The sequence below is a fragment of the Hippoglossus hippoglossus genome, chromosome 18 (assembly GCF_009819705.1).
Source record: "Hippoglossus hippoglossus isolate fHipHip1 chromosome 18, fHipHip1.pri, whole genome shotgun sequence".
Classification (NCBI taxonomy): domain Eukaryota; kingdom Metazoa; phylum Chordata; class Actinopteri; order Pleuronectiformes; family Pleuronectidae; genus Hippoglossus; species Hippoglossus hippoglossus.
In genome coordinates, this window is record NC_047168.1 from 5,605,406 (window position 1) to 5,677,494 (window position 72,089).

A 72,089-nucleotide genomic window follows, 5' to 3' on the forward strand; every position below is an offset into this window, starting at 1 on the left:
CAGCCTTGGTGCAAGGTGTGCGGTAACAAGTGAGCAGCCCGTCTGATCAGAGTGATCTTCATGCAGATTATCTCACAACACAGTGTATATCAATACAATCATAAATATAAAGATCAGATCAATGTGTGAGTGATTAGAAAAGAGCAGAGGAGCAGAATTGCCCCTCAATGCAGTGGCCAGGGGTGAGCAGGTTAAAGTAATACCGTCACTGATATGTGTGTGTGTGTCTTATCGCCCACCTCCAGTGTATAGCCTGTAACTGTCCATAGGAAAGAGTGTGCTGAAAATTGTAATGTTTATGGAAATAGATCGTTTTCCTGTTGACTCTTACCTGCTGGTGTGTAGGCAAACACTCGGCTTTTAATGCTTTTCTCTGCTGTCCCCAGAACGGCTGTCTGTAAGCACAGTCAGACACATCCTACCCATATTGAAGAGGTCATGTGACACGCTGCTGCATCATCTGAATCAACTCCCACCACTACAACTGCAGTGCACAAGTATCACCGATCGCTTCTACAAGGTATCTGCATTTCATCACTGTTTCTTCTCTTGATTTTTATTTTTTGTTCAGTTTGAACACAGATGTTCAAACCTACGACTACACAGCCTCGTTCAACGATCCAGCATTACTGTTTCAAGCATCTACTTCGTAGAGAATTAAATCATGTGCCATTGCAAAGTCATTTACACAAGCAATCATGTATTCAGAAGATAAGTCAGTGGAGCAATGTGAGCGGATACAGTCTGACACCTTTCTCTGTCAGAGCGTCCTTTCATTGGTTGATCGGCTCTCCACATGGATTAGTTTTTTTTGTCTTGCTCTGATAAGGCATTGTCATCCCTGAAGCCCACTCCCACTCATCGAGGGTGTTCAGTCATCACAGCTACAATTCCCCTTAAAACTTGACTGACGAATGAAAGTAGCCATCGCTGTTTTCATTACCGCGAGTCTTTTCATTTCAATTGATGGCTCTACAGACCAAAGGAAAATGTTTAACCTCAAATAATTAATTTCTGAACCCCGATTTTTACAGTGGTTTGCTGCCCTGTTGCTTGACTTCACTTTTACTCTTAGTCTTTTATGTTTGCTTCCATTCCTTCCACATCTTCATGCCCTCTGCCCCGTCTCTTTCTCTCTTTTTTCTTTGATAATACATCAAGGCGTACTGGCTCAAACAAAACATTAGGTATAATTATTTTCAGGCTGCAATGATCTGACAGTCCAAGCACTCTGAGGGTGATGCCATTAAACATTTTCTACTTACTAAATGTGCAACTTTAACAATGACAGAGAAGAGCACCCTGTTTTTAGTTTTGCCACCATGCACGTCAGAACCAGTGGAGTTAGACGGGTTGTAGTTTTAAAAAAAGGGTAAATATGCTGAGTGCTGTTATGGTTTGGAACCTGTGCCAGGACCTCACATCTGGTTACATCTCCATGATCGGACTTGTTCTCACATTTTCCGGTGCTCCTCAGTCTGTTCTATGCCCCCTGAGTCCTTTTACTTACTTATTTATTATTTCTCATACCTGAGGTAGAGGAAAGCCATTTTACAGCCACTGAGTTGCCCTGCTCAGACTGTGCTACCAGATAAAGGCATCCTGTCTGGATGGATCAGTGCATGTATGTGTGCAAACTTGTGTGTGTGTGTGTGTGTGTGGGGGGGGGGGGGGGTCATAAATAAGGTTAGGAATAAGGTTTTGGTTAGGCTCTCCACAATGAATGGAAGTCAATGTAAGGTCCTATTAAGGATAGCTGCGTAAACTTGTGTGTGTGAGAGAGAGAGAGAGAGAGAGAGAGAGACATGTTTAGTTTAACTGTCTATACTTATGTGTGTCTTGGTGTGCATGTGCGTGTGTATTTCACCAACCTGCTCCCTGCAGCAGTGCATGGGAGAGATGTGCATGTTGTCATTGGCCGTGGAGGAAGTCGGACACCTGTGGTTCACGATGTTTTATGCAGCTTCGATGGCCGCAGCCTTTACTGCAGAACTGCTCGCTTAATGGTTTCCATCTCCTCTCATGGTTCGGAGGCTTTCTTCTCCCTCCAGTTGTATGAAATAATATTGACGGAATACGTCTTGTTTATTTTCTGCAGAAAAAAGGGATTCCGTCAGGCCGCGGTGGCCCTCTCCTCCTTTTCTGGAGCAGAACCAGATCACTGATGTGGTTTCCATTTGTGTCTGATGTTCTTTGGCTAATAATTTCTAATCAGAGTCCATTTATGTCATGGTAGCATGTGTGGTTGTCTGCCTCCTTTTACATGTGCGTGATGTGTAATCCATGCACTTTGTGTGTTCCGTGTGCGTTTCACATCTGCGACTGTGCGAGCCTCCGTTGTATTCCAAGTTTGTGTGTGTGACTTGCCACTGCCCCCACTCTTCCCTGCAGGGCCTCAACCATTTTCTTCATTTGTTGCAGCTTTGTGTTTCTTTTCTTTTTTCCCCCCTCCTCTTCTCTTTTTGCACTGGGGAACACAATGTCTGGTTTAATATCATTTTCCAATCACTGAAGGCTGCAGGGCAAGAGCTTTTGACTTGGCTGTTTCGTTCCAGCTAATACCAAAGAGAGGGGAGAGAAAATAATAACGCTAGTGGTTGATAATAGCTGCAGTGATCATTCTGCAGTCATTTGCCTCTGGTGCTCTCTGTGGCTGCAGCTGATGTTGTCTTTGTTTTGTCACTGCCCGCTACAAGGAGCTCCACCACTATTACAAGCTGTCCAATGCTATTCATCCCTTGCTTGCCCATGTAAGATATAATCAACACCATCTGGTTGTTGTTTTTTTTACAAAGGGGAAAACAAAAAAGGGAGAGATTTGCAGTTAGAAAAGAAAGGAGACCAAAAGTCCAGTGGACGTGTACTTTTAATTCAATACTGCCTGTTGTTATGCACGTCTCTTTTTAAAGAGGTCCAGATTCTGAGGAAACTGATTATACAAGAGCTTAGGGAAAGATCTCTGGTGAGTTGACATTCAGGGACATATGTTGTCTTCATCTTTACCCTCCTCCCTCTCCTACCCATCCTTCTTTTCTGAGAGAGAGGGAGGGAGTCAGACTGAAGGGGGAAAAAAAGGGAGGGAGAAAAAAAAAAAAACATTATTAACTCATAAGCTGGTTAATGCTGTAGCACTCTCAACCTTCAGCTCAAATGAGAATTTCCGTCATTTACATATCAATTTAATTTCCTGTGTTTCCCGCTCCTCTCTCCCCCTCCTTCATTAAAAGCAGCATTTGCCTGCCACTGCAATCAGCCTGTACAACACATTTTCCTGGGCGGTGAGCACTTGCTCACGCATTCTGCGCACACACACACACACACACACACACACACACACACACACACACACACACATAAACAAACAAACAAACAAACAAACAGAAGAACACACTGGCACACGTGAGAGACAGTGATGCCTTGACACAGGCAAATGCAGAGATGCGCACACTTACATATATTTTGTGTCATCCTGTCACACACACACACACACACACACATGTACACACATCACACTCACACAGACATTGAGGCAGTGTGTCGGAGCCCAGGCAGACAGAGCAGCTCCGTGGCCTGCTGTAGCTCTGTCAGGATTAAACCAGTGATCAGAGAAATGAAAGGGAAGCTGTCATTCCTCATAGGCCTCTATACACATCATCCTCAATAATTACACCCTCTCCTTCCTTCGCCTCGCTTCCTCCCCTCTTACAACCTCCTACCTGCGTGTGTGTGTGCGTGCGCGCGTCACAGGCAGCATGCGTGACTGACACCCTGTACATCAAATAGGAGCTTTTATGAAATGTGTGCCTGCTTGAATTACACTCACTTTAAGCCTTATTTTTCCCCCTCTGTGGTACACCTGTGTGTGTGTGCCCACATGAGAATGTGTGTGTGAGCGTCCCCTCCTGAATTGATACAGATGTGCCTACCCCTGCTCGGCCCACATCTGGCAGTTAGACTGAACCTGCAGGGGATATACGCAGCTAACTGCTTCAATCTGGGACTCGAAGCTTATGAATGTGATCAAATATTCAGTTCAAGCAAAGTGTTACACAGCAAGGTCTCAAGTGTAAAGTAAGTTTAAGGTCTGTCATTTTAAGTCAGGGCCATATGTGACCTTAGGTGTGAAAGTCAAGAGGTACCAGATCCAAGCTGTCATAGAATGATCCCTTTCATTTTTTATGACTGTTTTTATGGAATTTCCACTTTCAAAGGAATTACAGCAAACACACTGAGGCCAGAGTCTTGATTCAAACTATGACACTTTTCAGATACGGTAGATGAATGGAAGGCTAAAGAAAAAAGTGTAGTGGAGCTTGTTACATGTCTTTTTTATAAAATTGACATTCTCTATTGCAGTTTTTCTCTGTTAGTTTTTGTTGTTTGATTATGTTTTTATTTTGGTTAACTGCAAAGTTGTAGTATCATCTGTAATTAGTTTGTTGAACTTTTTAATATTAGTTGTAGTGAAACCTTTAAGTACAGACGATTTCAGGTTGTTCGTCCGTGGGTCCCTTTCTCACAATGGTGATAACCTGAAGAACCCCTGTGTGAACCCATTCACGTAGACTCAAGCTTGAACTGATTAGATTTTGTCGGTCAAAGGTCAAGATCACTCGGACCTCACAAGCACATGATGCCGTACTCTAAATATGACTAAATCCACTAAAGAGCTTTATATTCAGTTCCTTCTAAGATGTCACTATATGAGTCTGAACAGACATGGATGTAAGCTGTAACCCGACTGGTTTGCAAAGGAACACAAACGCGAGGCGGTGATTCTGCTTTATATTATTGCTAACAGACGGCAACCTCTCTTTGACATTTGTGTTTGTTTTCGGTTGAGAGGAGTTTGTGAAAACTCTCCTTCGTCCTTTTCCATTACACTCGAGTCTCAGCGGAAATTATTCAAACAAATGTTGCAGTGGTGCTACAAGGCGGCCAATTTAAAGGTTGTATGTTTCCCTCCATGTAAATTATTCATTTTCATTTTTGCTTTGCTGTCCTTATGTTCTCTGCGTATTAGTTTTAATTGTTTAGCCAACCTTAAGAACTCGGATCAATTACGAAGTGAACTTTACGAGACCCTGACCCAGATTCTACACTGAACCAGTCCACTCTAACCAGTGTAATATTCCTCTCTTCAGCTGAACATTATTAAAACCAAAACGTGTGCTCTGGAGCAAGTAATGAATAAGCTAATACCTTGGTTTTGCTCACTGTTTGTCCCCTTTTGTGGCTAATGACTTTGTACTGTAAGACTACTTCGTATCCAGGGTTTTGTATAACGGTGACTTGTTATTATAGCTCAGCACTTGAGCGTGTAATAAATGTAAATCTCAGTGTCTGTAACTTGGTCCCCCGAAGCTCATTATTTGTGACAAGTGTGTGAGACAGTGTTTGCTTGCTGCTGTGTTGCAGATGAGTAATGAGATCATTCGCCTGTGCTCCCAAAGCATCTCGGTGGACAAGATCTTTAAGGGCTACGTGATCTCCAGCAGGCAAAAACTCCGCGTCTGACTGTGTGCCAGAATGTACCTGCATGTGCACCGGGCAGATTTACTACAAGTAAGAAAAATGGAACCATGATAATGTCTTAACATTTTCCTTTTTCTGTAAAATGTTAAATTTTATTAATGGAATTTAAAGCCATATTTTGGTATTAAGTGCACTAATTAGAGGTCTTAATTTTTCCACGGCGTTGTGCGGATTTATCTTTAATTTAATTTAATTTTCTCGCAACTGTAAAATTAAACGGATGGTTGAAGCGGAGTTGGGAAGGGAGCCAAACATAAGCCCAGCTGAATCCATGGTAAATCAATGGGACTGGCTGTAGTGTGGATTTATCATCTTATGCTCAAGTATAGTTTATCATGCTGGAAATACACAAGACTTTTACAACCTCAATCAACTGTGAACATCACATTTTATGTCTGCCCTTTGCAATTTACAGTGTTAGACAAAGATAGGTAAGTGTACACGTTAAATTTGTCAATTGTCAGCGAGTTAACATAACTTTTTTGATTTAAGAATTATGGCTTCATCATCAGGAGCATGCACAGTATCCAGCTGGTTTATTCAACTGCCACCTGAGCAGGCTTTATTTAAAAATGACAGGTGGACAAATATCTGAAATAACATTAGAGCAAGTTTAGTTTTTTAAATATTCAGGATTTTTTCCCAGCAGTCTCACAGTGGGCACATGTCCGAATAATGCAGGAGTAAAGTGGTTCTGTAAAAGACAAAACCTTGATGAGCTATTATGAACTATTACATTTGTATAAAGTGTATCTGTTAATTAGACAGACTCCTACACCACTTGAGAAACCCCTTTACAAAACAGTGTGGGAGGTGGGTTATGCCCTGGGCCTCAGTTGGCCGTGTGGATGTGTGCTGGCTGCCCTTGACCCTGTTTGTGCGGGCCAGCAGTGCCTCTATAATCCAGAAAATCAAAATAGCCAAATTGGGGTTACAGTGGGATTTGAAACAGTTTTGTGTGTTCCCAGCTGCCCTGCATTTCCAGTTGATCACGTTAACTTTCACACGCAGATCTCGTCCACAAAGCCCGTCCAGTCTCTTTTTTATTCGGTTGATTAATTGTTTCAATACGTTCGTCAGCTGTGTTTATTCCTAAATAATTCGATTTAGCTGGTTTTCTCCGTGCGTGCTCTAAAAGTTCGAAGGCATTCAGATCGTCCATGAGATCAGTTTACCATCAGTACACGAGGTGCCACAGGGAGTGTACTTTGTGTTGGATTAGCCAGCTTCAACTTATTATCTAGAACAAATTCTAGTGTAATTTACAACATGAGACACAATCATGTTTTTTCTCATTAGAATATAATTCTCTTCTGAGGGCAAATGCAAGATGAAGTGTTTGGTAGAAGCGGGAGTAGAGCACATGTCAGGATACTTTTTATTAATTGTGTCTTTAATGTGCTTTTAAAAATTAAGAGGAACGCTGCAGCCACTATAAATATTACCTGAACTACTTCTTTCATCATCAGACATAAACACAAAAGCAGCTGCGATTTCTCTTGTTTGTTAGTTTTATATAAATCACCTCTATGGAAAATGGGAAAGTGGCGGATATCGCAGCACTTCCTCTGCTATTGATGCCGTCGCCAGTAATGAGGAATTCTTCTCACTAAATGCCAACATAACTGAACAGTTGTGTATAACGATAAAAGATGCGCACTTCAAAGATATACCACATGCATGCGGTGACAGCAGATCACTGCAAACATCTGCTTTTCCTGTCAGTGAGTAACTTTCCCCGCTCCGTCTTTGCATGAATTTACATCGTCTCAGGCTGTTCCAGTACAAACTGTACGCCCGAATGTAACATCTCAGATAATTCCCAGCAAAACATGAGCACACACCAAAAGGAACAGTGTATTTTAATTTGGTCAGTGGGAGGGACGAGCAAGAGACTGTGCTTCAAGTTGTTTGTTTCCTTCAGTTGTCAGTTAATCATCGGGTCAGTGCTTTTCTGAACTGCAGATTTTCACTTCATTACTATGATTGCCCTAAGAGAGAGTCTGAAGGGCTCCCAGTGTTTTCACTGGCCGGCACACACACACACACTCACACATACACACACATTCCAGACTCTCCAATAACCCTTCGGGCCTCTCGCTGTCTGCGCGGGCAATCGACCTCGTCCAACCAATTAAAGACAGCGCTTAGTTCCTGATCGATGGCTGAGGTTGGGGTGGGGCAGGATGAGGACGGCAGGAGAGGAGGGGGAGCTGCTCTGGAAGATCCACTCCATGTCCCAATGAGAGTTTTTTTTTTTTCCTTGGCGCCTCTATCTAAAGCCCCTCATGCTAAGGTTATGTCTAAGTTATGTTATCACATGGTTTCTGTGTCATTGACTTGTGCAGATGGTTTGTTGCAACATACAGCAGTGTGACCAAGAGTCATCCCACGCTTTATTTTGTACTTGTACGCGGAGGAATCCAGAGATTATCATATATCCCTGCTGTTGCTTCACAGTTTGTACATAGGAGAGCCTGTCTGATGCTGCGTACAATTATACGTAGGAGACTTTCTTAAGTTTTAAGGAGGGAGACAGTCGTCATTTTCAAACAGTCAAACATGAATTATTTTCTACTAAATCAGTTTTTAGTTTTTTATGGAATTTCCAAGGGACCTTGAACTCAAAAAAGCTCTTGGAGATAGATAGCCACCTTTTGAAAAATAAATGAATAACATTCCCTGCTATCTCCCGTCAGTCCTTCCTTCATCAGCGGCTGGTGAAGGAGAGAGGGTGTTAAGTAAAGAGACGCTGATCTGTTTTTCTCTCCCTCAGATATCACACCAGTGAGCCTGTCACCCACACAGCCAATATCACAGTCAGTCCACACACTGGGTTCAGTCACAGGGCAGGGAGAGAAAGCAGAAGGGAGGGAGGATGGAGAAGAAGAAGAAGGGAGAAGTCAACAGGGATAGAAATGTGCGACTGTAGCGGGTCCTGGCGGCTCAGAGCAATAGGGCACATGGCGTGTGCTGACAATGCAGCGTGTTGTAGCCCCTTCCCCCAGCTCTCCTGGCCCTCCTCCTCTACATAATGCTGCAAAAACCTGGAAAATAATTAAATAGACGAGTCGTTGTTGCCACATCGCAGAAGGGAGCTGTGAAATGAAAAGAGCTGAATGGGAGAAGAGAGGGGGAGAATCGGGAAAAATGCAATTGTGTGGAATAGATGAGAGGAGTAGTGCAGCAGTGTTGGATTTGCTATAGAAGATGGCATCATAGGGAGTCAGTATGAATAAGCTAAAGATGACTTTTATATGAGAACAAACCTCACTAGCTCTGATGCCGGAGAACCCGCACGTATTTGCTATATGTGAAAAGCACGATCCAGGGAAATTGGTGAAGTGCTGCGAGATGCAATGTCAACACAACAATACCGACAGCTTGGAAACCCATTTATTAGTCCCCCAAGGATTCCACTATCTCTGAATTTGTCACAGAATTAGGTGTCAGCCAGGGAATTCGGCCTCCTCTGTGGCAAATGGAAGTAGCTGCGGAATAAAGTCATAAATTGAAAGTCTGCTGGTAAATTGTCACCCGCGCCGCAGTCGGCAGCCTGTTGCTTTTGTGTCCTTCTCCCCTCCCTGCTCTTAAAGCGCAGCTCCGACTCACACGCACATCATTTCTCACATGTTCCTGTGGTGATAAATTGGTCACTCCCACACAGAATTAAGTGCAACACATTACCGCTGCAGAACGGCCTGTAACTACAGCCGAGTAAATCTTTTTGACGTCTGAATGCTCATTTCATAAGAACTGACATTTGAGCTCACTTTAGTCAGTTTTCATTACACCAGTGTGTGATCACAGATGCAAACTGAATAAGCTTGGTAATGGGCGCTAATGTATTTATTAGGATCATCGAGGGACAATCAGGAGCCGCACTGATGATCCTTCTCCAGCCAGGTTCCTGATGTGCAGGCTGTCGAACAAAAGCTTTCAGCCTCATCACACAACACCTTGCCTTCATAAGGTAATAAACCAGGTGTTGAGCCCTCCATCTGGCCCAAGCTAATTCTCCTCCTCATTTCCTCCTTTCTTTCTTTATTTTCCTTTTGTTTCTTCTGCCTCCACCCCTCCTCGTTTCCTCCACCTTCGTCCTCTCGCTCTCGCTCAGCCAATTTAGCAGCTCAAGGAGACACAGGAGTGTAAAACACATTCGCAGCTCGATCAAAGTTGAGACTTCATGGCATATTCTCCTATGAGTCACAGTTAGCGGCTCTCCTCTCTATAACCTCTTCTTTACTGTTGGAACATATCTTTTTATACAGTATGTGTGTGTGTGTGCAGCAACACTGGGCAGTATATTCTGTTTATATAACCCTCAGGTGTATGTGTGTGGTCGTGTGTGTGTGAGATACGACATCTATCTTGTATGTGAGTGTTGTATGAGCATGGCGTTGTGACACATGATGAATGTGAGGTTGGCTACACGCTGCCCTCCCTCCTCTCTGTCCTCTCTGTGGCCTCTCTGTTTCGCTCTGTCTCTCTTTTCCTCACGCTGTTGTTCTCTTCATCACTGTCCCTCTCATTCTCAACATGCTTCATTTCCCCCCTCACCCCTCTTTTCCCTTTTCTCTTTTCTTTTAGACCATTTCCAAGCACCGGCTATTCACCGTGGTCTCTGCATGAGCGTCCAGGCAAGACCAGCACGCAAATACAGTCATGCACCCACACCTCTCTGTCTTTATTTAATCATTGGCTCTATTACAGGGGATATTTTCCCAGACAATGCCTCTGAAGGCGCTGAGCCAGGCAGGCCGAATGAGAGGGGCAGATCTCTCTATCCCTCATCACATGGAAGCCACAGTGCTGGCACTCCCACTGACTGAGATGAATGAATTTAATATATCTCCCTTTTGAAGCACAGATGACCTCCTGATATGGCGTTCTGTCTCTCTATCACAGGAGGCCTTTATTTTTTCGCTCTCCCCGTGAAATCTGGAAATACACAGGAAGACATCTGAAGGGATTCTGACAGAGACTAATTTGTTTTGTGGCCTGACGTGACTCATGTGTATCTTTGTCCATATAGAGGCAGGCACATTTTTCACACCAACCCTTTTATGATCGGGAGATAGCGTTTATCACGGGACTTTATGTTTGTGTGCGACCTCCACTGTTTACAGCGGAATCGAAAAGCTGTGCTTTTATGCCTTTGAGAAAGATTTTATGAAATTCATTTTAATAGCTGCTGCAGCTTACGGTGTGATAATGTGGAGTGATAAGAAAATAGGAGGGGAGAATTGTATTGGTTTATTAGTGTAAAGTAATATTTGTATTTTGATTTTTGGAGGGGGGGGGGATTCTAATTCTTGAAAAGGAAATAATAATTTCACCCTCTGCTCAGGGTAAAGGGTCAGCCAGCTGCTGTGATGCCTGTGGAGTTGGTCAAGAAGTTCTTGAAAATCCCTCAGTGCAGCTTTAATCCTGCAGCTCTGATTTGCTCAAAGGTCTGTCAACATCTCTCCTTTTCCTTTGCCATATGGCGTCGTGCCTGTCTCTGTGCTAGCGCCTATGCAGGCAGTCTGTACGTGTGTGTGTGCGCGCATGTCAGTTAGTTCAGATGATGTGCCTCCATACTAAAGTAAGCCACAGTGACCTCTCTTATTTCCATCCTTATTGGATCTAGTGCTCCCCTGAGACTGCACAGACGTTGATGCCTCTGGTCATTTGTCTGTCTCTTATAACCAACTGTCCCTGAGTGCAATGTAAGTCCCACTTAATTAGGCCCCAAATTGGATGGATTTACACTCATCCAGACGCCAAAATGTCTTTTTATTGGGCATTTATCCCATGAGGTTAGGGCCACACTGATCAAATTACACTGATTCAGACTTCTGCATAGCTAACTACTCAACTAAGCACTGTATGTTCTGTAAGCAGGGGCGAATTTATAGTCCTCACACATACTACACATAAATACTGAAACCTCAGCTCCATACATTGCTATCATTTGGTAGAAATGGAAATGTGTTACTTAATCAAACTAGAGTAAGAGCCATAAAACCCCACTAGAGACCCCTATAGGCCAGGCTTCTTTTTACACCAAACCTAATCATACTAGCTGTCAGTATCAGTATCTGCTGGAAACGACTACACACTGAGCCTCGCACTGCTGTGAGCAAGGTTTAAAATAGCCAAAATTGTTTGTATATATATATATATACAAACAATTTTATATATACTTCAGATTAACATATATGTATTTATATAGCTGGCAGGAAAATTGGTTGTATAATGGTTCAAATGGAAATATGTTTCCCAGTTTATATTTATATTTTTCCAGTGGTGTGCAGTTTAATAACAGTATTTTACAGTAGCATGACTCTCTCTATACACGCGCGTGCTATTTAGACCCCTATGATGAAAACCCATGCAGGAAGTCATTTTCTTTCACTATAACAACGTTAACATTTCTCATTAGCATCATCTGTCATTTAAATTAAAATCTACCTGGTAAATGAATGATTCATCAAAATGTTTTAATAGCTGAATATAAGATTCTTCTGGTGAGTGAGTCTGATGAGTTCAGAGGCCACCATTTTTAAAAAAAAAAAGAAAAAAGAAAAGCATCATCCTATGTCCCCGAAGTGTAAAAGAGTTGTGGAAGCAATGAAAAACATAGCCTTTATATACCCCAAACACCTGCAGGTCTTTGTGTGTGTGCAGTATTGGGCGTTTCTATGTGTGTGTGTGTGTGTGTGTGTGTGCGTGTGCGTGTGTGAGTGTGTGTGGGAGCAGGTTTTGTGCACACGCGCTGGGCACCAGAGAGCTGTTAATTTCCGCCCGAGCAGGGGAACGGCCACTAAAAGTATCACCGACGTGATGAATGTGCTGCTCGGCATGGGCATCAGTGTTTAATCGGAGTCATTGGAGAAATAGCACCACATCAACTTCAAACGACTTCCTTTCATGTGCAGTTAGAGACGGAGAGCCACAGATGTGGACACACTCGCCACCTCCTTGTTTCCTTTCTCCTGCACATTACCTTAATACTGCATGTAAAAATTAACGCTAGACCCCATCCTTCATACGTCGACCTTAAATGTATGCGCACCACTCCTGTGTGTGCATATAGATAACACATATAGTAGGGAATAGTATTAGCAAATGGCGTGTTTATTATTTGTTGGCTAATAAACCTGCTTCAACAGAAATACTTATCTTAAGTTAATCTAAAATGAATCATACGGCCCTGCTGAGCAAACTAAGCATACTGTTGCAGCTAATTATATTAGACTAACTTTAGTCATTTGTTTCCTGCTAGATCTGCTGACGTCTGGTGTTTAAGAGGAGCATCCACTTCAAGGGAACAACGTGTATGGTTTGGTTTTTATTTTATGTTTATACGCGTTTACTAAATCGAATAAAGATAATTACTTGAATCATCTGTCAGGGGCCCTCTGGCGAACACTAGCTTTGGGGCTGTTGTTCCTATGGACTCCCAAGTCCTCTCACTCTGCACATATGTTCTCCGCCTTGCCTCTTTCTTTCTCTGCGGCCAAAGTGAGAAAACAATTTACTTCTAGCTGCAGACAGCTCCAGCCCACAGCAGTAATTGCTTAGTTTCAATAAACCTGTGGAATCACAGGAATGGAATCAAAAAGAAAGGGAGGAAGGCAGAGGCAGAAAGAGTGTGAAAGACAGCAGAGACCAGCACAACAGCCAGATGACCATGGTGACTCCCCACTATGGTGACAGATAATGGAAAAGATTACAACAGCAAACGATGAGGATGGTGACCATGACAACGATAATGGTCTCAGCAGCGTAAATGGAGAGTGACAAGGAAGGAAAGCCCACAGGGGAAGATGTGTGAAGAGCAGAGGAAGTCACATGACCACAGCCGGCTGGGAGGTAAAACGGTTTGTTTTGACAGCTTAAGGAACCGGTGACCAGCCCAAGGGACCAGTGAAGGCTGACCCTGAGGAGACCTTTTAAATGCAACGAGATTTACTGTAGAAATGTATAAAAGGTTCCACATTTTGTGTACTTGATTTCTAGAACATTTGACACACAGTGGGCCTCAGCGACTCGGCTGTCTGCTCCCACCACAGCACTGATCAGCCAAGCACAGCAACCACCAGAGAGGCAACCTGGCAAAAGGCTTAAGCCGTGTGGTGGGAGGAACCGGGGTGCTCATCTTGGACTTGGAACACCAACTAAATGAGCTGCCCTACAAGCGAGACAAGTCTGCCCTCGCTAATCCTCCTGACTTTGGGTTTTGTGGATATTTTAATCACTGGTGCTGTGCCATTTATGAGGGCTTTCCTTTGGTGTATTTACAAGTTCTGTATCCACATTTTTTTTATGGTAGCACGGTGGCCTCGGAGCAAGGAGGTCCTGGTTTCAATCAGGTCTTGCCGAGGTCTTTTTTTGTGGCGTTTGCACGTTCTGCCCGTGCCTGAGTGGGTTTTCTCCGGCTTCCTCCCACAGTCCAAAGACATGTAGGTCTGGGTTAGGTTAATTGGAACATAAATTGGTTGTAGGTGTGATTGTGAATGGTTGTTTGTCTGTGTTGTATGATGGCCCTTCAATACGCTGGCGACCTCTCCAGAGTGTACCCTACCTCTCGCTCAATTTCAGCTGGGATTGGCTCCAGCCCCCTCCCCTTGAGAACCTCAAAGGATAAGCACCCTAGATAATGGATGGATGGATGATTAATGTTGTATGTATTTAAAACATTTATATAAAAATGTTTGAAAGGATGTTGCCTGTCTGATCTCAATAAGTAAACTTTTCCACAGTTTCAGGGCTCTAACAGCAAAGGCCCATACAGTTAGTTGTGAGCTGTGATCTGGATATTTCCCATCTTATAGTAATGTATATATGTTTAGTCTTAAAACTATACATACATCTATTTTTACTTCTGTGTCATGACAATGCATTTGGCCCAATCCCCTTATGGGATTACAAAAATGTAATCTTCTTCTGTATGTAAGCATGTAGTATACCTGTGAGCACAGTAAAGGGATAGTTCTACTTTTTCAGACGTATCTGGGTAAGCATGACTTAGCTTTTCCACTTTCTGAGGTCACATACCTTTCCCGTTTACCTGTTGTCGCCATGGCTTCACTTGGCACCCACCTCCCTCCTCCTTCAGCTTTCCATTTCCACTGTGAGCAGCAACTATAAACTTTATAGTTTTCTTTATAGCTCCCCTTCCCATCAAGGGAAGAACAAAGTGTGAGAAAGGAATCTGCGAAACGTCAGGCCACCAATACACAACCTCAGAGGATGCAATTATGCCACTGACAGATCGTTTGTGACCTTTATCCTCCAGCCTGTATGGATGGCGGTTTGCCACTGTGACAGACGCTTTTTGTTTTCGTGCACTTTAGAATTTCGTGACAGCTGGAGACGCGGCTCTAAAATGCTGAGGTACTCATCTGTTTGAAAGACAACTTGACTTTTTGCCGCTCCTTCTCCTTCACTCTTTATTTACTTTTGTAGTATCTCTCAGTCAATGTAACATTCTCATTATTTATCGGCCTCTCTGCTCCCTCCTCTTTTCTCTCTCCTCCTCTGGAACTTTTGTTTTGTCTCTCTCTCTTTCTCTACCTCCACAATCTCTATTTGTCTCAGGTATTTTCCAAAAGGCTGGACCCTGGTCTAAACCTTTAGTTTTTGTTCTGGCTGATGCTTTCCCTCAAAGGCTCAGAGACCTGCTTGAGGAGAATTGCCCTCTCACAGAAACACAGGCATGAGCACACATTCGAGGGGGGAAAAAACCTGCAAAAGTCCTTTTTACAACTCTACAGGCTCCTGCTGATGAAATAGGTGTTGGCTTTTTCTCTCAATTCTTTTCTCAACATGAACTTTCTTCCTTTCTCAACTCGTGTTTTCTTGCTGCTTCTGCCACTTGTGTCATACTCTTGAACATCTTAATGTTTGTTTGTTTTTACCTCAAAGCCGATTACAGCCAATGGCCGGAGGCATCATGTTTTCAGGTTGTCAGTCCGCCCGTCCCATTCTTTTGAACATAAACATGATATCTCAAAAACGCCCTGAGGGAATTTATTCTGAATTGGTACAAATGTTTACTTGGAAAGATGAAGTGAGTGGAATTTGAAGCTCAAAGGTCAGAGTTACTATGAGCTTACAAAACCTAATCTATGTCTGGCGAACACAACATCCCAGGAACACCTTGAGCGAATTTCTTCAAAGTTGGTACAAACGTTCACTTGGACTCGGGGTGAACTGATTCGATTTTGGTGGCCCAAGGTCAAAGTGACCTCCTGCTCTATCATGACATATCTGAAACAATCCCAAAGGGAATTTAGTTACAGATAAAATTCACCTGGACTCAAGGATGACTTGATTAGGATTTGGTCAAAGGTCAAAGTCACTGTGACCTCACGAAACCCTTTTTTAATCCTGAAGGTGCTAGTTTAAGAACGCGTTGAAAGAATCTCATCAAATTTGGCCCAAATGTAGATTTAGACTCTCAGATTAGCAGATTTTGGTGGTAATAGGTCAAGGTCATGCACGCAATATGTCTCTGTCCTCTTGAACATGATATCTTAAGTCTGCCTTCAGGGAATCTCTTCAAATTCTGATCATTTGTCATTTGGACTCAAAGATTAACTGAGATGTTTGCTCACTCAGTCTGGCTTTTCATAAATCAGAATCTCCATACAGTTTGAGCTGAGGTGTCCAAACACACTGGTTTGTAGCCTTTGTAAATGATATGAGCAAACAAATAATATTTTGACTTAATTGATTGCTTGGTTATAATGCAGCTCCATTCACCAACCACCCGCACAAATTGCCATGTCTATGACCTTTGACATGTTTTAGCTTAATCTTTGGTTGCCTTTTCCGCATTTTATTTTCCCATTCTATTCATTTATTTTACATCGCCTCTCTCTCCCTGCAACTGTGGACCAAGCCTCTCTGTGGACTTTGGCTGAAGATATACTTGAATGCAGATTTCCTCTTTAGCAAATCCATGGGATGTGACCTTGAATACATTGAGTTTGGAGACCGTACAGTATTTTCTCAGTTCTTTGCTCATACAGATATTCTCCTTGCAGTATGTTTTTTTTTTTTACCTTCACATTTATTCCACCTTGCTTTTTCTCCCTCCTACTTCATCTGTATGACCCTCCCGCTACTACTTTACATAGATTATAGATCAGGCCATGCAGAGCATTGTTGCTACATAACATCTTATTCATACTTGTCCTTATCTTAACCTGTCTCTCCATAACAGCTTTGTCATGCGGGAGACCGTTCTCTCTTGACCTTGTGACTGCCAGTAGCAGCTTGCCTGTTGGGAGGAGGGTCGGCACCGGGTCTTGCCAGGCTTTGGTGGGCGCCACGAGCCAGAGGTCATCCACTGCCTGTTGGAAATACAGTGCGTCACTGCCTACAGATTGTGCACATTAATCCTGGCATCCTGGAACGTCAAAACACCACCTGGCTCGATGATTAAAACAGGTAGTGCTGTTTACCTTTAAAGTACAATGATTCATTTTTCCTGTTATGTGTTTCTTTCTTGTGTCTCAACATATGGCCTCTGTGACCTTGTTGACCTGTCAGATCTATTTCTAGATTGGTAAAAGTTCTCAGAGTTAATATAGATGCTTCTTCCATCAAAGTGATGCTGTTGGTTGGTTTTAGGTATCATACTCAATCAATACCCATCAAAACTATATACAACATCCAATTAGGCTGTCGGTTTTTCCAAAATTTGCGCATAAAATCCGACAAGGTTAAAAACTTGTTGTTCTGCTCGTCTGTGGTTCCTCCTTTGCTGCTGCTAACAGCTGAGCACATAGATTTGATATAAGGCAATTGCATGGTACAAATTCGACAAACTGCCTCACCTGTGATTGGTACTTTGCCTTATATATATATATATATATTTGAAACTACTTCTACTCATTATTTACAAATCATCAAAAGCAAGTTTAAACAAAGTGTTAAAAGACTATATATATATAGTAACTAAAATAACTTGTAGACATAGTAACTTTCAAAAATAAATAAATAAATGTATGCATTAATAACAAAAGCTTCTTATTTTGAAGTGTGTTGAATATGGGAATATGTGCGAAATAATGAGTTAATAATTGTAAGCCTGTGCGTATATATAAAAGTACAAGGCAGCGATGGGCGCATTTTACGACTACCTCAAGCGTACCTTCTTATTAAAGCAGGAAGAATTGAAAAACACTCATTTTAAAGTGTTAAACACGACAACGAGCTCTCGCTGGGCCAAGGGCAATGTGCAATTAGCTGGAAATTAAACATAATGGTTGGCGCTGAGGTGTAGGGCTGCTGCGATGAGGTTCGTGTTGATTATTGTGTACGTGACGTGTGTGTCAGATATAGTTTATGTAAATGTGCCATATTCATGTTTTTGTCCTTTTTAAATCACAGTGTGTGTACTTAATCTTTTTTCTCCTGTTCTGTAGTTGTACTTCCTTAAAAGGTTGCAGGTAAAACATCTGTGGCTTCAGTGGGGTTTAGGAAGGCCTAGTTTGTTGTACACTTGTTTTTGAGGTGTATAAGTGTTTGGTCATTGAGAATGCTGAGCACAACCAAGAAGGACTCAAGTGCACATCACTAAGAATTGTGGGAGTAAATAAGGCTGTCTCGTCTGCAATCTTTTAAGGAACAGGTTTAAAGACCGTCTCCTCCTTTCTGTCCATGCTGTTGAAAAAAATAACTAACTTTGATATGAGAGGATGATGCTGATAACTGGTGTAAAAATCCCCCCGGCTCTCATCGGCATAAATTTAGATGTTTGGTGTTGCTGGAAGTAATAGAGATAAATGCACCGTGTCTGAGAATCTATCTTGTTTCTTCCCTTTGAGTCAGTGGCTTGCCCAGTAAGCCAGGATAAAATATCTCCTTCGTTATGTTAGTTCACACACACCCAGACATGGTGGTTTGTCATTTTTTGGGGTCATTTTTCAAGTAATAACGGGTTGCTGTAAACACTTGTCAGACAGGACAGCAATCGGCCTTATTCCCTGTCATGCATATGTTTGCAAAACATCTCACCTACCAGAAATTAGCCACATCTATATCGTTCATTAACTCTTGCATAAAAGCACAGTTGATAAATTGATAGTTTTATCTGTTTTGACTAATTGTTGTCTTAAATATGCAGTTTGTTATTGTATGCGACAATGTCTTTTTCAAAAGGTCATTTGTTATACAATAGACGTGTTCTGGCCAGGAATTGAACCATGGATGTTGTAGTTTAGTGGTTTGAGCCTTCACCATAAGGGTACCTGGCTCCCTGTGTGAGGAAAGTCACACGTTTACATTGCCTTAATGCTTGATGGTGGGCGTCTCTCACTTGCTCCTGGCATGATCGTCATAATGGCAACAGCCAATCAAAGTTTCCTCCTCGGGCATAGCCAGCTTTCATGCTAACGTGCCCTGCTGGCTGTCTGTACAATGCTAAAGGGAAGCACATGCTAAATAAACTCCACAACCAGATGAACACACACCGGGTTCCCTAGCTGCCTCTGCCTCCTCTCCCCAGGCTCAGTCTGATGTTTGATTTCAGGCTGGACTTGCACTTGCATTCATGTGATTTGATTGGTTAGCGCCTGCATTTGAATGTGTTTTTTTTATCTATTTGATTGGCTGATGCCGAGGCTTTCACCTTAAAAGTTAAGCCTGAAAAAACTAGCTTTCTATCACACATACGGGGCAAAGCAAATCGAAGCAGTGGAACCAAAATGCCGCTTGTGTTGAAGCATCAAACACAAAGAGGCCTTGCAGACATTGACAGAAACATTCTGAAAAGAAAACTAATGTTAAAAGTAAAAGTTTAGTTAGGTTAACAATTGATAAATTGTAAAAATAACATATTCAATAGGCTACAAAATTCACTTAGCTCTGAATGGCACACATATATCTATAGAGCACACAAACACATTGCCCTGAAATGTTTCAGCTCCCCCATATGGACTAATGGCTGCTGTCCATTGCTTGAAACCAAAGTGCATCAAATTAGCGTTGTGTCTAGACAGCCTGTCTACACGAATGTGTGTGTCCATAAAGTTGACATTTAATGCATTATTAGTAAATTGCTGAAAGATAAATGATCCAAGAGTGCCACTCATCTCTGTGTGTGTGTGTGTGTGTGTGTGTGTGTGTGTGTGTGTGTGTGTGTGTGTGTGTGTGTGTGTGTGTGTGTGTGTGTGTGTGTGTGTAATTTATCTGTGTTTGGGTCTATGGTCTCCCATTCCCACTGATGTGAAGAAATGTCCCTTCATTGTCACGTAGAGCCGCCATGACAGCAGGACATTTGACTTCTTATCTGAGCAACATGATAAAAGATGGATTAGTCACTTGTGTGACATCCATATTGGGTTTGAGTGTATTAATATACAGACGTATTAACCTGTGTGTCTGTGACTCTGTCTCCATTCTCCTTATGTTCCACTAAGTGTGGATGTATGCAAGCAAACTGTATGTATGTGAATTCATATTTTTAGAGTTAGGTCATGAAGGTGCAGACCTGACCCTCCAGAGTTCAGACCCTGTCCTTCCCCCAGTCATCTGACACATCACTAACAGTCTTGGGAAGATCGTCCGTCGGCAGCCTGTGTGTGTGTGTGTGTGTGTGTGTGTGTGTGTGTGTGTGTGTGTGTGTGTGTGTGTGTGTGTGTGTGTGTGTGTGTGTGTGTGTGTGTGTGTGTGCGCGCACAGTGTGGATGATGGATTGGGGTCAGGGGGGGTTGCAGGGTGGCAATGTTGTTGCCAAGACAAACAGCTGCGCTTGTGTCTGGGGCAGGTGTTTCATAGCGACTCAGCACATTGAAATTAGTCAAATCAATACTCCCCTTCCCCTTCTTTGCATATTTGTGTGTCGATTGTGTGTGTGTGTGTGTGTGTGTGTGTGTGTGTGTGTGTGTGTGTGTGTGTGTGTGTGTGTGTGTGTGTGTGTGTGTGTGTGTGTGTGTGTGTGTGTGTGTGTGCGGGCGGGCAGTCCTGCTTTGGATGTGTGCTTTTGATCTATTTAATCACCTCCTCGATTGAACTTATCATTGTCCTTTTTTTCTCTGCTGTGTGCTTATGTGAATGCAAATGGTTGTTAAAGAGGCTGGATCTTCTCCCACACTTGCATCACTTACACTCCCCCTCTCTCTCCCCCTCTCTCTCTCTTGATCTGTGGTATTTCAAGTTACCTGGCTATAAATAATAAAATGCCTATTGTCTCTGTACTTTGCTGTGGCCCATCTGCACCCAAAGTTCAACCCCCCCCTCCCAAATGGACCATAGAGAACTGCCCAGTCTATCACTTTAATGCACAGAGAGCAAAAGCACTTTTCCCACAATAGTCTTGGTGTGTAGATTATCCACCCTCCGTTGATTTCTGAGCTTTCTGAGAGCCCCGAGGTGTGTCTCAGCTTCCCAGTGTGTGCTGCATTCACTGCAAGCCTCTTTCTCACGCTCAACCAACTTTATGTATTCACTCATAGATATAAACACCACTCTCCTGAGTAAAAAACGCTTTTTCCATTGTCTCGCACTTTTCTCCCTCTGTGTTACCATCCTTAACACTCGCTCATACTCTCTCATTCTCGTTTGGTCCCATGTCTTTTTCTGCCTCTTTCCCACAAGCCCATCCTTTGAGTATTGCCTGTTCCAAACTCTCCATCCTTGCCCGTCAAACGCCACAGAGGAGAGAGGGTGGATTGTTAGTACAGCTCTAAAATAATGGTCACTCTAAAGCTGCAGCATGGGGCCATGGTCCTGGTCTCAGAAAGAAGACCAGACGAAGATGAGGCATAAAACAATGAACGGCTCCTCACTGCTTGTCCTCACCTCTTCATTCCTGCTCTCATCACAGCTGTAGAGGGGTAACACCTTTGCTTGTGTCCTCACTGGTTCAGAGGTCGACTCTGCTGGGTCAATTTAATAACGGCCGACAATATCTGTGTTTTGTGATCTGCTGTAGTAAAACACAAAGTACAGCCATCGCAGTAAGTATAGAGGAGACAGACAGATGGCTTCTTAATGTGCCGAGAGCGAGCAGAGGCACCTAGGCTAGATTTGTGTTTACCTCATGTGTGAAGGGAATGAACCAAATTTATGGCAGAAGGCAAATCGGCATTAGTTAGTAACTAGTTCATAAACATTCACATCCACTCATCAATCATAGTGAGAAGGTTGCAAAACTCTCATTTATATTTATGCTTTATCTGGTTTAAGAGACATGGGAGCAGATCTGCAGTAGGATTACATTTATTTCAAATCTACATATTTGTATAAAGGGTGTGGGTATATTTCTATTTCTTTCTTTTCTATTAGATGCAAATACAAGTGCCGTGTCAATAACCTTAGTGTCGACAAATCTAGGTTTTTATGGCAACATATGGTCTGTAGAGCTTAGTGTAAACTTAACAGAGGAACTTCAGAGCCTGAGTGTTTGACCAGCTTATGCACCACATGCATATCCACATCATAGAGAATGGCTAAACAAAATGTGTGTAAATATTCCATTGTTGAGAGATTGGACATATATCTACATATTCATTCATTCATTCATTCATTCATTCATTCATTCAATCCCTCCTGACTCTGCTCGCTCACTTTTTCCTCACTGTCACTCTCTCGCTTGCTCGCTCACGCCTGCTTGCAGAAACGCACATCAACATACACAATGTTATGTGATGCATCTGTAAACTCAGACTGGGTAAAAACATCATTATGTCTTCATGAACACAGTGAAGGATTGTGTGAATGATTATTTACATAGCGCTGGGAAGTGAGATATGACCACAAGTGGTCACAGGAGACACTTTCAGGAAGCGACCACATCAGGTGTGAACACACGTACTTAGCGCTCTCCACTTGTGATGAAATCTCTCAGGGCGAATGTTAATACCAGGTCTGAACAGTGATCATGCACATTCATCTTGTTAGAATCTTTTACCGCACGTTTGCAAAGACGGAAAATTACTTTATTTAGCTCCTTCAGCTTCATGGTCGTGTCCAATTTAAAGCCAAAATAATCCCTAATAGGTGGTTTTGTATTCTTTACAACAAGCTGTTCCATAAATGCATTCGATGCTAATATATGGTCAATCCCTGGTTGTTGGACGGTGGCCGATATGCTAAAACTTTAGCATATCGCCCAACCGTGTGTGTGTGTGTGTGTGTGTGTGTGTGTGTGTGTGTGTGTGTGTGTGTGTGTGTGTGTGTGTGTGTGGGTGTGTGTCATGGAATGGCACCAGCAAACTGTCCAAAAATCACTGCTACTAAATGTGTTCAAGTTAATAGTATGGTATCAGATAAAGTTACAAACAATAAAAAATGTTCTTTGAATATAATCAGCTCCACAAAATTCTAACCATTTAGCTACCATGCGGTGTCCCACCCTAAAGCTTTTTACATTTTACAGCATTTTGTTTTATATCCAGTTCTGGCTGCAACGCTTGCTGCATATTAACAATGTTTTTTCCTCCCGGCTTTGAATAAATTCTTCAGCATTTTTATATTCACATCAACAGGTTTCTCCTTGAATAGTCCTTGCACTGTTTCTTGAAGACAGCAAGTTTCCTTGTCTCAAATATAACAAGCTAATTAGAATAATTAGCTGTCGATTATCCTCAAAAATGCAATGTGATGCCCAGAATAATTCAATTCATAGTTTGATTGTTGAAAACCCAGCTTCTGAACCACTACATGAAGATCCTAGCCTAAAGGTTTTTAATAAGGGAAGCAGGTACACGGCCTCTTACACGTTTGCTTTTAAACTATTTAAGCAGGAGTCTTTTCATACGGGTCGATAATACGACACGTGAACTGAACACTTGAATAGAACATCAAAGCTATGCAGTCATATTTAGGAACATTGAAAGAGAGAAAATGCCTTTACTCACACATAGCAGTTGAATGTGATTTCTGTTTACTCATGCAGACAGTGGAATGTGCTGATTGCCCGCAGTTCGAACGGCCAATAGGAGGCCAGCTCTCACCTGCTCTTTGTTAGCCAGGTCCGCCCTCAGACCATCACAGAGCTGTTCTGGTTTCCAAAACCTGTGCCTGCCCAGACTAAACCAGACCTGAGCCAGGTCAGGCCAAACCCCTCCTCCCCCTCCGATTCCCCGACAGCAGCGTTCACTATCTGTGGCGTCAGTCCAGCTGTGGCCTTTGCGGCTCGGTCACTATTAAACACAGCTGTTGCTTCCTTGCCTCTGGTAACACACACACAAATTGTACATAAGTAAAAAACCAGCGAGAGCTCATTGTCTGTTTAACATTATTATCGCCAACCCGATGCACAACAAAAATGATCAACAGTAGAGTAGCTTTATTGTGCACAGATATGGCCATGATGCCCTCCATTTTATTCTCAGAATACTATTTAGATATTTTATTACTGTACATCTCCTCCTCTTCCTCTGTTCCTTCTCTTCCATCCCTCCCTTCAAGTTGATTCCCTGATGCTGCATCTCTCTTAAAAGGAAATTTGAATCTAATGTTACATTAGAATTCATTTAAATTTTTTTCTAAATTTCTGTATTTGTTGATTTATATATTCAGGCTTTTATGAGCAAATAAATGTTATGTTAATGTTTTCAACATGTACTATATAGATTAATATGTGATTTGGGTCAGATGGTGGAGGTGAAGCCTATTTTCTGAACAGTTTGTGATAATTTGATGATACATGTAGTTTGTCTTCCAAGGTACTTTAAGTTAACTTCTCAGTCTTAGTTCAACTTGAGTATTGTAAGCTAACTGATAAAGCAACACACAGTAATCTGTTGGACCACATTGCTCAGCCAACGTTACTCCTAATGACACACAACTGCAGTGGTGATAACATTTTGGTTTTCAAAATAAGAGGACACGATTTAGTCAACACTAAAATGTTACTCTTTGCTGCAAGGCTGCTGTTGTGTCTTCTGACTATCATGTGTCCACACAACCGTCTAATAGACAGTATATGTATGCTGCTGGGTTGTACTGTGAAGCTTGAATATATAATACTTCGTAGCTCTCTGTTGTTGACGATGTAACTGAGAATCACCCTCTCATGATAAAGAAAGCCTCAGGCGATGATTCCCTCTCAGATGGTACTGCACAGCTCTGCATTTTTTTCTTCTTCCGAGGGTCATTATATTGTACATGCAGAGAGGACTGTTGCTGGCATTGAGTGAAATAATATTATCTTAAGTGGTAATAGGATCATTTCATTTAATAGATTGACATCAGTTTAACTTCATTACATGACACTTGTGGGAATAACTGATGATAACAGACAAAATCTGACCACTAGACGAAAAGCCTAAAAGCCGATATAATTGGATAAGTTGAAGTTTGTGCACGGGGCGGCACGGTGGTGCAGCACTTACCACTGGCGTCTCACAGCAAGAAGATTCCCAGGTGTTTGGCCAGGCTCTCGCCGTGTTTGTGTTGGTTTTCTGCAGGTACTCCAGCTTCCTCCCCGCATTCCAAGATTGCGGTTCTGGTTGTTTGTAGACTCTAAATTGTCTGTAGGTGTGAAAGTGAGTGTGAATGGTTGTTTGTCTGTGTGTGTCGGCCCTGTGATACACCGGTGACCTCATCAGGGTTTACCCAGCCTCTCGCCCAATGACAGCTGGGATTGTCTCCAGCGACCCTCACGACCCTCAATGGATGAGTGGTATAGATAATTGATCGATGGATATTTGATGGTGCATTTGAATACAGGATGTGTATTTTAAATCCTCATTTGCTTTTGTTAATTTTATTTTAACCCTTATTTTTTCTTTAAATAATTACAGTTGTCTGTATTTGTCTCCATTAATGTATTTAAACAATAAAACCCAGTATTTCGACCCTCTGTGTTGCTCCCACCATACAGCGGCTTCTTTTTTACTTTAATTGGAGTAACAACTACTTCCAGCGTATTAACAGTCTATTTCTATTTTATTCTGCATATCCTATCCATTGGTTGGTTGAACCGTATTTCCTCATCAATCTGCCAAAGAACATACAGTCAAAATATAATGATCTCTGCAGATTTGATGGGTGCAGATTTTCCCGCTGTCAACTTTATATTATACTCATATTTCGATCTCCTCGCTTTTATAAAGTATAAAGTAAATTCTCCTATTACATGTTTTCCCTTAACTTCACCTCCTGTTAGCTACATGCATGTTAATTCAGAGCAGGCTGCCAAGCTCCTAAATGTCACATGTAGTGCTGGTAAGGCCACGGAGGCAGATTGATGATGTTATTGCAGTGTGTTGTTTCATATGCTCCTGTTTAGGGAAAAAGGAAAGAATAACATGAATCCCAACTAGATCAAGCCCGGGGCGTTTAAACTCCAAGATGGAGCCCTGTACCCTGGCCATTGGGTCGGGGCCAATCAGGTGTTGGCTATAAATCAAAGCTCTTGTCTGCCCTTCGAAAACTACTTTCAACTTGAAAGCGCTGTTAAGAAAGAAGCCAGGCACGGTGTGTTTGTTCTGAAGCACCTGCTTTTCATTGGCTTTGCGGCTCCTTTATATTTATTTGAATGTAATCAACTTCAGTTTGGGGAAAATCATAATACTGTAAACATCCTTTGTTTGCAGAGCTACAACAGTTGCTATTTATGGTCTTAAGCAGATCTCTTCTTCTTTTGACCTACTGATGTCTTGTCCTCTTTACTTCCTGGCCAGGTGATTCTGAAGGCACACATCGTTCCTTAGACACACAGCTGGTGTCGGCTTCTGGCCAGATGTTCCAGGTTTTGGATGAGGTGCTGAGGACGCCTGGACTGACAGAGACTTGGAACAACACAGCCACGCTCGGTAGGGGACTGCAACTTTATACAACATCCCCACGGTATCATCTGTCATATTTTACTGTTATTTAACACGCCTGATCACACACTTTATATACAGATTGATATAGACGACATGACAGCCCCCAAAAAGGGAAGCCAAGGCATCTCAATCTGCACCTGGTGGCTGGCTGCAGTATTGGTCATAAACCCAGCCTCCACCATGTTAGTGGCTGGGACATTGGCCAAACTAAAATGTCAAAGTACACGTCAAATACAATTTCTTAGATAGTTTTTGTCATGTTATACTTTACAATGATGTATGTTAAAGTGCTTATTTTTTTCCACTAAGTTTGGTTTTAATTAGTCATTTGATGCTATAAAAACAGGTTCAAACGTCGCAATTGACAGGCTAGACTGACATGTGTTTAGTCAGGCACCTGTATTGGTTGGACTTTCATACCACGGCTTTACAACACGATCACTAATGTGCAGACTCTTGCTCCAAATGACGCCATCAGTGCAATACAGCTCTCTTATCTGGGATATTTTGGCTTCATTTCTGGATAGTGGCAGGAAGTGGAGATTTGTTGTCCATTTCTACATGCAGTCTATGGTTTCTTGTCTTCAGGCACCAGAGTTGGTGACATCATTAGCACATAGTCATAACCTGACTATGGATTATTCATGGCAGCTTTATTATGGAGTTATGTTGCAGATCTTAAATCAACATCTATCTACTAATTCCAGTTAATGTCTGTCTGTCCGTTTGTGTAATAGATGTCTTGAGACGCTCCATCTTATCAGCTTCACACTTGGCGTGTGTATTTTTAAGGGCCCGTGGAAGTGCAGTGTTGAATTTGGTACCGTGGCTCAATTACTGCAGGTCACTTTTACAGTTTCAGAAAGAAAGCTGCAACTAGCATTACCACAGGCCTAGCAAACAGCCCATTTCAAACAGGCACTACACTAGTCCCATTTCATACCAGGACATTACGTGCTGTACATGTTGAACTTCAAACTTATATCTCTTGGGATATGATAATGGAATCCCAAAGGAGGTGTCAAAAAAGAGAATATGACAGACACTGATGTTCTTACACTTCATCTCTTACCTGCTATACTCAAAAGAAAATTCTACTCAGAGGATTTGAACAGAATAAGCACGATGTGAGAGCAGGTCCTGACTGAACACTAAAAAAAATTTACCCCACACATCTACTAACTCCCTCATCACGGGAAGGTCATGGTGTTGTCTGACAGCACAATGAAATTGACAGCCGAGAGCTCATACTGCATGTACGCAAGGCTTCTAAGCTCTGGCTCTGTACACACTCACCTGGAAATCTGATCCCCGTGAAGTGAGTGCAAGTGTATTTTCCATATATGTGTGTCTCTGCGAGTGAGTCAGTGCAAATCTGCCCAGCCGTGCATGCCGTGAATGTTCATAACCCAGGAAGAGCTCCCGTCTAAGGTCAAGTGGAAGCACAAACACAGTTAATGCCGGCAGGCTTTCTGTCTAATATTTCTCCATGAATTAAACAGTGATACCCTTTGAGACATTTGTTGAATAAGACTGTACATACATATCAGAAAAAAGGATTGTTTTTTGTTACGCTTTAGTCTGTCAAACATTTCCAATTAAATGTTTTCTCTCCTCTCAGTTGGTGGTACAAGACCTTACATGGCGCTTTTGCAAAGTGAAGCCACACGTCTCCGCACACACTGCGACGGCTTTGATTACCGTTTTTCCGGCATCTAGACTGAGGGCAAATGCAGCCTATAAGTTGAGCAAAGCATTTAACTTGTAGTTGCTGCTTGAGAGGTTAGAAATTATTCCTAGATTTCTGAATCTCCAAGTGTGCGTCTGGAGAAAACTGTGGTTCTGTTCAGTGGCTTTTAGGGGGATTTGTGTGCAGCTACTGGGTATGAACATTAAAAGGTCATCGCTAAAAAAAAAGTGCATTCAATTTCCCATGGATTCATAAATGTTTGTTATTTTATCTCAAAATTGTTTTGCTGTCATCATAAAGACACAAAGTTTGCTGAACTCTCTTATTAGACGGTGTGAGTGTGGGCTGCTGTGGTCAGGGGACACTGGTCCTGCAGCTTGGCATTTATCAATTCATCAACTTCATATCACTACTAGACGTAGTTAGTACCCAGATACTTGCAGAGGAAGCTTTTTAATATGACAAATCTAAAACACATCAGTGCTTCATTTCTCTGAAGTGCCCATACCTTAAGTCCATGATATTTTCCAAGTAAACAGGTTAGAGTCTTTTTCAAAAGCTATGTGTTCAGGGAAATGACTCCTATCTTTGGATAAATACCAATAGTCTGTTGGGAGGGAAAAAAAGCCCATAAGGCTCAGAAAGAATCTGGAGGCGGTTGGTCCTTATACGTATCGCTGAATGAAGCTGTGTGTGAGGCAGTGTCTGTTTGTTCTCGTGTTAAATAAACAAGTGGGACAAGTTGATTAAGTCTAGTATACTGTGAAGATGTGGGCCTAATGAGGGATATTGGTTTCAGTGTGCTCAACACAATGGCTTCATAAAATTGGAGACAAGCGTTTATACAAGGTAAGCTCAGTGGATGACAATCACACTTAATTATACATTAAGTATGTTTCATTAAGCATTTATCATTGTTCCTGTCAAGTGTGGGAGTGCGGGAACTAAAAAATGGCCACATGCAGACAGATTGAATCCCAGCTGACAGTAAGGTACAAGATTCAGGAGCGCTGATGAATTTAGGTCAAGTCATCAGCCACTCAACTGTATGTAGGTTATGGATTTTCAAGCGATGTGTGCGACCTCTGTGACCTTCCTCTGCTGCGTTTCCGAGCAGCTGGATACACGAGCACAAGTAGCAAGCACAAGTTGCACTCGCCCTTTACTTATTAGGCCATTTCTCCGTTTCACACCAAATTTAGATCATCCCAACCTGCATTTGCATTATTGCTCTCACTCTTACCTTCCTCTCTCCTCTGCCTGCTCTTTTCCAATTATCTCCTTCATTCAGTCTCTCGTTCTCCGTCGCTGTCCGGTGTTTTTCTAGCTGCCGAGCTATCGTCATTCTGTCAACTGCATTTTCGGGGGCCTATGTTGGAAATAATTGCAGCAGCGGAGGCAGTCTGGCCACAGTCCAAGCCGCGATGCATAGGCTGTTTTGGGGGGGATTTGGTGTATGACCCCACAAAGGTCATAAAATGGAGAAGATGGATGCAGGGCTGACTTTTAGCACATCTCTCAGTTATGACCAGACGGAAAAGTGTGCGTGCGTGCGTGTGTGTGTGTGTGTCAGTTCAAGCATGTGTGCTCGTGTGTAAGCGTGTGAATATGTTTGTCTTTTAATCTGCACTCATTTAACGGTTCATCAGGGAGCAATAGGCATTAACCGCTAGTAAATAAAGTGGAGATGACAGACGCATTTACACATATAGATAAAGTACATGGTTGCACACACACACACAGAGTGTTAAGCTTCCGTACTTGGTTTGCGGTTGGCCTGTAGTTCAAAAACAATAATAAAAGCCTTGGGATGGGTTGCCAGGGGGCAGCTGGAGTTGCGGCAGGTTGAGCATGCCTAATGAAAACTTAATGCTCATTGGCAGGGATTGCCACTGCGCTCCTCTCCAAGGATTTAAGATCACGCCGACATCAAGCCAATGTCAAGATCTGTGTAGCCCAAAGTCAAGAGCCTGCCAGAGTGTCTCTGCATTTCTAGGTACAGAGAGAAGGAGAGAGAGAGAGCGTGAGAGAGAGAGAGAATCTGCAGAAGACATTTGAACTGCCTCAGAACCGTCGCCCTTCTTCTTCCTCACCAACAAAATTCCTCCCAGAGCTTTATTCCACACACTGTGCCTTATCCCCATGGAAGCCATAAAATCCAAAGATTGGCGCTTGGATCTGGAATTTTGAGTGAGAGCAAAATTGCTCTCCTCAGGAATTAGGTCCAGCAGTGCAGAGAGTGAAAGAGAGAGGAGTGATATATACTGTATCGAGCCAAATTTGTACAGGAGGAGTCGTTGAGAGGAGACAGCAGAATGTTGAATCTCGGTGGGAACGTGCTCTCTGCTCCCACAATTTGAATAGAGAAGTGTTGGATGTATGCTCTGCGTTGATGCTGTCTGGATAAGGCCAGTGCGCAGTAATTCAAACCAGAGAGTGAGGCTGAGGTAATGAGGCCTTCTTGTTGTATTTGAGATGTAGAGAGTCATGATATCCCCTATGTAACCAGCTCCCCTCTAATCTGCACAACTACAGTGAGATGTGGAGGGGAAGGAATGAGAGACTGGGAAATGGAGAAGAAGGGATGTAGCTTTTGAAGAGTAGAAGAAAAGATGCAGCGCTCTCTGACTCTAGAAGTCTTTTTGCTTCTCCACTCTTGTAGTACACACACACAATCAAACACACACACAATCAAACACACACACAATCAAACACACACACACACACTCTCTTACAGTAGGTTCATCTGATGTCTCTCACTGACCTTTTTCATCACATCAGTGAGTTGTTGCTGCTCATAACAAGATTTCAGTTCAGTTACTTACTGAGATTCAATGTTCAACGGATGCTTAATGTGGTAAATAGACCAAACAAATACCCTGTCGCACATGCATTCTGTTTTTAAATTTCACTCTATCATTTATATTTTGTCATTTATAATCTTTTATATAATCTATGTACTGATTTCAGCTTCACACTTGGCACATGCATTGTTAAGGGTCCAAGATAGTGCAGTGATGTATTTAGTGAGATTTGGACACACAATATGTTCAATATAATATATTTCACCAAACTTTGAATTAACAGTTGATCAGCTCTTTGTGCAGCAGCGGCAGAGCAGCTTCAATGTTCTGTGGACTGAGTCCTGCAGCCTCTTGCTGCGGCTCAATTACTGCAGGTTGGTTTTATGGTTTCTGAAAGAAAGGCGTAACCAGCATTACATAAAACGGGCAGGTAGAACGGGTGCTGCATTAGTTCTCTGAAACATGGTAAAAACATTTTTCTCAGTTTTTTTTTTTGTGTAACGTTTTGGTATCAAAGTTGATTGGTGGTTTTTCATTTTTACCGACCAAAAGGAGTTGAAAAGGGTGCTTTCCACGTTAGTTACAGCTCAGCTCTCACTGAGGTGTCTCTTCATCTCAGGAAATTGACTGAAGCAATGCATATTGCACACTGGTTGCACTTTGATTGCAAGTGATGCGCGACGGTTTCATTAGTTGGTTGTCTGTTGTTATGGGGACCCGGAGCTTGAGGGCCACCAGAAGGCTCACCAGCAGAACCACTTCCAAACTCAGCAGTGTTGTTCTCACTCTGAAATTCCTTCTTGCACAGCTGTTTGCAAAAACTTCATAGCACACACTGATGTGTGTGTGTGTGTGTGTGTGTGTGTGTGTGTGTGTGTGTGTGTGTGTGTGTGTGTGTGTGTGTGTGTGTGTGTGTGTGTGTGTGTGTGTGTGTGTGTGTGTGTGTGTGTGTGTGTGTGTGTGTAATGATCACATTCCAGTGAACAGTCTGACTGTTCTGAGGAGTGACAGAGTAGAGCAGTGCCTCAGATGTAAGCCAAGAACGCGGCTTCTACCAGCTGTTTGGAGTGCCGTCCAGAAAAATCTGGATAATGCCGATAATACGTTTTCTTAGTGTCATTAAGGATTCCATGTCTTTTCTCTGCCTCTCCAAGAGGACTGTAAGAGGTTTAGCCAACCAAGTCTGCAGCTGTATCTAATGAGTTGGCCCTGGTTCCCGTTGCCTCACTGTGTTTAAGCTCTAGGGAGCGATGGGTGAGCCACACACAGAAAGAGGACGCCATGTCTTCAGGATCTTGTCAGCACAGCATTAGGGAGATGAGCCATGTTAGGAGAGCATGTTGACATTGTATTCATGTGCAGACAGAGCATATTACAAGAGGTGCGAAGCAGTAAAGTAGTCAACTTTAGGCTCAATGCAAATGTCCGTGAAGAAGAGAAACAACATGAAAGAAAGTGAAGAATCGGCCAACATCGCTGATAGCTTTGACAACTTCTACTACAAGGCAGAGCAACAAAACATTCCCCATCCCTGAGTCTCAGTTTGCTTTGCACAGACAAAGCTGGTAGAAACTTTTTACTTTTATAATCTGAGTACATTTCAGAGCCTGTATTCTTATACCTTTACTTGAGTAAAGAGGTTGAATCAGTACTTGTACTTTTACTTCTACTTAACTCTGCATATAACATGTGTTGTTTGCATCATGTGCTGATGTAGTAGTGATCACCTAGCAGAGTTAACAGAAATTCCAAATACACGGTGTCTTTCACTATCAATTTTTTTTTTAACTTCCTCCCTCTGCTATTTCTATTTTAAATTCCATTCCATCGTTATCAGCAGTGATTTGTCTCCCCTCTGTGAAACATTGCTTCTTTTACCTTCCCATTGTTTGGACCAAATCATTTTCCAAAGCAGCAGTTTCCCTTCCAACTCGTTATTCAGCCATATTAACTTTGATGAGGGCATCGTAACAGTTTGAAAGAAGCAGAAGGTTTGAACTCGGTCAAAGGAGGATCAAATCTGTCAACAGGCCAATGTTCATTATACAAAAACCTATAACAACTATTGATTCTAGGAGAGTTAAGATAAGCAGAGTAACTATTAACTCTACTAGGTGTCCTGTAATTATTGTAAAGCTTAATTAGCTTTGACACATCTCCTTGCATTTGAAAGCAAATTACACAAACTCAGATTGAGTCTCATTTAACTGACAATTACATGTTATTTTCCACAAAAAAGAGGCCACAGTTTAATGAGGCATTTCACAATACCCGGGAGATGCCGAAATGAGATAAAAAGAGAAATGAGCATCTTCCCAGACGTCAGTTTGGACCATTTTCCTCCGGGAAGAGCTGGAGTCCAGGAAAATAATAAACCATTTGGCTCCAGGTTTTAACATGATTGGATAGACAGATGCGACAGAGGGCTTACACACATAGACAAGCTTACACAGCACGTGCTGCAGCGTTGTGTTTTGAAGGGTTGATATGATTCCAGACATGCTGACACATTATCATATACATAGTCTCCGCAGCAGGAAGGTTTTGCATACGGAATACAAAATAACAATAGGCAATAAAGGCATGTGGAGAGATGTTTATTTATCTTGCTCTGACATTTATTTCAGACAGGGGAGTTGTACCAGTATTATTCTTTTCTCAGACACAAACACGTACACATATACAAAGGGAAGAATCTCATATTTTGAGGCTGAACAAAGTCATCCATCTTCCCGCCCGCGATTCCCCAGCTTTGTTGCGTTTCCAAGGTCTGAGTCACATTGAGAATCCCATGCAGACAGGGCAACACCTTGTATAGAGCATGATAGTAGAGGAGAAAGGCCATTTGTCCTTGTCAGCTCAGCTCAGGACAGGACACACAAACAGAAAAACACACACAACTCCTGGGTACATACGGGAAATCGCGTGTAGGTAAAGCCCTCACCTGCACAGTAATGCTTTACAAAAGAGAGAGAGCATTGTAGAACTCAGAGAGGATCCCTGTGGAGGTATAAATCAGAAATGACATGTGAGTCATGCTATACGCATGTTGTGTGACTGCAACCCGCATTAAAGAGACAAGTTATGGCAGAGATCAGAAGGTATTAACTCAGCTTGGTGTTCAGTGATCCGGACAGGCGAGCCTTGATAGAACAATATCAGCTCAGACAAGAAGGAACCTGATGAATCTTGATGTCATGAAAATCAATGATCGTGGCTGGAGTTGGAATTTTACTTATTTTCTTCTGGTGTAGAGAAAAACTGAAGCTGAGCCCCGTCCTGCCTCAAAGCTGAAAACATTGATCCACTTGAGGTTAATATTAATATCAATGGGGCAAGTGCTTGTGTGTGATGTGTGGAATCAGTTCGGCCATAGATGTGTGACGTGCGTCCACATGTCCACTTCTCCCTGATATGTCTGAAGCTGGTCCCACTCCTTAACACCATCACAGAGTCTAAACGGCTCCGTGACCCTTTCACCACATCAGCTCTGTTAGAGTTAGAAAATAACTCGGAGGGTTTTTTCATTTTGTTTCGGAACTTTTCTCACCAGAGAGTCGCAGTGTGCAGCTCCACAGTAGACTCCTCTGGCTGGGTGCTGGATAAAAACAGACCCGAAGCACAAACAGAAAAATGAATTCACTGTCTGGTACCAAGCTCCCAGTCCTTATTTACAGTGTTATGATCAACAAGGCCTTTTTATCATGCAAATCCAAATGTAACTTTGCAGAAAGGGTTAGATATCTGCTCAGCATTAGGCAATTTACTCCAGACCAAAACTCTGTGGTGTTAGAAACGAACCCTTTCGAAATCTATTTTCCATATTTTATTTGTTGGAATAGAAGAAGGTCTGTATAAAAAAATAATCTAGCTCACAACTAACAACAATTTTAATAGAATAGATCAGGGATCTTGGATCCTGGGTCGGTCGGGGTCTTTCTGTTTGGGGCTGCATGTTCTCTCTGTGTCTGCACTGGTTTTGTCCAGGTTCTCTGACGTCCTTACACAGTCCAAAGATGTATAGATTGGGGATTAGGTTGCTGTCCAGGCCGGGTTTACCCATCCTCTCACCCTATATCCGATGGGATTGGCCCCTCAACGGTTAAGTGGTAGAGAAAATTGACGGATGGATAAATGGAGAGATCTTAACATTCTTTTATGATTATTAACCTTTAAATTTAATCCCAAAATCTCCAAAGGTTATTATTTCATGAATTATATTTTTTTAATGGGATAGCAGCAGGAAGACAAGAGGGAAAAACAAATATGTTTTCCATTGCCAAACCATTCTTTTGTCTTTTTCATCCCAGTAGTAGTATCACATTGCAGTATACCTCTTAACGCTTCTCCACCTATTTGACATTTCCTTCTACATTTAGTTTGAATGGTCAAAGAGAACAAACATTGAGTTAAATTCACATGATTTTTCAATTGTCATTGAAAGCAACAAACATGCCAACTGTTGCTTAGTTTTAGTTTTGTAGTTATTCTGGTTTAACAACAAAAAACGTTCAAACCACACATCAGTATAATGCATCTCCGAATTTACTCTGACCTGGTTTTAACATCCGCCCTGAGTGATACTATCACAAGTGGAAAGCCAAGGCTCAGGTGAGAATGCACCCAGGATGCTTTACCACTCCGACCACATTCAGCCACGGTCTGTGATCAGCTACAGTTTCACAACGAACCAAAAGTTTTTTATGCTTTTCATTGCCCACATTGATTTATTTAAGGTCACTGCTACAATCGCAACACTTAACCACCACATGCAGGCACAAACAAACACGGTGACCACGGACACATCTGTGAACTCAAACTGGGTAAAGCAATATATTTTGGTCTTTGTGAACAAAAATAACGTACATGTTAATTTGCATATAGAGTGGGAAAGTGAGTCACGACCACATGTGGTCACAGGGGACTCATTCTGGACACGTTTTAACGCCTGGTGTGAACAGACGAACTTAGAGATAACCAAGTGTCATCGGATCTCTCAGGACGAACATTAATACTGTGTCCTCTCAGTATTGTTTGGTTAATTTCAGAATAGCCCTTTCATGCAAATGTTGTGTTGTAAGACTTATCTTAAGTACGTTTGTGCACAAGGTTACAGTGATTCTGTTCGATTACAGTAGTGCTACTCCTCATACCTCTGCTGCTGACATCGAATATTTAGTTGCGTTTGGGCTTAGTCCATATGCAATTTGTTTACATCATACACCCGCAAGGCAAACATCTATTTTCTATGTGAGTTAATAGGAATAGAGGTCTAATCATGACCGTTTTGAAGCAAATCTGTTGAATTTAAGATGTTGAGTCTCAGCAGAAGCCAGAAAAATAAAGAAAAGTTCAAATGTGGTTGAATTACCGAAAGTTTGAAAATATAGTCAGAAAAATTCATGAGACTGGATCGAGGCAATTTCATCCCCAGTCTCCCCACTCGCGTCTCCGTTCTTCTTCTCCCTCCACAGTATTCACTCGGTGACCTCGGTGACCTCGACTGGCCAGTTTTTCCTTCCGCTGATCCTCACCTTTTTACCCCCCCCATCTTAAAACCCGAGCATTACCCCCTTTTTCACGCCAGTTTCTCTTTATCTCTCTTCTCATTTCTCATCTCTCCATCCACATATCCATTTTAACCAAGGCAGCAGACGTGGCTGTGTGTGGGGGAGTGGATCAGTGTAGGGCCGCGCTGTGTGCTGTGCGTTTGACGGACAGCAGGAGCCCCGGGTTCACACTGCTCTGACTTAATGAAACTGTGAGGAAATGTTCTGGCTCTACAATGGTTTTCTGACTATGCACTCGCTCATGAGTGCTCCACTGTCCACGCTCCAGTCTCAACATGAGTCACAGAGGGAAGCCAGTTCCCTTGACTGAGGACATCTTTGTGTTAACATTGTGCACTTGTATAGCTTCTGCTTCAATTGCAATGTTAGATGTTTGTCATATTGGTCGACTGATTACAAGCAAGTGGATTTTAAGAATTGCAATTGCATTCTTCTTCTTCTTGCATGTTCATGACTGTTCCTGTGCTTCCACTTTGTAACCGTTTGTTTCTGTTCTTCACCCTGATCCGCTTCATTTCTTCTAAATCAGACGAGGAGATGACAGACGATAGGGGTTACAGGTTTGACAGCCAGTGCTGGACACCGACAGGTTTAAGTGGTGAGCTGAGACCTAGACCAGGAAAAGACCTGAACCAGGAGGAGACCCATTCTTATTCCCTTGGTGCAGGTATACACAGGCAGTGTGCAGGAAATCCTAAATGCCCAAAACATTTCACTTATCCTCTCAGGTTCTTCCCTCTTCCTCTCTTGTTGTTCCTGCCATGCTCTTAATATAACATATATCGGAAAAGGACATTCGATATCGAGATTGGCCACAAAAGCAAAGTTGTCAAGCTGTTATATTAAGTTCATACCAAATGTGAAGTGGATTATTCCCGCAATACGATTACATACAAAGTCAATGCAAAGCCTCAGCTACCACTGGGAACGGCAATCTTCTTGACGCAGCATCTGAAGTAGACGATTCAAATTTCACAAACAGTGTGCACCTCAGGATGCGCTTGTGGACTCACCCACGACAACGCTCAATATTTACCGGAGAATATTTGCACTTTACCGGAGTTGCTCGATAGTAAACTGCCGTTATTTTAGTCTGGACAATGTTCTGTCTCGACCTTTTAAGTGTCATTGAAGATCTGTTTACTGGAAGGGCACTCAGTAGAGTGCATTCCTCTGCCAAGGCCCAACAGTCTCCTTAGATTAAATTAAGTAGCACCAAATTGCACACACTCAGATATTCCCCAGGTTCCCTAAGTAGGCCTGATTTTTTTCTTTTGAAAATCCATGAATTATTCCTTGGGTAATCAGTCAAAATGTAAAAAAAAAAAAAGTATCCTGGATTCAAACCAGAATTTCAGGCCTGGCCCATGTCCCATCCTTCCAAGTTTAGTGGAAATCTCTTCAGTAGTTTTTGTGTGATCCTGCTGATAATCAAACAGACAAATAAATGGACAGGGGCAAAAACAGAATAAGAATAATAAAATAAATATTCCAATTATAAAGAATAAAAGCAACTTTGTAAAGTCTGTGTTGGGTACAAACCCTGTGTTACATTGGAATGCTAAATGATGACTGAAATTGCTATAAACATACAGTACTACAAAACTGTGCTTAAACATTACATCACAGAACACCTACTGAGTCTGAATATTTGTTATTGGTAATATACCAGCATTTTTTTGCGGAAAAAAACAAATTTGAGTAAAGAAAAAAAAAAGTAATTTCACAGCATGTGCTTTGTCAGAATCAAAATCGGCGAGTAAACTCTGAGATGTCAGTTCCCCTGTTGGCCTCTCAGTGTTTCCTGTTGAGTGGTGAACACCTGCAGAGCGAGTTTTGATTCCAAAAGGCGGAGAGTGATACAAATTCAAATAAAAAAGAACACTTGCTTCGTTTTGTATGCAGAGCTATTCATGGGGCGCAGTTGAGCCGTCAACATGAATGAAGAAGTGGATGTGTGAAGAATGAACAGAATAGTATTTTCTTTGGGGGGGGGCTCTCACAGCTCTGCCTGCAGTCACACGGCAGCAAGTCCCGGCTACTCTCAGCAGCGGTGAATTGCCTTATCGTCAGAATTTCAGGGCATTACAAAAATATTTGTATGACTCCGGTGTTCGGAGCGCTCTGACTCTGTCTGATATTTTGAGCAGCGCTTTGAAGCGCGTGGCAGCCTTAATGATTCAGAGAAAAGAGACGAGTGAGAGCCGCTGATGAAAAGTGAAGAAGAACCGGTGAGGTGGGCAGAGAGGTGACACAGAGGCTAAAAGCAAACAGCATTGTCCTCGTGACCTCAGTGGAATCCATGCAGTGATGTCCACTTACACAATCTCTTCAAACATTCATCACACTCACACAGACACACACACACTGTACATCCACAGTGCAAGTATGCATTATTGTACTTATGGATTAGTCAAAGACATCAGCATGTAAATCACTGTAGTGTCAACATTGTTCTTTGTGCATACACTCAGTAGCCTGTCTCAGCACTTTGGATTTCACCCCCATGTCAATAGTAGTCCTCCGTCAATATAACTTATCAGATTTCTCCCATTGCACAAATGAAGTTTGCATTGTATCAGCCCTTGTTTTTTGTCATATTCATGCTATTATACACGATTGCAGGCCTGCACAGGTGGTTGTGTTTATTGCTTGGTTCCTTTTAAATTAGATTTTGTTCAAATTTCCATCCACAAACTCTTGCACGCAGGAGGTGAACCGCTCCAAAAACGCCTGCGGGACAGAAAAAGTCACAACATCCAAACTCGAGATCTTAAAATGCCTTGAGAACCAAGATTTTATTTGATTTGACTTCAAGACTTCACTTTATTCTTTCTCTGTATCTGTTGAGAAAGCAGCGTATCCACACATGTAACTACACTTCTCACAGAACACCGAGCTAAAGTTAATGCTGTCTAATTTAACAGTCCATCGATAAATCCAACCTGCATGAAGGTAAAAGTGTAGGTTTTGTTATATGTGTTTTAGAGAGATTGTCTTGGTCTGAGTCAAACTGAACCATGGTTTGATTGGTTTGCAGGGTGAAAACACTTTAGTGGATAGTTCGGACTTCAAACCAATCAATGTCAAGCATAGGTCGATGCATCTCACGTAGGTGATGACGACATGACATATGTATGTCATACAAATTCCTTAAGTCCGCTCTCTAAATTACAATGTGAAACCAACACTAAATGTAACAAAGACATGAACCCTAACAACATACCTTAACATTGCGAATTTCACGAAGGTCAGATTTATAGTTGCATTAGATTGCAAGTTGTACCTAATAAACTGGCAACTGACTGTATCTTGGGATTGTTGCCCAAGTGTTCTCTTGTATAATCTTGTAATTAAGATGCTGTTGTGGCACTGCGGACACTGATCTCCCTCAGTTTTGTTCCCGTTTTCTCTGTCCTCAGAATATACAGAAGAAAGCCAGCAGTGTTGAGGTAGAGAGAGCACTGAACCATGATGTCATGCTGCACTGTTCACCGCTAGCCGCTCCCATGGTGCAACACTGCAGCGAGTTGCAAACAAAGTTCATTCAGCTGACGACATCAACCTCAAAAACCCTTACCAGACGATGCCAGCAGGTGAGGAGTGAAGAGAAGTGTGCAGGATGTGACGTCATGTTCAGGTTAACTGAGGCGTCCCACAGCTCAAATGAGAACTGGTATCACTAATTTTTGTCAGGTTAAGTTTGTTTGCATACAAAGTAAGAGATTATTTTAGAAGGAAGGAAAAGGAGGGTTTGTTTTTGATGTTTTACAGAGTCTATTTATAAATCAGAAGATAATCTCCACTCTTTTAAAGCTAAGTGTAACATAAATACATTTTTTGTTTATGAGGAAGTTGGATAAGCTGTGATTTATAATGAAAAGGTGACACAGTTAGCAACTAATTAATATCCTGTTTGAAATAATATCTTATTTTAACTAGAATGGCACTAAGTAGAGCGCATACGCCCGTACTCCGCCGAGGCCCAACACTCCCCTGATAAAACCACATATAAATCCGCTAGATCCAGACTTTAATTTGGATCTGCATCAAATTGCAGACACTCAAACATAACAGTCTCCTAAATATGCTTGATTGTTTTCATCAAGATCCAAGATAAAAATAATTGGCCTTTGTCCACGCAGTAATTTAATGGGTGCTTTCTTTCCCATCCATCTAGCAAGTAATGTAATAAATCTGTGGTAGTTTTTGCTTAATCCTGCTGACAAACAAACAGACAGGGGTGAAACTGTAACCTCCTTAGCGTGGGGTAATTAAAACATACTCCCTTTTAGACACTTCTCAAACGATCACACTGAAAAACAAAAATGGAGAGTGTCACTGTCTCTGGGTCACGTCGTCTGATGCAGGCAGGCAACCCACTCCGTGTTCTGTCGGCACAAGTGCGAACCACCCCCTCCAGTCACCGGCTGAGGCTGGCGGGAGCCCGGAGCTCTTGGAGACTCTCCAGGGAGATTTGGCCAAGACAGAAGCTCAGATTCCTCTCATCCATGAACAGTTTGCTCTCCTGGAGAAATATGAGGTCCCAGTGAAACAGGCTGTAAGCTGCTCAGTGACTAATACAAAGTTGTGCACTCATACTGTATACAGTAAACATTGCTCTGGATATAGATTAGACACTGCAAAATGATACTAAATCAACACCATGAGGCCATATTAGCATTCACCGTTAGTGGGAGAAGCCGCCCTGCATTACTATTTCATATTAGTTACAGAGGGCAAATTAAAATGCCTGTCATACTTTGTGCTGCTGATCATAATAATTGTGCAGGGATGCAGGGAGGGAGGGAAATTACTCAATTGCGCTTTGATGAATAAGACAATATAAGAAGAGAAGAATTTGCTTCCGTAAACATAACATTATTTCACCTTCATTTTAATCACGAATAAGCTTTGAAAGTACTTTTAAAAAAAAACTATTTGCACTTGATCATCCTAAGATTTTAATCCTACAAATATTTTCTTTTCCCCCCCCGCAGGTTCAGGACTTATGTGTGAAGTGCTGGATGGGAAGTGTGGCTGGTGCGGCTCCAGCATGTGTTGATTGACAGCTACCACATGCTAAGGAACACAGGAAGTTCAAATTAAGCTTGATCATCTCTTGTTCAAAAAGAAGATCCAGATTGCAGGTAATACACTATCTCTCTCTCTCCCGCACACACACACACACACATTTATAGTTCATCTATCATGAGCCATTTTCAGACAAGAACTCCTAAACAAATGTCTGTACAATGGGGTAAATTTGCCTTTGACATATGAAGAACGCAGCAGGAGATGGACCGTTCAGACGTGTTCACAAAAACAGAGAAATCATTGACTCGTTCCGGTGAAGGGTGGTGCTGCAGATTCAGGAGATTATCTGGAGTTCAGTGCCTGTCTGAAAGCAGCTATAGATGTGTGACAACTGAAAAAAACAACATATATTGGCTCAGGAAGGTGTTGGGCCACCGTGATCTTCAATGTTGCTTAGCATGCGTCTCTGGAACTTCACTGGAGGGATTATTATCATTCTTCCAGAAGACCATCCCTCATTTGTTGTCTCCATGATGGTAGTAGAGTTTGTTCCATAAACTCCTATTGGTGTCTAATATAAAATGATAGCTGACAAATGATACAGCTAAAGTCAATGTACATATATTCATTCACATATCCCTAATGCCTTGTGTGAAATAGTTTGAATTCATGTTTTTCTACTCATTTGGAGTAGTTGGGTTTAATTTGGCAGCTCTTTTATCTCTTAAGCGTTAATACATCGTTGTAATATCCGATTTCTTTATATATGCATGGGCATATTTTTTATCTGCATGTAAGACACGTTTTCTGAATCCATCTGTCTTAATATGTCAAGGGCAGTCGACATCAATCAACACTTACTGAACCAAGATTGACTTGATTTCATCCCATAATCCTTTTTTCAGAACGTTAAAATAGAGATGAGATGAGTTTTGCACATAATTACATTTTGACACGTTTACATTATAAACTGCAAAGTGATTTGATGTGAACTAAACGCCGTACATCATGTAAATCAAACAAAGAATCTGAATAACCTTCATTAAAAGCAGGCAGGCTCACGTGTGTGTGTGTATTTGTGTTAATGTGTGTGCTGCTGCTGTTGTTTCCACACAATCACTTCAACATTTTCTAATCTTTAATGACGCATGGATTTATGTTAGAGGCATGTCTTTGCTCTGGTCTTGGGTGTGTGTGTTTGTGTGTGTGTTTTTGTGTACCCTTGCACGTTTTGTACTTGTCCATCTGTCCCATCCCCAAAAGACCAGATGACTCAGCTGGTGATCTGCATGTCTGACATGATGCAAGGCTTCAGCCTTGACTGGCCCTGCGGGTGGTCATGTCCCTGAATGGCAGAGCAGCAGGCTACAGGCATCTCTCTCCACCTCCACTCCTCCACTCCTTTCTTTATCTTCTCTCAAGTGTCCCTCTGTTTTACAATGTTTTCATTCTGCTGCCAAGTGGGTTAACATGGACAGGCAGAACTAACAAGTGTCACACACATGGTGAAATACTTTCACATTGGACTTATTCAGCTGGTGGGTTCTACATTACACACAGATCATTTTTACAGACATTTTCGTTATGGAACTGGGCTTTCAAAAACGTCTTCTCACTATACAGTGAAATTTCCTCATCCACACAGGGAATATACTTTGGTGGAAATGTGCCACTAGTACTGAAAGCCAAGACCTCACTCCTGTTCTGACTGTGTGCCGCTGCTCCGTCCCCAATGAGCTATTACTGATCTATAAGGCCTCATCAGAACCAATAGTCTGCATCGAATGTGTTCCTGCTCCTGATGATTTTTGATTACTCATTCACAGATCCACCTTTGGTGCAGATAACTGGGCTTTTGTTGCCAGCAGATACTAAATACTGAGCCAATAACGGTGTGTTTAATTAATAAGCTTTGTGCCTAATAGTGTTGCACATGACTGGGATCATGTTTTTATTTGTAAGACAACATCTGGCCAGGCTTAAACACTCCTTTCTTTACTTTGTAAAAATAATTACTAAAGAAACTTGTATACATAAAAGAAGAATATTACTTAGAAGAGCACATAGCTCTGTTAAGACCCAAGTCCCCTTAAATTCATTCAAAATACACACAATCAAAGATATAAGTCCTCTAAATATGCCTGATTTCTTCCCCTTACGATTCAAGCACTATTCCCTCGGAAATTAGTTAAAATGTCCAAAAAAAACCCAAAGAAATATGCCCTATTTAAGTAAAGTAAAGTTAAACTTATGAAAAACAAATCCTGGATATGACACTTTGTCCAGATCTGCACCAAAATGTAATGGGTTCTTGCATGACATGTGTCCCATTCTTCCACTAAGTTTAAAGAAAATCAGTTCTGTATATTTTCCATAATACTGATGACAAACAAACAGACAAAACACAATGAAAACTAAAACGCTAACTAATTACAGACTTTTTATTCATCATTAGAGTTATAAATAAGTGTGCAGCAGCAGCTTGTTAAAAGAATTACAATTCAAGTGTAAACCTTGAGGCTCTCGTTCTTGCAAAATGTCCAGGTCTGTCGTCTTACTGCTGATGCATGACAGAGTAAGGGCAGGTAGACATTGGCATAGAATTACATTTTTATAAATTGGCTATATTGTCACAATCCAGCTATTTGTGTCGGTATCAGATCAATACCTGATATCAGTACTGGATCCGTGCTTCCCTATTTCTTACAAATGCGTCCTTCCATTCTTATTGCAATGAAAGATCCACTGGTTGGATACTTGTCCAGCCAACCGAGCTGAGGATTCATTGCACTCTGCTCACAAAGCTAATGACCGAGCTAACGATGACACTGTCCTCACTTATCACTATACAGTCCACTATATACAGTAGAAAGTCCAAATATTTAGTGAAAGTTTATATATCCTATATTTTGGACTTATTGTCTCCCACAATGCACCGTGAAAAGTCGTGTACAACTGATGGTCAGTAACCTCCCGTTAAGTGTACAACAAGCATTTAAAATGTATTCATTATGGCCTACGTTGTTGTCGTTGTACGTCGTAATCCTGCGACAATGAAATAATTACCAGCACAGAGAAAATGCGTCAAGTAGTGTTCTTTTTACCGATGAGCTCACTATGTAGTCCTCTACATGGATGTCCCTATATAGTGAGTAGGGGTTAGAGAGGGACAGGGCTGATTTCAGACACAACCACTGTAAGGGCGGGACAAGCGATTGAATTGGAAATTCTCCGTAGACCAGATTGTCTCATTTCCGTTCGACCTTCGAGGTCTAGACCAAGTCCTCCGAAGGATTCTGCCCCTGAGTTGGGACACAGCTTATAAGCAACAACTTTGACTGGAAGACAGACCTTGACTGATCCCTTGTCCCATCATCATTCCTCCCCCCCTTGCTGCCTTTTTCCTTTTTTGCTCCTCTATATCCCCCCTGCTTCCCCCTGTGTCTTCTGTCCCTTCCTCCCCTGTCCTCATACCCACCTTGTTTTGTGAACAGCTGAATGTTTACTTCATGTCATTCTCATCATCCATTCTGACTGGGCCGCTGCTGGGAGGATTTGCTCTTCTCCTTTCACATTTTATTTGTTCCCCTATTTGCTGTTTCCATTAAAGATGAAATTGAAATCTCCTGCACCAACACACGCACGCACACATAGAAATATGCACGCACACAGACATCGCACTGCACACCGCCACGCGCGTCGACTAACAAAAACAACGGCGTGCTGTGCCAAGGCATATGAAAGAGCACAACCCTCTCGTCCTACTTTTGCTTTACCTTATTTTCATTCTTTCGCTCCAGTTCCCCACTCTCTCCGCGCCGCCATCTCCCCTCCTTCCTCTGTAGTTGTTGCAAGTGCGAGGGTAGAAGGTGTGATCCATGTTTTGTTTTTTGCATTTTATCTTGTTCTCTACTTCATCACAAAAGAACTGACTTTTCCCCTTTCCCCCGTCTGGTACTTTACAACACATTTATAATTTCCTTACAAAAGTTTTTCCACATTTGCGGCACCTTTAATTTCTCTGCTAAATTCCCCCTCACCTGAGTCTTTTCTCATGGCAACATTTAGAAACAAACCGCTCAACTTCCATGAAGATTACCTCTTTTCCCCTCATTTGACTTTCTCACTCCTGCTTCAACCCTCAGCCTCTCAAAGGCAGCCGCCTCTCATTCCAACTGCGAGACTTCGGAAACCCCATTTCGGACAGGATGTAGGGAGCGTTTGGGGGCATTGCAGAGGGAAACAAAGCCGGTCTTGGGCAGGTTAATGAGGCCAGGAGGCAGCTTTGTGCTGAGCTTCATCAGTATTCAACAAAGGCCTCCCGCTCTCGCTCTCCCAATAATATCACAGTCATTTAGGTTGGCCAGATCACTGTGCCTCTGTGAAGGACACACACACACACACACAGACACACACACACAAAGAAAAATCTTTTGACAGTTTAATAGAAATACATTCTCACAAAATGTGCACCCCCTCAATTTCTCTAATCATTACCTTTGTCTCGCACTGTCTCACTTGTTTTTAATTTCTCTCACTATATCCATCATTTTCACACTGACCTCCCCCTCCTTCTTTGATTCTCACACACACACACTCACACGAACACACAGCACATTCAATTAAGATAAAGCAGCTAATCATATATGAATTACATTAACATCTTTAATAGCAGCTGCAAGTTATTGGTTCGTCATTAGCACGACACTCAGCTTAGCATAGTAAAGCTTCCAATAATGGTAAGAACAGAAAAGTGCAGTAAAGGATGTAAGTCAAAGCAGATAGGAGCTGTGTGTGTGTGTGTGTGTGTGTGTGTGTGTGTGTGTGTGTGTGTGTGTGTGTGTGTGTGTGTGTGTGTGTGTGTGGGCCTGGTAGCTGGGACATTCCCACTAAGCTGTGTGTATGCAGCGACAGTGGGTCCAGACTGAATTTGAGGAGAGGAAAAGCTGTGAATATCATATTTCTCATGAATCAAAGCCATAGCACAAGCAGGCAGGGATGTGGGAGGCCCAAATAGGCCGGCGGGGCCCAGTCCAGCTCCTACTGTAACCCTGTGTCTCTCCTCTCCCTTTTTTCCACTCCTTTAATTTTCCCCACACCACCTCTCATATTTTACCTGACCTTTTCATCTTTTATCGCCTCATCCCTCCACAACTCACACTTCTCTCCAACAAACATCTCCCCAATGTCTAATATCAACCCGTTTCCCCGCCCCTTTCTCCCGCGCCTCCTTTCCTCACACTGCACGAGCTAAATCTTCTCGCTTTCCTTCCTTTCATTTCCCTCCACCACCACCTCCAACAAACACACACACACACACACGGCTGCCGTTTAAACCAAACATCACATAGATAACCATCTCCACTCACAGCTCCACCACTGTCTAATTACGTTGCAACTCTCTGAGCACGTTGTCACAGAGATTTTAAATTAGCGAGTTGGTTTAATGTCGCAAGCAAATGTAATGTGTCAGATCAGTTTGTGTGTGAAGTGTGGGTGTGAAATAATTAAGATGAGTTATGATATTAGTTATTTTTGCACCCTCTCTCTCGTCTCTGTTAATTTGTGCCTCTATTTGTGTCTCTATTTTCGCAACACACGAAGATGTTGGTGTTATTCTTTCTGACTCTTTCAGTTCCAGTAGGTGTTTCATTAGTTAGTTTAGCATGGCATCTGTGTTCGTTGATGCGTTTGTGATGTGTGTGCACCTTTTCACATGTGTTGCATGTACAAGTTCTGTTTGACAACATGCTGAGCAGCTTTAAAGCAAATAGTGAGCCTCTGTATAAATCTGGAGGTTGTGAAACAGGAGGAGAGCAGCATCCTCTATTGCTTCGCCTTCTTCCACATTGAATTGTTGTCTTCAAAAATGATGCAGATGTTGTGGAAGATGTTTTTTAAAAGGCTCATTTATCGACTAATTCCACACAACTTAATACAATTGAATTACAGGCAAATAGCGTCTTGCAGCCAGAGGGGGTTCACCATTTGTTCACCATATTGGACTGACACAGACATTCACGAGTGTCGCGGGTGCTGATCTCATTGCTGATCTCATTGCAACAACAATCCGATCCTCTTTAAGAGTTTTTCTTCAAAGTAAAAGCAGACTATTCTCTTGGTTGCTGCGATTCTTTTATACTGAGCTGAATTTCACAGCTTTGGTTTTGAAAGGTTTTGAACTCGGTTGTGAAGATTGTGTCAATTGCTTAACAGACCTCTGACATAGCCACCATGTAATGTGTGAAAAACTAAAACCAGTAAAGTCAATCATTCAAACCACAGACATGAGCAGTAATAGAGAAAATTCTGTTTAATTTTAAGAAAAACGTGGACTTAAATCAGTCAAATCTGGTTGTTATTGTTTTCTAGCTTCACTCTGCACCGTAGACTGTTTATAAAAAGCTATGCACACAAACAATAAAAAGTGACAGTACATTTCAGAACTGTTTGAGGGGGACTCACTAATGACAAGGACTAATTCTGAAGTGGATTGGGCACTGCACTAGTGTTCGAGAGGATTGTATTGTTGTCTTGATCTTACCTTAGAGAATAGCAGGCTTAACAATGGCCCCATGCATGTATCAGCCATTTGTTTTGAAGGAATAGCTTTGTGTTGTGAACGCTGGCCTTTTAACAGCCCTACATGTACTGCAGAAAGCAAGTTATTGAGCTTTTGTGTGTGTGTGTGTGTGTGTGTGTGCACTAGAATGCCAAATGGAGCATCTGGAGGTTTAACCACACTGGAGAGCATGAGGAGCAAAGCACAGGGCATGTTCAAGAAAGCCCACAGACTCTATAGAGAACTCAAGGTCAGTTGCACCACAGAGTTTATGAAATAGCTACAAATTCTGCTCCTGTGTGACAGCCACAGTTTAGCTGTAGTACAATTCCTGGGTCAAGCTAAGTTGTGTTTTATGCAAAACCCTAAATTGCATTAGGATTAATTTGCTCAGTACAGTACAAACCTAAAGTTGTACTTTGATCGCGCTCTCTGCAGAAAGCACTAAGAATTACACTTTGTGTTCTAATGGATACAAAGTTTACCGACTCTCAGGGGACATCATTAGAAGTATTTTTAGCTTTAGACCCATCGACTCTGGCTTAAACACAGTTTACAGTGGCAGCTGAAACATTTTATGGCCGTCCCCCCCAGGATGCAAAAAATTTGGTGCTAATATCACAAATCTACAGCTCCCCTATAATAAACACCTCAGCAGTTCCAACATTAACGTTACACAGGGTGGACCTGGTCTTTCACAGTTCCCTCTGGTCCTTCCTTTCCTTGAAACTTTGCCAATTCGTGAGAAAAAATAGGAAATCAAGGCTGTGGAGGTTTTTGTAAAAAATACTCTTAATTGGTAATTTAAGGTACTTGAGTTTTTGTAGTCTGCACAAAAATAGAAATGAATAGAAACTTCTTTTGATATTTTTTACTCAATGTTAATAAATAGGCCGCGTGCCACTGTCTGCAGGTGTGAAAGAGACCACATCACTGTACTGAAGTGTGTTCTCCCATTCAAGCCTCTCTCTCTTTTCAATTGTTGTTTCCGAGCTTTGTAGTCTGCTAGTTCTCATTATATTTATTTTAGTGTTGTAGCAGTAATTACCCTTGATCTGTATTTTAATTTGTGCCATGTTGGATCTTTTGTCTTTGAAAAGTCTTTGAAGTCGATATTTAAGCAAATGTGGAAACCCTGGTGTTTGTCTGATTACACAGTGAGGAGCAGACGATTCTTCAAGAACAAACCTGACCACTTTAAGAGGATCACCCCCCTCAGCTACGAGACACAGGTAACTGGTTGGTGTCAAATGATCTATTAACGTATCACATGATGATCATTTTTGTCTAGATATCTTATTCTTGCTGCACAGTGTCTGGAGGGCACTGGGAATCTCCTCCCTTCGATTTTCTTCCTCAAAATGTTCAACTTACACCATAATTGCTGGTGGTGCTGTGAAGGAATAATGATGATATGACAAACTGATAAAAGTCTGAGAGAATAAGCTTATTACATAGAGTGGCTGCAGGTCCTAAAAAAGTCTTAGAATGGCTTTAATTCAATTTTACAAATGAAAAGCCTTAAAAAATATGATATTGTCTTTAAATCAGTTTTGATTGTTCTTCATTTTTTACGTCACCACCATCTCTATTGTGCCAGACAGAAAGAGAAGTTTCCAGTTAACTTTATGCGTAAAGCCAATGCCTTTCTAGCCAGCATGTTAGCTAGTTTATGAACATGGTAATACAACATAGTGGCTTGATGGTAGGGGTGGGCGACATGATGTAAAATTAATATCACAGTATTTTTTAGTGAGAAGCCTTTCCTGTCTCGTGATATCTCTATATCTTTCACTAGTCTTGTTGTATATGGCGTGGCAGCAGTGAACGATGCCCAGAGTGACACCGGTGTGTGGATGCTGACGCCGTCTAGTTTCCGACACACCACTTATCTCTTCAAGCCTAAGACGGCTACTTTTGAAACCTTGATCATTGATAATTGATCAGTTAGGCTGCTCCCTTGTTACCACGCACCTTGCATGAAGGCAGCGGCTAATATAGCTACTATGTTTTACTTTTTGATATAATTATGCTGTTGATTTATCATGGTGATCACAGTATTGCACAATCCATGTTGTGCACTATGACATCGGTGTTGACTATGACACTATGACACTGAGTATTTGGGGTGTCTGGAAGTAGTTATGAAGCAAACCGGGCTAAGCAAATTTGTTTAAACTTGGGACACTGGATAAGTATATTTTCATTTTTCGGGTGTGTATTTCCATTGCAAGTTTGGATGTAAAATAGATTCTAAGTGGTATTAAGAAGGTCTTAACAAGTCTTGAATTGAATATAAAAAATTAAAAACCTCTCTTATCGATGTCGACATCATGGTTACAATGGTTAGTCCCATGTTATTTACCTGAAGTTTGTTCTGCTCCCTTCTGTCCAAGCTTTCCCTCTTGGCCTTGTTTCCCCTCATCAGTGTCTGTAGTTCTATACCCACAGCACCGTCAGCACTTTCTGTCCTCACTCTGGGAACGTGCCACCACATTGGAAATGCACACACTCTGACTCTAAAGAGACTGACTCCCACGTTTTCAGCATCCCAGTCCTGACTTTCCACACCGTCTGAACTGACATTACCAAAAATTAATTTTTCTTCACACTCGATTCGTTTTCACAAGAAGCAAAAAGTCAAGCAAATATGGGCAGTTGACGGCGATGGGCCTTATCATCTGTGATGTAACTTTCTGAAAGAGCATCAAGCTGCACTCAGAAAATAAATGAAAATAAACAGAGTAACCGATCTAAGCTTCATCACAAAACAGAGAGAGTAAAAAAAGAGAAGAAGGCAAAGAGAAGGGATAGAAAACACATATTCCTTTGCTCGGTGTGTGATATTCAGTGAGAGGAATGAAAGAGACGGACGCACACTTAGGTAGAAGGTAAGGATTCTTGTCTGTGTTAAACATGGGCGTATTCGCCTTGTGGTTAATGTCAAGTGTGGCTAAGGTACCTGGGTCTCCAAGGGGTTGCCGAGTGAGAGCACTTTTGCTGTGATTAAAACAGAGGAGAACAGCCAGAGGGTGGTAGTTGGCACAGATTTTGCTCCGTCTCCTCCCCCTCTATTCACCCCTCCATCCCTCTCCTCCCAGTGCCAGCTGTCAGTTACGTCAGTCAGTGTGCTAATGATGTGCCCTTACAGAGCTCAGAGCACAGCGTTACTTCTGTCATACACGTATCTCACTCGCTCTTCATGTGTAAGCTGTCCACAAATGGCCTAGTTTAGTACACTGTTTTTTACGCAGGATGAGAGATTCATGAAAATTTACTTTTTAGTACATGACTATATACTATATTATATACTGCATTAATTCTGATGCAACATTACAAACCTGTGTTCACCCACATTTGACCCATTCCTGCCACACGGCCGCTGCCACAGGTGAACCCTGGGTTGTCACTCTCCAAACAAGAGCCAGATGTCCCATTTTACTTCCACATTCATCACCGTGCGCATGTTTAGTGTTGCTGCTTTCAGCTCACCGATAGTGGCTGCTGCAACATTTATCACTCACTTGTTATTCTTCTTTTATCAATCCCTGTGAAATGTGCTAATGATGTGTGTTCACAGCGGAGCAGCGTCTAATGAACAAAAAGCAGGTCAAAGCGTTGAAATATTAAAGATCACACCTGCGAGGTTTCACACAAATCTTTTGTCAGCTCCCTCGTCCCCGTTGTGATAATTTACACTTCACTTCTGGCTGATAGTGTTTACAGGTTATTAGTCCTTTAATAATTTCAATTATACTATTTAAATGTTGTAACATTCAAGGACAGAACAATTAAAGGGCTCTGTATCCAGAAATTGGGATTCAGATCAAAAACCAACACAGTGAAAGTCACTCGAATATGTAATGAAATATGTTAAAAGCCTGAGTTCAGAATTAGAACATCCTCTAATGAAAGCTTATTTGTGCTAAATAGTGTCAGCTTTAAATCATTCTTGTGTGTAAAATGATCATTACAATGACATGTCTCAGTGCCACTTTAATTCTTTGAACAATTTTTTTTATATTCATCATCTTATGAATGCTCTGTTGGCTTTAGCTGTATATCTGTATTCGCACTGTGACCATACCTCCACTGCCATGTCTCTGTCAGGCCTGCGATGAGTTTCACTGCTCCTTTGACCGAACCGGTGCTGAATTCACCCTGAAGAAGATCATGTCTCTGGTCCCTGAGTCCGCCGACCGAGGACACCACAGAACAGGTTCAGTTTCTCCCTATAGAACGATGCTTGTCCTGCTTACGATCATTCACATTTCCTCTGAAAACAGGGAACAGAGACAGCTGCTCTCGTGCAGATTAGTGCCGACACAGGCTGTTTAGCCCACTTATTTTCCCTGTTTGTAGGTTTTCGTCTGTGATTATTTGAAGCTTGTGTTTCCCCACCGGCTTGCTTGCCTTTCCGCTTTCTCCCTTTTCCTTTCCCCATTCGTCTTCATCCCTCTCCTCGCCCCTCTCAAAAGGTCACCAGCATTAGTGTTGGAATTCTCTGTCGCCAAGTTATTCATTTGACCTTGCCATCTGTCGGTACAGTGCTGTACTTCTGGGCCAGCCACATGAAAGTCTGGTTATGGTTCCAGGGGTCAAAGGGCAAACTGGATATCCTTTCAAATTGTATTTACCCTACAACCCAGGAGTTTGTTTGCATATATGTGTATGCGAGTCCTGTATGTCTAGCATATGCCATAAGAGCCATATCAGGGTATCAAAGCTGCAGTGCTGCTAGGAATGATGAATGGCTGCCAGGTGCTGAGGTCCATGCGGTAATCACCCCAGGTAAGGGGTTTAAGCCGGGCTGGCGGGAGAACAGAAAGGGTTAAGTGGCTGTGGCGGCTCATGGCTGTAGCCTCATAGCCTCCCATAGCCTCTGGCAGCTTATTCCCCAACATCTCCAAAGACCCATGTGGATGAGGCTCAGAGCTCAGGCAGCAAACGGCGAGGGAAATGGAGACAATGCCTAATTTCCTCCAGACCAGAGGTGGGAGCGCTGAGGAGAGAGGGACTGGGTTTCGCTGGCGCCTTGGCTCCCTCCCTCCTCGCTCTCAGGCCGGCTTTCCTGGGGCAGCAGAGCCAGCCCATGGAGCAGCCTGTCAGCCTATGTCAACATCAGGGCTGCCCCTTGCCCCTCTCCGCTTCCCCTGTCATGCAGCCCAGCACTCTCAGAGGTTACATGAGCACAGATTTAGTGTATGAATAACCTAGGGCCTGGGGAGGTGTCAAAGGTGTCTGATTCAGACCTCCCAGCAGCCCCACTCACCCCCGCAAATCTCACAACAGTTCACCGACAAGTCACGTTGTGTAGAGGGAGTGGAGAGAGAGAACACATAAAAGACACTGTTACATGCTGTCATCATCACGCCTGTTTCTAAAAGACTTTTGGTCTCTAATGTGAGCAACTGCAGCACTCAATAGACACTGAGATCAATGGTATCCTGTCTACTGCTGCCTTGTTTCATCACAAAATGTTACTGTTGGTCTGACTGGAAAGGAAAAAGAAAATAAAAACTCTCCGTCGCTCCCCTCGCCTTCCCCTCTGTGGTGACCGCTTGCACCCGAGATATTTTCCGTCCATTTACGTTATAGTTTGGCTGTAAAGTGAGTTAAGTCTCTGAGGCATCGCTGGGTGGAGGTTTAGGGAGCGTCAAAGGTCAATCAGCTCTAGAGCTCGGGTTTCATGACAGAGGAGGCCAGTGGTTGTAAGAATGCACCGAACGTCAGGTGATTGGGTTTGTGTTCGGCTGCTCTCTCAGGGATGAATTCACAGTATTTGTCAGTATGCTGATTTAAATGCTGTTTGGAGTAATCGTCTCTTTCAAGTTTTTTTCTTCTTCTGAAATGAAAATTAGTCATCTATAAATACCCCTGCCCTTCCACTGGGGTTTTGCTATTATTGAGTGAGATGAAAATCTAGTCACACTGCACCGCGAAACACACACGCTTCCACATGGACTGTATTCAGACTGACACAGCCTCTATAAATAGTCGCGCAAACACACTGTCCCTCATTGCCGCTCCCTTTTTTCCCTCTCTTTCTCTCACTCCGTCTCCCGCGTCGTCATGTGGCCCGACATGGGCTTGGTTCCCAGCAAATTCAATTTGCCGTCTAATTCCATATCAAAATCATGGTCAAAGCTCAGTGTTTATTGAGCGCGACACAAACAAGCAAGGACACAGCCTCAGCGTGGCTCCTCCCGCAACCTCATTATAGCTTTGCCCTCAAGTAACAGATTTGTGCTTAATTGGTGAGTTGTCCTAATTGACTTCAGCTAATTTATGGATTAGATTATTTGTACCCTCTTTTCTAATTGAACCATAACTTGCGTGCGTTTCCCTGGCAGCCTGGGTTGTAGGTAATTGGTGCCGAGTGCTGTCAGTTGTGCACTGCTGTGAGGGAGCTGTAGGTTTTGCACCATCACATTCGATGGTGCATGCGTAAAATGAATCCAATAAGTGCAAACAATACCAGTACCTGAGCAGGAGTAAACAGCAGGTCGTCCATTTCTCAGGCTGATGGAGTGTTGCTCCTTCGGGTGCTAGTCCATCTCGACACGTATTGGTTTTTGGAGTGTTTATGTTGGTGCTGCTGCTGTATAAACGCAACTCACTCTCTCTGAATAACTGGCGATGAAGTTAAAGAGAACATAAGGGCGAGTAAACAAGAGGGCATTTGAGAAAAAGCTCATGCTATTAAGAATTTCTGATAAGCGAGGACTGGGGTTGGGTATCGTTTTGGATTTTTCCAATAGTGGTGCTAAAGCAATATTGTTAAGACCATACTGATACGTAAACGATGCCAGAACCGATACATACTTTTTTTTAATTGCAAAGGCAATTTGGAAGTAGAAATTTAACATATTAACTTTTAAAGTTTTAAAGTAAACTTAACTTAAGTCGACCACGGTGAATCCCTCTGCTTTCAGATGTATCCCTTCGTCGTCAGGTGCTTCATAAAGTTAGTTATGTTCCTCCCTTTACATGGAATTGTTTTCAAACATTTGCTGTACTTCCCAGTGACGGAAACCTTTCACATGAAATACAGCCATACCTTCAACTGTTTAGCGTTAGGCAATTTGTTGTTGTGTCGTCCCGAAACTGTAGCCTAATGTTACGTGCTGCCAGAGCCATGTAGAGAAAGTGTTGCCACCAGAGTAAAGTGTAATGTTAACTGGACACATGTGGTAAAGTTTATGTTGCCTATAAGCAGGACAACTATTGTAGTGCAGAGCTCAGGCACCGAAATGAGGCACCCAAAATATGCTTTGTTATTCAGTCAACAGCCTTTAAAAGCTGTGATCCTGACGCTGGCTGACTCCACCGCTCGTCAGCAACAGGGCATCTGTATCATCTGGGTCATGGTTGGCAGTCTGATGGCAATTTCTTTTTTGTGAAGAGATTCATGAACATACTGTACATCCCCCCATCTTCCACTGAAGTCCTGATCAGTGAAGTCTTTATTCCTGTAGGCAGTTTAGAGACAAACAAGTCCAAAAAGCTTCTTGGCTGCGAATGTTAGTTTAACATACTTGCATGTAGATTTCTCTGCACAAACCTCTCCTCGAGTGCTCAAAACAAGCCCGAGGCTCGGCTGCTGCTGCTGCTCCATGAATCCACCTTTCTTTTGGTTGTTAATTATGTCTAAAAACTGTCAAAAATATGCCACAGATTTCTTGATGTAGTGTGAGAGGTTAGGATGTAGGAGGTGTTGCATATATTATGTTTTTCATTTATTGTGTGGGTAATTGTGCAACACAGATGTAGAATAATTAACGATGCAGAAATTAAAATACAAACCTTGTATTCTCAATAGTAACAAAGCAGCACCAGCACACTTATGAAAATATTGCTGTATACACCTTATGTTCATATTTCCTTGACAAAGGTATACTGATATAGAAGAGACAAAAAAATAACAACCACTGAACAAATAGTTTTTTTTTCTCTCCAACAAAATTATTGATTTGTGAAAATAAAATCAGTCTTTTACAGCATTCGGTAGTTATTTCATTTTGCCCAGTGTGCAGTAAATTGTTCCAATTTATGATTGACAAATGCTGTTATCTTCTCCATGGGAGAGTCAGGCTCTGCTCTGATAACCATTTCCTGGTGGGAGACGTTTTACCAGATTCCAGCAGCATGTTCATTCAAAATGTTATCTCCTTTCAACTATTGTTGAAATACTGTACATATGAATATGAAGTCTTAATTTCCAGGGGCAATCTCATAAAAAATATAGGGCATTTTGTGTGTCCCTCTCGAAGAGTCTGTGACGACAGGAGAATCTGAGTAGACATGGTCATGGAACAGGAAGGCTGCTGTAATAGAACCCAACTCCCTCCATGTCTGAGAGCTGGTGCACTTCCACTGATACCTGCTATAGACAGAATATAAAGATGGACGACATGACAGCTGCCTAAACATAAAGCCAAGCATCGCAATCACAAACCCAAAGCCTGGCTGCAGTTTAGGTCATAAATCCCAACACGATATAATTCTATCACTTTGGATTTCTTATCACATTGATGTTTGTTGAAGTGTTCGTTTTACCACGAAGTTTGGTTTTAATTAGTTATATGATGCTATAAAAACTTCCATCACTGCTGCACAGACTCCAGCTCCGATTCTGCAAGAATGGCAGCTTTGGTACCAGGGATATTGTGCCTTTATTTCTGGAGAGTGGGAGGAAGTAGACATGTTCATCTTTATTTGCAGTCTGTGATACCTCCATATGGTTGTCTATTCTTTGTGAGATTTAATCATCCATCTTCCTTCCTCCGATTTTGGTTTAATGTAGGAAGTGTGTAATTCTACTGAGCCCCACATGTACATGAAATGATTCTACTACCAGTGTCTGCATTTCATGCTTTTTCCTAAAATAGTTCTATCTGACATGGCTCAGTTTTTCGCCTTTATAGTAACATGTTACATCTGCAGATATTGAAAAAAGTCTTGTTTTTTGCATTTCACAACTGAGCAGTGTTCCTTCCTTTAAACTGTTTCTTTATATTGCATTAAAGTGTTATTTTTTTAAGTGTGCAGTCGTTGGATCTAGTCACACAGCCCAGCATAGAACTGCAGCAGTATCTCCCACTAATTTATTATCTTTTATAATACGTTTCCTTACTATTGTTCATCCATTGGCTATTGATAGTATTTATGTAACTTGATGATTTGTCATCAGTTTCCATATATGTGGATGAAAGGTGTTTTCCCTTCAATGTTTCTCATTTGAGCAATATAAGATGATATTATAGCTCTCATCTGCGAAATAATAATCTTTCTGTTTTCGGTTTACTGGTTAATATTCATTCTAATGGATTTAATCCTTGAAGTGTGACTAAAGAAAGGAATTAGGTTTAATCCTATTATGTCTTCCTCAATTATGTATGTACAGGCACATCATTGTATTCGGATAATTTTGGAAAATATTCTTGCATGTTGATGGCCAAATGTTTAAGACTCTATTTGCCATTCCGAGGGATATCTGTTTTTGTATTTAACGTCTCCAGGTGGGCTATAGTTAAATGGAAGTAATTATGACTTCTCGTGTTGGTCTGTACTGCTATTCTGTCTGATAATTGAACATATTCTTAAAATGATTGCAGCAGTCTAGATGAAAAGGATGTGGGTTCCCCTAGATATGAAATTAAGAAATGTCAACTGCGACCAATTTATTATGTCCCTGTTATAATAATTCCTCCGATATCTTCATTAGTTCTAATGTACTGAACTAGTGGCTCCAAGTATAAGGTGAAAAACTTTTTGAAGTATCCATGTATTTTAATCCTTTCAGTGGGATTGTCAAGTAGTGCCTGTGTCGGTTTAATAATTGTGTCTTGAATGTGATATATCAAGTCTGCCCTTTATGTTTTTGTGTGTAGGCTACTTTAAATTGGTATTACACACTATGTAGTGGGTGGCAGTAGTTCGCCGTATGTGGCTGAAGAAGAAGAAGAAGAAGAAGAAGAAAAAGCTGCTTTCGCTTTGAAGCTGTAGTGGAAAAATAACAAGACAACATATCATAATAAGATCCTGACCCGCCGAGTAGGAGCAGACCTCCTATAGTCTACATGATATTTACATATAGTCTACAAGTCTCCCCTTCACATCAAAAGACCTTCTCTTTCTGTGAGGAAATAGTATTATTAACAATATAATAAACCAATCTTCCTGGGGGTGCATACATACATTCAATAGTAACTAAATTCTGCCCTGTTTATTTCACATTTCCAATTCTTTTTCGAAATTTAGCTTGTTTGAAATGAGAGTAGCAACTCTTCTCTTATGTGTTGATTTACAAGGAAAGAAATCGATTGTTGAATCCCATTCTCTCCCCAGTTTTTCGTGCTCTTTATCATTTAAGTGACTTTCCCGTGGATTTACGACAGGGGCTTCTTCTTTTTTCAATTTTTTTTACTACGTTTTGATTGGATTCAACAGCCCATTAACCTGAAATGAATAGAATTTTCCTTTATCACTGGTAATGTGTTATTATCTGTCAGTGTATCCTTAAAGTTTGTGAAATAAAACTTGGCCGATATACTCCGTGAACAAGCAAGAACAAAGACACTGAGATGAGGCGATGTGATTCTAAGGCTGAGGTCTCCAGTTGATGACCCCGGGCCTGATTGAGGACAAGGCTGTGGGGGGGGGGAGCCTCTACTAGCTGTGCACTGATGCTAAAGCACCTTAAAAAAGTACAAAATCTCTGTCTGTTTCATGCAGAGGTCCTCCCTATGTAATTCTGCCATTTATGTGTTCTCATTCAAATTGGAAAAAAGGGTGAATATAAAAAATGTAGGAATTCTGCACCATGGCTAAAACTATTGACTATTATACATATAAACTGTTGGTTTATTAGTGTTCCTATGAAACCCCATTTTAATCCAGTAGATCCTGATTTTTATTTTCATCCACCTCAAATTTCAAACAGCATAGATATGAGTCTCCATATACTGCCTAATATTAATTCATCAAGATGCAATATTCCCTGAGAAATTGGTAATGTAAAAATGTCCTATTTCAAACTTGTTGTAGAAAGGGATAAATAATTGTTGGAATGTAATGTTCTTTCTTGAACCAGGTCCCATCCATCCCCAAAGTTTTGTGGAAATCTGTTCAGTAGTGTTGGTGTAATCCAGCTGAGAAACAAACCAACCAAACACACGGACAGGGGTCAATATAAAATATAATATAAAAGATCATCTATATCAGATTAAATATATCTGAATAAAGCACTTTCTTTTTTAGGGTTCATCCAAACTCTTCTGAAAGCTCACAGTTTCTACCTGATATCCTGATCTAGTTCTTTTGACCTCTCCTGCTGTCTCAGTCCTCCCACTGTTCCCAGGCCGAGGGATAGCTGCCCAGACAGGCCCTCCCTCTGTGTGATCATGCTGATAGGCAGCCCTCTCTGCTCCATGTTTGTAGTCACCTCCTGCCTGCAGTGTCTGCCAGAGTCTGGTCCTCATAGAACACTCATTGTTTAAAGGGGAACATGTGAAGACGTATCAGAATATGCCTAACATTTCCTCAGCTCTGCTGTGGAGTTATCTTCAAATTATATCAACCTCTCCCCAAAAACCACCTTCTTCTTCCCCCAGGCCCTGCACATAATCTCTTCTTTGCCTTCATATTGGAAGAATTTGAGTATTATTGACCATATCTTGTCTTTCGTGTTCTCTGAGAACCCGGGGGCGAACCCCATGGTGTGCCCACTCGATGTCAAGCTCCGTAGTCGGGGGATTCTCTTGCATGAGTAACTTCCGTCCATAGACGTCTGCTCTGCTCCTTCATGAAAATGATCTAAATTCACCTCTTTCTTTCCTTGATTTTCATCACTTCTCTCATCACCTTTTAACGTTTTGAAAGTGTTATTACATCTTTTGAGTCTCTGTCTCCCTCTGTTATTTTGTGAGCTCTGATTTAATATCTGTCACTTTTTTGGGAGTCTTTTTGCCTCAGCCAAGGAGGTGATGTATTCACCCCGACCGGTGTGTAACATGCGCTTCAGCGTTTATGTTACAGTTTATTATACAAAACTTGGTGGAAGGACTCATCTGATTTTGGTGCGGATCTGGATCAAGGGGACGGAGTTTTCTTCCCCACTTTCTTTAACATTGTTAGATGTTTCAAAATGTCACTGATTTTTCTCAGGGAATAATTCATGGATCTTGAAAAAAATCTGGCATATTTCAAGTGTGTGAAATCTGGTGCAGCTTGAGAATTTAAGGAGACTGTTGGGCCTTGGCGGACATAGGCGCTCTACACAGTGCCATTCAAGATGGGAAAGTTCCTCTGTCTGCTTTTGTTAAACTTGCCACTTTATTTGGGTGAGGGTCAGCAGTACAGACATTTGAATGGGGCTTAAACCCTCGACCAATCCTGTGCAAGTGATGACGTGTTCTGTCACCTGCTTCTGCATGTACGCTATGTGTGCTATTTATTGTTGAATACGCGTGTGAGTCTTCCAATGTATAGGTTGTGTGAGACTTCATGATGGTGACAGGAGGAGGCTGAGACTTCTCAGGGAAGAAAGTGCCACTTCTCCCCGTTGGCTATCAGCCTGTTACCAGGTGTCACTTCAACTCCTCTCGCCCACCGTCTCTCCAGCCTCCCCCCCAGTCCGCTTCCACACGCACTGCTCCAGCACAAAGAGAAAGCTTGGCAAGAAAAGGACGTAATAGAGGGAGAGACAGAGAAGAGAGGGATCATAGATAGATTGCTACTGTACCATGGTTTTTTCTATAAAAGCCAGCACTTTAATGCCACTCTGAGGCACTGAGTTTCCCTCAATAACAGAAGTACTCATCTCTCTCACAGATGAATTTCTGTCAGTCATGGATTCTCATACTCAACATTTCCTGCAGATGTTTCACAGTAAAAGCCAATGAATGAAATGAAATGAAATAATAATGTTCTCTGAGCTGCCTGAGAGACTAATTGTATCGATACAGCAAGAAATCGTCATCCTGACTCATGAGATGCGATTCGATATGCTGGTGGCAAAAATGCATATTTATTTAGTTTGTAAATGTTTGGACTTGTGCCACTTTATGGTTATTTACATTGGAATGATGGCACATGCAGACATTGTTACAGTGTAATGACTTTTTGCACTTTTTGGGATATGAGGAGGAATTCAAAAAACAAGATACAAAGTGTCTCAGAAACAACTTACCCACCCTACCCTTTACGACAGGAAGTTGAGTTTGTATAACTTATTTGCTCCTGCTCCTCCTGCAATCTAAAAATATTTGGTTTGCATCAAAGTAGAGACAGCGAATGCTCTACCACATTTGGGTTTTGTGTATGAATTTGTTTTTGAAGAACAGAGCGGGGGGCAGAGATTAGGTCTCTTGAGAGATTTAGCGGGAGCAGTTTATTATCAAGAATGGATTCACATTTGGAAGTGATATCAAAATAATTGGAAATGATAAAAATATACCGGAACTGACAGGCATCAGTAACTTCTGAAATGCTCTGTTCCTCAGAAAGCTGCTCATTTAGCCCTTTTTGGCTGAGCGACAACATTGCTTCATCACATGCATAATGTAATTATTATATGGGCCAGATTGTAATATACAAAATCAGCTGTATGTTTGCTTTAACCGAGTAAATGTATTTCTGAGTTAAATCAGTGTGAGAACAGAACTTTATAAGGGTCTCTCAATTCTTTTTCCCACTTATAGAGACTAAGTTGTTTGCCCTTCAGCTTGGAGCTCTAAATCTGTATCCTTGTTAACACAAGAGGGTTTTGCGTACAGTGGAGAGACTCTGTCCATCAGGTTTTCTCCTTTCTTAAACTGACTCGCAAACAATTAAACGGACACAACAGGAACAATTTCCCTACAGTGTCAACGCCCGGTTGTTCTGTTGCCTAAAAGAGAACAGGGACAGAAATAGACAACATGAGGAGTATAGCGAGAGGAGGGAAGAAACACCTCTCGCAGCTATTTGCAGAGTTGTAGAGCTTCAGATGCTGACAGCCCTTTATCATTAGCTCTCATTCTTCTTTCTTGCCAAAGGAGAGTTTTATATTCCGAGCCAGGCTCTGTGTGGGGGGGACTAAATCAATTCCAAATTATTGCACCTCTCAATAACTGATGGCTGTGTCTGGGCAGAGGAGAAATGATTAATGATGATACTATGGACAATATGAGTAAGACACACACTGAGACATCATTGCTCCATGCCGACAGACGCACACACACACACACTGAAGATATAACTGTGTGTAGTAACTGGTGGTGATCACCGTGGGGAAAGAGACATCACTGCTTCTTTTTGTTCTGAGGGGTAGAGACTTGTGTGTGTGTGTGTGTGTGTGTGTGTGTGTGTGTGTGTGTGTGTGTGTGTGTGTGTGTGTGTGTGTGTGTGTGTGTGTGTGTGTGTGTGTGTGTGTGTGTGCGCGCGCGCGCGCGCGCGCGCAAAACAGAACAAGCAGGTGAATGAGGGTGGAAATTGCTGGTTAGCTCCCTTTACAGTATGATCAAGACACTGTGTGCAACCCACAATAACAGTGCCATCGCAATACAGGCGATTGTTCTCTACACAAAGTGTAATATCTCAATCAAAGATCCATCATGTGGAGCTGAAGAGTAAAACATAGCTGTGAAGTAGCCCTCAAACTTCTCCTAAAGCAGGAATATAGTCCCTTATATAGGCTGCCACATTTTTAGAGAAAGCATGAGTTGATGAAACGATCAGTCGATTTGAGAAAGCTGTTTATAATGAATCAAGATCAATCATTTTTGAAAAGCAATTAACTGTCGGAGTTGTTTATCAGACAAAAACTTCATCTCAGTGCTGATGATGTGCTGCGGAGCATTTGGAAGTTAGTGTTCAGCTAAAAACTACAGTCAGTTCTCAAACATTCTCACGATAGCTTTATGCTAACAGGCTTCCCTAATTATCACGAAACACCAGAAGCCGACAGCTGCAGTTGAGGAATGATATTATTATTTGTGCAGGTATTTTACTATAAGTGAAGGGGATGGCAAAAGTAATCAAATGTGATAACATTACTTTATCAATCAGCCTCTGGGAAGTATCGTCTGTACTAAATTTCATAGTGATTAATAATTGTTATGTGCAAATGTCAGAGTGAGAGGCTCCAGACTTTCTCTGACTAGTCTCAGAGTAAAAACTCCAGTGAACGTCTGTACGAGGCGATGTGATCCTCTGCAGGATTCGCCAAGCGTTAGGGGGCGTGTAGTTGATGTATCAAACACGCAACAGATGAAAGAAACAAACAAATATCTCAGGACAATGGCCAAAACATTTCGAGAGTGCTCTTGGTGATGAGGGCTGACGCAGTCGTGGATGTGCTGTAAACAAAAACACATGATCTATGCAGCGCAATTCATACGTTACGTCTTTCCTCAGCCTGCTTCACTACCCCTCATCTGAATGCCCTGAAACTGTCTGTGTTGTTGTTGAAAGTCTGGACCCAATTGTGCGGACATCTTCCAGAGTCCTTGTCCATGGCTTTTCCAGATCCATATTGCAGTGGAAAGTGACCAACAAACAACTGGTCTGAATTCAGTGAAGCACTATTCCAATGCTTTTAAGGCGGCAATATCAAGATCCTAATATGCACCTACATAAGTGAGTGCACAATGCTTACATTCTGCTATTTACACACACCGATGTCTCCTTGTGCGCTAATTGAAAGCGTTTTCTCTTGCTACCTGGCAAATCTGCCCTTATTATAGCAATCCTCCAAGGTGCACATGCACCTGGCTTTTAAATGCAATAAGAGATGGCACTCTGATTGGTTTATTGCATGTTGCGCACAAAATACACCCATGATATAGAGACTTAGTAAAACTATTTGGAATCCTGGAAAAAGTTTAATAGGACCTAAATGCTCAGGGGCTTCAGACCATGTACTGACATTGTGAAACTTTAGGCCCTAGACCTGTTTAAACAGCTGGGTGAAAAACTGTCACACCTGATACACAATAGAAAAGACTTTTAACACACTTTCTAAGTTGCAACTCTTGGGTGGCTCATTATTTTTCAGCAACCAACCATTCTGACTAAAGTTAAGGTAACTACAACGTGCACAGAGTATATGTGTTTAACATAAATGAACAGAAATATGTTCTGAGAAAACCGGCGAACAGTCAAAAGATCTGAGTTAATAGAAGAATTCACCAGTATCACAGTATGCCACACTATTGGTGTTGGTGAATAAACAGCATGGATATCCAAATCAGCCTGGTAGAAATTCTGACTTTTTATGAATATTTTCAAAGATTAAGCATATATTTGGGGAATTCAATTAGTAATCAATAAATGGAATATCTTGTGAAAGTATTAGTGTTTCAGTTATAATAATATCACATTGCACATCTCGCTGCATATGCTCTGAGAGAGGGGGAGGGAGGGAGGGCGAGAGAGGCAGCAGGCACATACCCATAAAGGATTATGAGTATGAGGTGGAAAGTTTCCAATTAGGCTCCTAAGAAAATCTTTCTATGCCAACTCACTACTCACAATGTTGAAGGGGGGATACATGCACCATGCAAACAGAGAAAGACTGATAAAGCATGCAATATCTATGATTTAACCGTTTTTATGGCTAAACACACAAAATACCATCAAAATAAAGTTATAGTAAGTATCTGATATTAAGCATTACTTTACACATAATCCTATTATGGGTTGTGCTTGACCTTAATTTGCAGGCGCATATTTCCTGGCCTGTCAGTTGTGTCAGGCTGCTGCTGTTCAGTGTATTTAACAACAGAACCAGGAAAATCAACCACTCTCTACTTCTTTTGAAACTGTGTTACCAGTTACAACAGCTAATTAGCAGAAGAACAAAAATTCAATCTCACAATAATACTGTGGCCATTGGTTGTGCAAAAAAAAAATCCTGGTTCCAGTGCAGTGGGATGGGAGAGGGAGAGACCGTCTGTGTGACCGCAGGTTTGACTGATAAAGTTGCATCATGGGTCAGTGTGTTACTACACCGATGGCAAACTGTAAATTCTTAATTTCAGGGCGGAGATCAGACAGGTGGAGACGTGTGATGCAAGACAAAAAATACCGCAGTGAGTTTGCCGTTCCAATTATTTGTGTGCTGGTTTTAGGCTTCAATCCTTTTCTGTCTGTAATTAGCTGCATTGACGCTGCATTGCCTCAGCATGTCTATAATAAGAGAAAGGCAGGATACACTGTGTACAAACCAAATCACCTGCAATTACCTCCCACTCTCTCAGCCATTTATCTCTGACTTCTCCCAGACCAACGCACAGAACATCCATGAAGACGCTTCTGAATAACAACCTGTGCTCGTGCATTTGGAGAAAAAAAGTCTACACGCACACTTGCTTACACATCTGAGATCTTTGTACAGAGAGCTACTGTCACGCCCACAGCCCAAATGGCTGTTTTGTGTTGTCAGTCATTTATTCCCAAAACATACACTTACCCGCTCCGACAGAGTTCCATCTTTTATTATCTTGCTGCACAACAAAGCCCAAATTCATGTGTGCTTTCTATCTTACTCATAATCGTCCTCACAGCACTCAGGCTGCACTCTGGGGAGTCATCTCAAAACAGTAAGCGCAGCCATAAAGTGTGCTGTGTTTGCTCGTGCACACACGCACACACACACACACATTACACACACTTTCCCGCCTCCTCCCTGATGCACTGGATAGCGGGTGATGGTAACCATTGTGAGAAGCAATGTTCCCCCATCTCTGTGTTTGTGCTGTTATTACATTAGCAGCTCTGATTTTATCCCCTTCCCTCCTTCTTCGGTTCTCCACCTCCCCTGCCTCATATCGCTCTATTCCTTCCTCTATCTATCTACCTCCCCCTGTTCCTCCTCCCCTCACGCTCTGTCTGTTGTGATTTAGTGCTTACAGTGTTTACTCTCCAATGCAGCCCCAGAAACCAGGGAAATTATAACTCTAACCCAGGCTGAGCCCCTCTCCAAATTATGGCCATTGATTTGTGTCTTTATTATGTCCTCAGTGGAACCTTGTTCACCAGCATCACCAGATCCGAACACTGAGTGCAGCTCAACACTGCCATCCAGTGATGCTTTAACATGCTTTAACATGCTTTAGGCGTAGCAAATGGAGACAGATTTTTTGCTGTGTGCATATATATATATATATATATATATCAATTGCAGTCAACTCTGTGAAGGTGACTCAGTTTGTACATGTGTGTGGAACCTGAAGGTGACTGAGTTAAGGGTCTCTGTCTCTCTCTCTCTCTCTCTCTCTATGGTGGTTTACATTACCCTGGGCAGAGCAGTGTGGAGCAGAGTGGCGGCCCGCGGCTGGTTGAGTCAGGAATGCCCCAGCCATCTGCTGCACATTAGAATTAGACCCCCAGCCCAATTCAGTTAGCAGCCCCAGCCAGTGCCACTGATTGGGCAGAAGGGGGTAAGGCTCCAGTCAGCTCCCGGCCTACAGTAAACATGACGGAGTAAGGTGGGGAGGGTGGCATAGGCAGAGGGGCTTGTGGAGCGAGCAACAGAAATGAAACAAATCAAACATTTTTTTATGAATCTGTGGAAAATATCTGAGCAGTAATTAGTAACATTTAGAAAATGAAACTTAAATGACTGTCGGTGGGTATGCCTGAGGTCACGCCACATGTTTGTTCAGCACTTTATTACCCCATGGCTTGTTCCACCAGAGATCATTGGTAGGAAAAAAAATAGCCTCAGATTGTCTGCGAGTTGGAGGTACATTGTCTCTTCCTCTTGCAAATCATGCCAACACAGATTCAACAACTACAACTGCGGTGAAAGAAGAAACAAAGAGCCTCCCAAAACAAGGCTGCTGCCAACTTTTGAGCAAAACAAGAGGAAACAGACAAAGCTGATTGAATAAGGGAAACGGGCCCTGCAGATAAGCATCTTATTCGCCTTCATAATATTTGGACTGAGACAGATGGAAACAAACCTGTCACAGTGCAAAGCAAAAACTCGAGTTTTGCGGCTACGTTCCCATCTTTGATGAACAAATTACACATCTGAAATACACAAGAACGTAGGATCAGAGTACGTCAACGTGAAGAGAACATTCCTCGAAAACATGAATATTCTTTAAAAGGAGCCAAACTACTTCCTAATGACTCATAATCATCCCCTTGTGTAATCAGTGATTCATAGGTCAGTAGTGGTTTAAATCCAAAAAGCATTTTGAAGCCTTAAAAATCATCCGTACGTTTTTTTAAATTTCCTTGACCTTATTCTTTGAAAGCAAATTATCGCAAAGGCCTCTTAACTACAAATTAGAGGGTTTTGAAAATGTGTGTGTGTGTGGGAGATAGAGAGAGAGAGTGTGAGAGAGAGAAACTCATATTGTGCAAATAATCTACTGGCCCAAACCTTGGTCTAATTGGAAAACAGGCCTGGGGTTGTATAAGATTTTTAGAGCACAGGGAGACTGACTCACGCACGCACGCACACACACACGCACACACACACACACACACCTGCATGTGGTGATAACAGCGGCTTACTAACCCCAAAACACAAACATATACAAAAACACACGTGTGAGCGAACATGGTTCGACGCAGACCTACCTGCCTAATCTGTCTAATCTCCGCCTGGTGGAAACAGGACACATACATGCAGTGGAACATACTCTCTCATATGTTCTCGATGCTGTCAAATATGCTCAGAGCCCTTGGAGACATAATGCACAAAAACATTGGCTCATATAAACAGTGTGCTGTGTGAATATGTTCCCAATTATCTGCTGCATATTTCTCTGATTTTTAACTCATGCCAGACTGGCATCTTTGGAAAACGGAGACTTTTAAACAATTGTGGGATTGTGTATTTTGCTCGAGCAAATGTTCGGCACAGCAGCTTTTTTTCCCCCCCCTGTGCTAGAATAGCAAGATATGTTGAGCGGCATTTGCATTATAGCTCATTTCCCCCCCCCCCCCCTCATACCACCGAGTGCATGTTTTGTGTGTATCAGGATGTGATTCTGTTCATGTGTGCAGGGAGGGCATCTTGTCGACTCCCTTTTGTCGTCTCTCACCCGCTCCTCACACCCCAAAAACCCAGCGGCGGATCAGCACGCAGCACTTTGCAAACATACCCTCAGGCAGGCGCCACACACACACACACACACACACACACACACACACACACACACGCACACACGCACACACACACACACAGTAAAAAAAACTCACATAGAGCCGCAATCTTCAAAAACAATGTCACCACCCTTTAAAGATATAAAAGAATGCACAAAAACACAGGAGGGATATAAAGCCAAAGAAATGCTGCAGACAGACGTGTTTGCCTCGGTGCATTACAATCTTACCCATCAACAGAAGGCATTCAGGAGATAATGCTGCATATGTGACACTTACTGTGTGATGGAAAATGCACACGCTTACACAGTAGGCTAAACAGCATGGCAGTAATGGCTGTTTCTCATTGGACATCTGTGTGTGTGTGTGCGCGTGTGTGGGTAATCTCCATCTCCACATTGTTTTGCCTGTCGGCTGAATTCAGATATGAGGCCGGCATTATGGGCCAACAGGCTAAACCTTGGCCCGTTGTGCTTAAGTATCCAGATCGATAAGTGTGTTAGACTACGTGTGGTCATTGAAGTTGTGTGTGTGTGTGTCTGTGTGTTTGTGTGTGTGATTTCAAAGCAGGACAGATGAAAGCAACCACATTGTGCCGAGGCTTCCAGGTCAATAAGTTTGTGGTCTTAACATCTCAGAGTTGTTGCTGCAGCTATAATTATATCAGCCTTTGTGTTCTCGTTTGCGTCTGTGTTTTATTATAGACATTCGCATTAAGGGGAAATATCTTTCAGCCTATGTAATAAATACATTATCGTACATCATTATGACTTGTTCCGCTCGTCGGTGTTAATGTGGTTAGAAAGATTGCGTGGTCATAATGTGGCTCATCATTACGTGTACAGTAGATGTAGTGAGTCACAGCATCTCATTACTACAACCCTCTCTCTGTGTGTGTGTGTGTGTGTGTGTGTGTGTGTGTGTGTGTGTGTGTGTGTGTGTGTGTGTGTGTGTGTGTGTGTGTGTGTGTGTGTGTGTGTGTGTGTGTGTGTGTGTCAGGCCACATTAATGATTGTGTTTTCAGGCACATATCTACGGTCAGAACATATATTCACAATATGTGCAGATTCAGACACTGTAAGCGCTGCCTCATCTGCTCCTGTCAGCCCAAGTGTTAAAGGAAATGTTGTTTTTAATACAATATGGGTTTCATTTAGCTTTGACCATAGTTTATACTTTCTATTATTGTTTCTGTACTCACCAAATAATTGCTGAGCGACTAGAATATTGACGAAATGGCTCCAACAAAGTCAGACAGGACCAGAGACATAGGGGAAAAAAGAGAGTAATAATATTTGCACTACCAAAATGTCTTTTGTTGCTGGAGAATACTTTTTGTGGACAATTACCGCAAGTATGGAGGAGGGTGGAGGATGTTGGGACAGTTTAGATTATAATTTTCCCTTTGTTTTCTTTCACTGTGACACAATATGTACTTAGTGTCATACTGCTACTGAGGTAGCTCCCCTTTAATATCTCATCCATGCAATACTGTACATAACTAAATCAGGACAGCCTCATGGAATATAGGATTCTGAAGTAGCCTACTTTGATTCGTCAGGTATTTAATTTGCTGTATTAGCCAAAACTTTGCATTACCATTTGGTAAATTTATCCCTGATTGGTTTGTCAACTGTTTATTTCGAAAATGAAGTGTACCCTCTAAAGATTTGACCACTAGTTGTGCTCTGGAGCAATGTTTTTTTACAATGTTTTGTTTATTATAAAACATACAAAGAATATACTCTCTGCACTGCCTCTGCTTTCTCTGTGTTCCGCTGACTGACAGTTGGTGGCCGCACACCACTAACCCAGAAATGTAGCAATGCACCAACAAAGGCAGAAAAGATCAAGACGGTTCAAAATATTCAAGAGAAAAAAAAGATCAACTCTTTTTAGGTTTTACAAGAAAGGAAATGCTCTCATAAGAATGTGTTGTCAATGAGAAACACTGTATATAAACTATTGTCTGTCCACAAAGCAGCGGCTTTATATTTGTATCACAGTTCATATCAATATCACAACATTACATTGCATATAACATGAATGAGGATTTTGATCCATATCAACCACTCCTAACATCAGACTCATAGATGTTTGGCTGATGTTGGGTTTTTTTTTCTTTACAAACTTCCATGATGAACTGACCCCTCGTGTCCGCTGCTCCCTCTGACCTCTCTTCTGCTGTTAGTGTTCCCAGGACTCAGCAGTGCTTCTAGTACTGGAAAGACAAAAGTGCCCAAACTACACAAATAAGACCAAAGAGGAATTATCGCTGTTCTGCCAGTCTTAAAATAGAAAAAATAAAAACTGTAAAATGTAATTTTAGGCCTGTTGAAATATTACATACTAGGTGTTAAATATGTTTAGGTAGGTTTTGATTATTTAAACTGTCATTAAACACCACTTCTGTTGTGCTTTAAAATTATTTTTGTTCTCAACCATACAGATAACTCTAAGTTTATTACTTTAACTTTATAGGCAATAAATTGCCATATCAAAAGAGTTGATTGGAATTTGTCTTGGCGAGCTTACCCAAACATAGACAAGAACCCCCCCCCCCCCCCACACACACACACACACACAGACTCAAAATACTTCATAAGAGTATGAAACACAGTAAAATCTGACTCATAAAAAAGAATAAAATAATCAATCCTGAAATGAATGTTCAACTAATAAGAGCAATGTTGACATAAATATAACAAACATCATAAAACTTCAGTGTATATAATGTATAGATAAGACAGTGATTAGCAGTGATTACCAGCAACAGTGACCCACTAGATAAAGTACACCAAGTGCATAATAAAAGAAATGCTAGGTTGTCCTTGGGGGAACACTTATCCTTAGAGGACATTTCTCAGGCAATAAAAAGTCCTGGAAATCTTCAAGTCCAGACGGTCTGCCATCTGATTTTTATAAGAAAAAGAGAAGACACCTCTTTTAAAAAAGGTTTAATAATTCTTTTCAGGAAGAGGTTCTACCACCCTCCTGAAGAGGGTTGATAATAATTGGAAAGCCAAATGATAGGTGTGAAAACCTGAGACCACTAAGTCTTTTAAATTCGGATTGAAAAATTCTTTGCAAAATCCTAGCAAAAATGTAAGAGTCTCTCCTACCAGGAATTATAAATACAGATCAAAGTGGGCTCATTGTAGGCCGCCAGGGATTTCACCGTGTAAGAAGGATTCTGAACATCTTACATGCCCCAAAAAGAGGAATCAGATCCAGCTCTCCTGTCATTAGATGCAGAGAAAGCCTTGGACAGGGTCGAGTCATGAGTCAGGTAATGGATGGTCATCGCTTCTCTCAAATAGGTAGAATTAACATATGGATACTTAAAATGAATATTATTCTGAAACTATTATATCTCTTTCAGAATATCCCCTTGCCACCTCCTCCAAACTTGTTTTCTTGACTACAGGAATTATTCAATAGTTTTATATGGATAAATTGACGCCCCAGACTTTGTTTGTCTCTTCGGTATCTACCTTATGACAGGGGAGGCTTTAAATGTCCAAACCTGCTTTGGTATTACTGGGCAACTTTATTACTCTACAGGTAGATCACCAGCATGGAAAGATATTGAATCTCACTCTGTAAGATGCCGGCATTCATATACTCTATAGATAATAAATATTGAACCCTATAGTAAGAAATGGGATTGATGTATGGTATGAAGTACAAAACTGTTTGAAGGCAACACCTGCTAATTATTTTGTGCCAGGCAACGCTGATGGAGGTTTTAAATTATGGGCTGCCAGAGGAGTTAGTCTCTTTAGTGACATTTCTGGTCCAACGGATGGAAATATTAAAACATTTGAAGAACTAGTTGATAATTATAATATCCACCGTAAACACTTCTTTAAATACTTACAGCTTAAGAGCTTTATTGATTCGTCTAAAAAAACATGGCTTTGCTATTTTCAGATTTTTCTCCACTGGAGGAAGTTCTAATTTGAGAACCTTTTGAAAGGGAATTATGTCAGAAATATTAAATTT

The 72,089-nt window shown here is 41.9% G+C and overlaps 1 long non-coding RNA gene across 1 annotated transcript; it reads left to right on the top strand.

Moving 5' to 3' along the window:
• The first annotated feature begins 16,808 nt into the window (after positions 1–16,808).
• LOC117752098 lies at positions 16,809–48,234 on the top strand. Its single transcript, XR_004611985.1, has 4 exons — positions 16,809–16,980; positions 26,169–26,300; positions 41,380–41,529; positions 48,126–48,234. It is a non-coding gene; the product is annotated as an uncharacterized LOC117752098 (long non-coding RNA).
• The last annotated feature ends 23,855 nt before the right edge of the window (positions 48,235–72,089 follow it).